At 48.5% G+C, this 60,277-nt stretch overlaps 1 protein-coding gene across 4 annotated transcripts; it reads right to left on the reverse strand.

Annotated features, from left to right (window-relative positions):
- Nucleotides 1-17,835: 17,835 nt before the first annotated feature.
- LOC121858527 lies at nt 17,836-38,464 on the reverse strand. Of its 4 annotated transcripts, none has more exons than XM_042355002.1 (3): nt 38,347-38,464; nt 37,550-37,651; nt 17,836-18,616 (listed from the first exon to the last, which is right to left on the reverse strand). In XM_042355002.1, exons 1-3 carry the CDS (start codon nt 38,423-38,425, stop codon nt 18,546-18,548), a joined length of 252 nt encoding a protein of 83 aa, XP_042210936.1. In that variant the 5' UTR covers nt 38,426-38,464; the 3' UTR covers nt 17,836-18,545. The 4 variants fall into 4 exon arrangements, with proteins under 4 accessions (XP_042210936.1, XP_042210935.1, XP_042210934.1 ...); XM_042355001.1 differs by lacking the exon at nt 17,836-18,616 and adding an exon at nt 34,296-36,596 and having other exon boundaries at nt 38,347-38,452; XM_042355000.1 differs by lacking the exon at nt 17,836-18,616 and adding an exon at nt 34,296-36,602 and having other exon boundaries at nt 38,347-38,452.
- Nucleotides 38,465-60,277: the final 21,813 nt, after the last annotated feature.

Here is a 60,277-nt window from a genome sequence, read left to right on the forward strand (position 1 = left end):
TATGTATATATATATGTATGTATATATATATATATATATATATATATATATATATATATATATATATATATATATATATATATATATATATATATATATATATATATATATATATATGTATATATGTATATATATATATGTATATATATATATATGTATATATATATGTATATGTAATATTCAGAAATTTCAGAGTAATTTCAAATGCCCCGCCATTAGCGATACTGAGCGTTCAAGGTCGTCTGAGGGAAGAGAGCGCTCCCTGCACATAGCGAGAGTTTGTGGAACTAGGCCTATATGATATTAAATGTAATTTGCCGAATTAATAATGATGCGATTCATGAAGTTAAGGGACTATTATTGAATTTGAAATTATTATAGATCGTTTATCAGTCTGAATAATGTTATGGGTGTCCCAAGGAGTTATTAGTTAGGCGGAAAATATGTCACGTAGGCCTAAGCTAACGCCTTGAGAGGACACGAGGCGGGCTCTCTCTCTCAGTCACGGGGAGCATTCAGACAAACAAGACGTCCCTGCGCGTCCGTCACAGAAATAGTCACGTGGCCTAGTCACCTGTGTTGCACTATTGCAGTATAACAAGGTTTCCGCCAGAACCCACTGACCGGAGTTGACCGGAGTCTGACTGCGAGAGATTGACTGCCGTTTGAGACTGCCGTTGATGATTGAGGGTGGCGATTGTCGCCATTGGACCGATCAGTGTAGGCCTGTCACTGTTTAGCGGGGTATCAAAGGATCTCTTGAGGGAATCTAGCCGTCTGGGTGCGCAGCTGACGACGGGACGATCGTTGGGTCAGCAGCCCTCCTCTCCCTCGGCTCACAACACCACATGTCTCGAGCAGCTTAGTGAAACCCTCTTGCTAACGGGAAGCTAAAGCTTCTCTCAACTGTACAAGGTCTGATTGGCTCACTCCCTTCCACTTTATGGACGCACTGGGAGTACACTGAGGCTATCTGAGTAAATTAATGGTCACACACTGAGACCGTGAGTCTAGGACTCTAGGGGATACCTAGAGGAACATTTTATCTCCCTTATTACGGGTCTAGTTAATACCATTTCTCAGACTGATATTATCTTGACGTGTGTAGTTTAATAGTTCCTAAATAATTTTGATAGTATTGTTTTTGAATGTTTGTGTCATTAAGTGGAACCAGAGTGATACTGTGATTTGATTCTTTTAATGCATCTAATTTTTCTTTATAATTCCGATCTCAGGTATAACCTTTGTTCCCCAGAGTAGTGGTTAAGTTAGGTTAGGAAGAGTGCATCTGTTGGGGTGATATAATTTTGTTGAGTGCCCTTAAGGCCTATTCATTGTAGAGTATTTAATTTCTTATTTTTTAATTCCATTTCCTAAGTGACTGATATTATGTTGTTGAAAGCCCTTAAGGCCTATTCATTGTAGAGTATTTAATTTCTTATTTTTTATTACCATTTCCTCAGGGACTGATATTATTTTGTTGAGAGCCTTAAGGCCTATTCATTGTAGAGTATTTAATTTCTTATCTTTTAATTCCATTCCTAAGTGACTGATATTATGTTGTTGAAAGCCCTTAAGGCCTATTCATTGTAGAGTATTTAATTTCTTATTTTTTATTACCATTTCCTCAGTGACTGATATTATTTTGTTGAGTGCCCTTTAGGCCTATTCATGGTGGAATTAATAAATTCTTATTTTTATACCACCTCCGCAGTGGGGGATATTATTCTGTGAAAGCCCTTAAGGCCTGTTTCATGTGTGCAAGCAACATTTCTTAATAATTCAAATTTATTGTTGCCTGAGTTTCTAATAATTTCTATATCATGTATAACTTTTATTCCCCAGAGTAGTGTTTTAAGTTCAAGTTAAGAGGTGCACATATTGGTGTACCATTATTTGATTGTGTTTGTAGTGTTGGAGGGAATATAAGTGTCTAAATTTTACAGTGTGTCTCATTCATCCCAGTCACAGACGCTATCCTTCCACGGGTCACGGACAATTCATTTTGTTTAGTAGATTTAAGTGTTCTTGTGCTGGTTCGGGATTTTTCTCAAAGGGGCTCTTCCACTGCCATTACCATCTATTAATCTTTAATAAACCCCAAGTCTAAGTGAGAAAATAAAGTCCAGTAAATTCCGACCGGTTATATATATATATATATATATATATATATATATATATATATATATATATATATATATATATATATATATATATATATATATATATATATTAGGGTGGTTAAAGAGTTGGCTGTAAGGGCGGAAACGATCTTCCTGCTCGTTACCGCTGCTTACTCACTTGTTTGCTGGTGCGACCAACAATTGGGGAAGGGGGGTGGACAGAGGTGAGAACGGCAGCTGCTACCTGTGTCGCGGGTAGATTCACCCCAGACGTCATACAGTCACTATCTATCTACCCGGCTGTTCATCAAATTCTGGCTGTGATCTCATCATAGGTCCTGGACTCGTGGGCTGTGTTCCCAGACCTTCACAATTCGTCTGTTAATCTCTGGGCACCTACCCTAAACCACTACCGCTGCCGCCACGAAAACCAACTCCTCTCCACCGTCTGTGCCCCGGTGTTTCATCTGCTGCATCAAGAAATCAGCCGCTGTCGCTGGAGTAAGGAGTTGAACGGACGCCTCCCCCTGAGAGTAGATCACTGTGTTCTGGAACCTTCCCCAGGGCCACTGTCTTAGGAAATATCTGTTTATTGTTTGATTCCTTTAATTACTGACTCCCTTTTATTGTTTGATTCTATCAGTTGTTGACTCCCATTAATTGTTTGATTCCATTAATTGTTTGATTCTATTAATTGCTGACTCCCATTAATTGTTTGCTTCCCTTTAATTGTTTGCTTCCTTTAATTGTTTGCTTCACTTAATTGCTTGACTCCATTAACTGTTTACTACATTAATTGTTTGACTCCTATAATTGTTACTTGATATTTGTTGAGTGGTGTCAGAGTTTAGTGTTATATTTTTCATAGTAAAGAAATGTCAATCTCAAACGGTTGTTTGTTATTCCTCAGAAAACCATGGTCCTTGACTTTCCTTTATTAAGATCCTGATTAGTCTGGTAAGGGATTTCTATCCCCAAGTCCCAGGCCTTTACAAGTGGTGACCTTGCCAGGATTGTCTCTGACCTTTGGTTTCTTTGGGCAAACATTCGTTCCGGTGTTGTAAGTCGCCGTGTGCGAGCCGCTTGCTGTCTGTGGCCCGAAAGTAAGTGTTGTTCAGTGATTATCCCTTCCTTCTCTGTGCTAATTTTGTTGCTCTCCCTTGTACTTGGGGAAGTTAATTAGTGTTGGTTGGGGTGAACTGTGGATGCTGTCATAGCATTTTTGTTGTTGTTTCACCTGGTGCGGTTTTTTTCCCTGAAGTGATTCAGCTGGACTGGGTGCGGAACAAGGTTCCCTCCAGTCGGATCAAATCATTTATTGGTTTGATTAAGCCACTTGCTAAGTTACCTTTGGTTATTTGCGGGGTAAGTTGTGTATTTTTCTTTTTGCTTTTGGCCTTTCGGATCATTATGTATAAATTTGAGGAGTTGAAAGGTCAAGCGGTGGCCCTGGGTCTGACAGGTACTGAGGTTGGTCAGTATGTGGTCAACAAACAGAATGCCGAGAGAGAAGAACGTCAGAAAGCGAGAGAGGAACTTCAGAAAAGGGGAGAGTTGGAGGATCGTCAGAGAGAAAAAGAGTTGGAGGAACTTCAGAAATAAAGAGAGTTGGAGGAACGTTAGAGAGAAAGAGTTGGAGGAACGTCAGAGAGAAAGAGAGTTGGAGGAACGTCAGAGAGAAAGAGAGTTGGAGGAACGTCAGAGAGATAGAGAAAGAGAGTTCGAATTAGCTAAGTTGCAGGAAGAAAAGGACCTAGAACTAGCTAGGATTAATGCTTCAAGTAGACCAGAATCCTCTGGCCATATACCCAGCTTGCCTGTGTACCGTGAAGGAGAAGACATCGCCTCCTACCTTGTTAGGTTTGAACGGGTAGCTGAGTTGTTTGTTGTGGACCCAGATAGCTATGCTGTAAGGTTGGGTAGCCTACTGAGTGGCAAGCCGGTAGAAATTTACACGTCCCTGTCTGCCGACATCATCAGAGATTACTTCTTGTTGACAAGACTTCTGACGGTTATCGTGTTGATTTCCGCAGAACGAAGATTAGAGCAAGAGAAATGTACCAGCAGTTTTCGATTCATTTGGGTCGTTTGTTTCAACAATGGCTGGAGACATCAGGGGTTGAAGAAACCTTTGAGTCTCTCTCTAACTTCATGGTTATTAGATCAGTTTTTGTCTATCTACCTCCAGACTTGAGAATTTTCATCAAAGAACACCGGCCAGCGACAGTTGGAGAAGCGGTACATCATGCTGACAACTGGGAGTCCGCTCGCAACGCCTACCCTAAGTCTTCCCCTCCTGTAGTGAAGATTGCAAAGCCTCCGTCCTCCGAGGAACCACCCCCAGAAGTACTCAGGAGTAGCTCACCAGCCGTGCTGTGTCACAGCTGTGGAGAGGAAGGGCACATTCGTTCTTGCTGTTCCAGGAATCCCCTCGCCTTCAAGTCTGCTGACACTCATCAGCCCAGCCACAAGGTCGGATTCTGTTTGGAAGACAGGAGCTGTCCCCGTTATTGTGTCAGTGGAACAGTAAATGGGTCTAGGGTATCTACTTTCATCAGGGACACTGGTTGCTCTTGCATTATTGTTTCTGAGGAAGCCCTGCCTGACGCTGACATCTCCAGCTGCCCGAAGGTTAGTGTCGCCGATTGTTTAGGTCGTGTTGACCAGTTCCCTGCTGTTAGGTGCTACCTGCGTTGCCCCTATTTCACTGGTTGGTCTAATGTGGTAAGAGCTCCCATTAAATTTGCCAGTGTCCTCATTGGTAATGCTCCCGGTGTTCGTGACCCTAACGACCCGGAACCTTAAAAACTCTCCTCGCCACCAGCACCAGTCTCCTCGCCACCAGCACCGGTCCCCACGCCACCTGACGACGACTCGCCACCTGCCGACGTCTCCTCGCTACCCTCACACGTCACCACACCTCCAGCAAGGGTCCAAGCTGTGGAGAAAAGGTCCGCGAAGGTGAAACGACCGCATCCCCTGATTCTTCCGAATTTGTTGCCACTCACTGTTACTCCCGGGGATTTCGCCAAGCTTCAAGATTCGTGTGCCACTCTGAAGCGGGTAAAGGAGAAGGTGAATTCCACGGAGGAGGAGGATTAGGTGAGAGATGGGTCGGTTTTCAAGTTTGTTTCTATTAATGGGGTGTTACACAGGGTTTGGGTGTCATTCAAGTGACCAGCCAAAGTAGGTCGGTTTTTACTTGTTGTCCCTGCTGTTTGTCGTAGTAACATTCTCTCTGCAGCTCACAAGAGCCTTCTAGCAAGTCACTGTTCTCGTAGGAAAGCTTATAGGAAGGTTGCTGATCAGTTTTACTGGCCAGGTATGGGAGCAGATGTTAGCGCTTTTTGTAGGAGTTGTGATCAGTATGTCCGCCAAGGGTAAAGTCCGTCCTGTTCCAGTCGAACCCTTACCTGTCATTTCAGAACCATCTTCTCGGGTACATAAGAGCATAAGAAAATAAGGAGTCTGCAATAGGCCGGTTGGCCTGTGCATGGCAGCTCCTGTTGAGAGTTACTACCACTCTCTATCATCCATGAAGCTATACAGCCTCCTTTTGAAACTTTCCAGCGTTCCAGCACTTACTACAAAGTTGTTAAGCCTGTTCCACTCGTCCACCACCCTATTTGTGAACCAGTTCCTTCCTATCTCCCTCCTAAACCTAAACTTATCCAACTTAAATCCGTTGCTCCGAGTCCTATCCTGCTCGGATATTATAAGAACTTTATCTATATCCCCTTTATTGATTCCTTTCACCCACTTAAATACCATGGTAGAAGCTGGGATAAATGCACTCACACCGCCCTGTATAACCCCAGCAATGCTGTCAGCACATACCTAGGCATCCCGAGTGGAAAAAAAAACATTCATCCCAAGGAAAGTCGGTGAAAAATTCTCGCAAGGATTGCCAGCTTGCCCTCCGATAGTACCATAGTTGACGTTTAGAGGGGGGTGGGGGAGGTGGTCGTGCCCAGTTTGATTTAATAGAAATAAGGTTGTGATCAGAAGACCCTAAGGGGGCAAAAATTGAGTATGAATAGTGTGAGGGGTTAGAGGTAAAACAAAGATCAAGAATGTTAGCAAGTTGATCGTGTCGATCAGGAACGCGTGTAGGGTGTTTGATTATTTGTTCCCAATCATTAAGTAAGGAAAAAGAGAGTGCCTTGCAGATCCATGCCACTCTCTGTGATGTACATTGAAATCCCCTAGGTAGTGGATCTCGGTGTTGGGGTGTGTGGATAGCAACGACTCATGGCAAGAGGTGAGATAGTCAAAGAGTTCGAAATAGTTGGGAGTTGGGAGAACAGTATAGGAAACAAAGAAAAATAGTCACAGTAGGTAGAGATATTTTGAGCCAGATGACAGATGAGTCGGGCTATAGGTGAACGTGTGTTGCAGTAGGCGCATACACCTCCCTTAGAACGGAAGTAGGTATAAAGGTTGTAGTTAGAGACTTGAAAAGGTTTGGGTGAAGCTGCTTTGGTCAGTTGAAGTTCGGAGAGTAGTAAGAGATCGAGGGAAGAGGTTAATAGATGGTGCTCCACAGAAGAAAAATTGGATCTCAGTCCGCGAATGTTGGAAAAATGAAGTGTGAAAAAAGCTGATCCTCCAGCAACCGCGGTGGCGTCAGTTGAGGCCCCAGTAGCTTGATGATGATCAGGTCGGCCCTGGGGCTCACAACCTTCTCGACCAGTGGGACCCATCGGAAGAAGGCCCCGCTTCAGTATTAATATCAACTGACATAGGAGAATAAAATAGAATGAATAAAACAGATCAAGAATGAGTACGGTTTTATTTGTGGTGTTGTCAATAGTAAGAGAGACAGTTGAGACCCTGCAATTGTGTGTAAATGAGGCAGAAAGATAGATCAGCAACCTGGGACTTGGTCACAATTTTCGTGATGCCATAGAGCAGCAGGGTCTACCGTTCAATGACTCCCTGAAATTGTGTGTGAATCACAGGGAGTCATTGAACGGTTCCATCAGACATTCAAATCCACGTTAAAGAAATACTGTAGGGAGAATGAGAAGGAGTGGGATGAAGGAGTCCTGCACTCATGTTATTCGCCATTAGGAATAGTTGTCAGGATTCTCTTAGTTTTAGTCCTTTTTTAGTTTGTTTTCGGACATGGTGTAAGGGGTCCGTTGACAAATTCAAGGCTACACTGAAAAGAGTTGGGGAGATTTCCAGAGATAACTTGTCCCAGGCTCAGTTGAAAATGAAGGGTCAGTATGACCAGAAGTGCAAATGTGTAAGGTTTAGCCCTGGTGACCAAGTATTAGCATTAATACCAACCCACAGAAATCCCTTGCAAGCAAAGTTTGTAGGCCCATATACAATAGTTACAAAACAAAGCCCTCTCAACTATGTCATAGCAACCCCAGGAAATCGGAAGTCAAGGGCATAACTTCGTATTGCCACAGCCTCTCCGCAGTGATAAAAGCTGAAATCTGCTTTTCTTCTTCAGAGAGTTTGATTTGGTAGTAGCCTTTGAGAAGATCCAGCTTGGTGACAAATGATGCTTGACCCACACTATTGATGATGTCGTCGATGCGCGGCAATGGATATGCATCAGCATGTGTCACCAGGTTGACCTTCCTGTAGTCAGTACACATGCGGACACTTCCGTTGGGTTTAGGCACAAGCACACAGGGTGACGCCCTTGCACAACTGCTCCCCTCCACTAGGTCATGTTCCAGCAGATACTCCACCTCCTGCTTCAGCTTCACCCTCTTATCAGAGCTCATTCGGTAGGGTGCTTGCTTGATGGGAGATGTGCCAGGCAGCAGCACCAGGTCGTGCTCCAGCAGAGAACACTGGCGTGGCACATCGTCGAAGAGTGGCTTGAACTCCTGCAGCAGTTGCACTACATCCTGAGACTGCTGTTGTGAAAGACGGAATACTTTAGAGGTAGGGTCACACAATATACTGGAATTACAGATTTTTGTGGGGTCATCCACTTGGAAATCAGTGTCTGGGATCACCTCCTCTCCTGTTCCCGAACAAACCACTTCACTCCTACCAAAATACGGTTTCAACCTGTTGATATGAATCAAACTCTCCAATTTTCTCTTGCCTGGAGTCACTATGACATAGTTGAGGTCATTTAATTTCTTAACTATGTAGGTTATGTATATAAGCTACTGTGCCAAGTAGCAACCCTGTACATAAGCTACTGTGCCGAGTAGCATTTATATATATTATCACGTGGCAACACTGCACGTGTTATGTGGCAACATTGCCCCGAGGCTGCCATATGGCAAGGCAGCCCCAGTCTGACTGTGTGAGCCGTGCATGGCACTCGCTGGTCACCACTTGTATTTCTCTCATCCACAATAAACGGACTCAGTGTTACTCAGTGTTTCCCTAGCCATCACTGCATTCTCCAGGGCACACTAGTAACCTTCATGGCGCAGTGTCTAGGATATGTTGACTTACAATGTGTGTGAACAAAGCCGACAGTTACGTCTGCCGGTGATGCGCGTCGACTCAGTGTGTTGTGTTGTGTTGCGCTGTGTTTCGCCGCGATGTGCAGTGTTGCTCCGTCACAGTGCGTTTTAGTGACGGTGGCAGTGTTAGTGTCAGTGTATTAGTGTGTGTCTAGAGCTGAGTTGTGCATTGGCCTGTCTTTTTTTGTGGTACCCACGGAGCACGCAGGTGTACACCCTTCTCGTGCGACATCCGGGGGACACTGATGGTCTTGCCGGACCACGCAGCTGTCCACGCTCCCTCCGCTCTCTCAGACACACACACGCACGCATGCACTCACTCACGGACAGAACAGTGGACTATATGTGTTATTCTCGCGCTGTTTATGTCATATATATGTGGTTCGAGCTGTTGAGGCGCCACTTTATATATTAAACAGTGCAGTCCACGCACACACAAAGATGGGAGGTAAGAAGGGACGTCAAGATGGGAGACACGACTCCCCACCACCTTCCCCTCCACCGGGCGCAGACTCTCATCCTCCACCTCCAGTGACGGACATCGCCACAATTCTGAAGTGGATGGACGACCGGGACGAGAGACGTAGAGAAATGGATTTTCAGAGGGAGGAGACACGAAGAGAGGAGGAAAAGTTGCGTTTTGAGGCACTATTGGCGACCCTGGCGCTAACCCACCCTCCCTCACTCGCAGGTAGCGCGCTTCAAGGCACCAGTACACTCCCTCCTCCACCACACCAGCGTCCTCCAGCTCCCAAGGCATCTGTTCAACCCCCACCCGCCCTCTCACCAGACGTCACGTTTCAGCTTTTTCGTGAGTGGAGGCGGCGTTGGACAGATTACTCCACGATGGTGGACCTTGACAGCATGCCTCCAAACAAACAGCTCATCCAACTGCGGATGTGTTTGTCGCTGGAGACCCAGAGAGTTTTGGAGCACACGTTGCACGTGCCTCCCGACTCTACCTCTTCAGTGACGGATGTGCTCGACCTTTTACAGGAGCATGTTAAGGGTCGGAACAACGAGGCTTTGCGTCGCCGTGACTTTACCAGCTGCAAGCAGGCGGAGAACGAATCCTTTGACGACTTTTTTGTACGCTTGAAGAGTTTGTCGGAGGAGATCGACGTCTGCAAGGTGCACAGCCGGGAATGTGAGGAAGCCTGGATCAAGCACGGGATCTTGACAGGTGTCAGGTACGAAGAGTTGATGCAGCGACTCATCCCCCTGGACGCTTCCTCCACGCTCCAGGTGGTAGTGACTGAATGTCGGTCATACGAGGCCACCAAGTCCGCCACCTCTGCCTTCCGGGCCCCTCCTGCTGTGAGAGCTATCTCACAATACAAGAACGATAAGAAGGCGGCCAACAACGCGAAGGTTGCCACACGTTCTTCCACGCCTCCGCCTAGTGCTTCCTGTGGCAGCTGTGGAAAGCAGCACAGCCCCAAGACTTGCCCGGCCGCCGACGCACTGTGTCGTGGATGTGACCGTAAGGGCCACTGGTCTAACACAGACAGGTGCCCTGCACGAGGCCACAAGTGTCAGGCCTGCGGTCGCTATGGACACTAGGACAAGTGCTGCCGCCAACCCAAGCCCAAAAGCCCGAGACGAGGAGGACAGCAGCGCACTTCCCTCGGGGTGGTTCGCACACAGCCCCCTCCAGATGGCCCACGCAGCCCCAAGCAGCAGCGGAGTCACATCAGGAGGGTGGAATCGACCACACGCCCCAGGGCTACCCCTTCCCCTACTATCCGCGTCGCCGTCACACACGGTGATGTGTCGGGTCACATCGAGGTGATACCGGACACCGGCGCTGATACTACGGTGATTGGGTTGAAGCACCTCCAGAAACTGGGCCTCACCAAACGTGACCTGGGACCACCGCCGCAGCTGCTGCACTACAATGCGGACGGTTCCCAGATGCCGGACGCTGTGGGCTCCTTTGAAGCGAAGATCACTTACGGCGATAGGTCGTGTCACGGGTGGATCGCGACACCCTTGTTGTCGTGGGAGCACCTCAAGGAGTTATGCGTGGTGCCCAGAGACTTTCCCGAGCAGATCCCAGCTGCTCGTTACACCGCCAGCAGGGTGCGTGAGTCGACGAGCGACGCGCCTGGCGCTGCCACACGGAGCTGCCCAGAACCCGCGTCCACTCCCACCCACACAGGACGCTCCCCTGCCCAGATCCTGTATGGTCACCCTCTCCGCTCTTGCGTTCCTACACACGGCAAGGCCTTTGCGAAGGACTGGCACACCAAAGCCGAGAGCTGTGACCGCCGCGCCGCTTCACGTGCCCAGGACGCCAAGGCTCGGTATGACGACCGTGCCCGCCCTCTTCAGCCAGTGGAGATTGGTGCCCTTGTCCGCGTCCAGGACCCGACGACGACACGTTGGGACAAGGTGGGCATAGTGATGGGCGTCGGCCGGTCGCGGGACTACAAGGTCAGGATGCCGAGCGGCCGTGTCTGGTGGAGGAACCGCCGCTTCCTCCGGCCAGTCCCACCCCCTGCTGCTGGCCCCCTGACCGAGGACGAGTCCCCTACACCTCACGAGGATCCGCCCCACAGTGCACCTCGACGCTCGGAGCGACTTAGGACTAAGAAGTCTGCTCAAGACAAAGACTATGAGCGTGAGGGGGGAGGGAGATGTAGGTTATGTATATAAGCTACTGTGCCAAGTAGCAACCCTGTACATAAGCTACTGTGCCGAGTAGCATTTATATATATTATCACGTGGCAACACTGCACGTGTTATGTGGCAACATTGCCCCGAGGCTGCCATATGGCAAGGCAGCCCCAGTCTGACTGTGTGAGCCGTGCATGGCACTCGCTGGTCACCACTTGTATTTCTCTCATCCACAATAAACGGACTCAGTGTTACTCAGTGTTTCCCTCGCCATCACTGCATTCTTCAGGGCACACTAGTAACCTTCAAACTATAGTGAATGGACCCTCATATTTAGCTTGAAGGGGATTTCCATACAGGGGTATGAGTGCTAAAACCCTATCTCCAGGCTTAAATTCTTTAGCTTAACAATGCTCATCATATCGTTTTTCATTTTCTCCTGTACTTCTGACAGATTTTTACGAGCAATCTCACCTACTCTCTTCAGTTTCTCTTTAAACTTCTCTACATACATGACAAAGGGGCTTTTATCTGATTATTTATCCAACTTTCCTTCAACACAGTCATAGGACCTCTTACAGCATGACCAAAAATCATTTCAATGGGACCGAATCCTAGGGAATCTTGGGGGATCTCTCTTATGGCAAACAACATAAGTGGTACTCCTTCATCCCAATTCTTATCAGACTCCATACAGTATTTCATAAGCATAGATCTAAAAGTCTGGTGGAACCTCTCTAGGGCACCTTGGGTTAGAGGGTGGTACGCGGAAGCTAAGTATTGCTTAATACCTAATTCATTCATCACCTGCTGGAAAAGGAAAGAAGTGAAATTAGTACCTTGACCCGAATGTACAATTCTAGGAATGCCATAATGAATAAAGAAGTTAGTCAGAGCCTTTACCACACTCTTTGGTTTGATGTTTCGCAATGGAATAGCCTCTGGGTACCTGGTGGTAGTATACATGATTGTTATCAAATATTGGTGGCCACATGGACTTTTTGGAAGAGGACCTACACAATCAATTATAACCCTGCTGAATGGCTGGAATGGGTTTTAGGGGAGCAGGTTTTATGACCTGATTCGGTTTACCAGCCATCTGACATTCATGGCAAGTTCTACAGTATCTGGCAACATCATCTTTCATTCTAGGCCAGTAAAAATTCGACAAAATCTTTTTGTATTGTCACGTGCCTGAGCGCTCGGGAACTTGCATAGCGTGAGGCATATGTTCACCCCTACATTTCACACAAGCTATTAACTTGTTAATTGTACTTATTATATTATTATTGTTCTTAGTTACTTAGGTTAATTGTATATTTATGTATGTTATTAATATGCATCATTGTCTTACTCTGTTAAGTCAAGTCAAGAGTAGTATTAATTAATTATATAAACTATCCAGCAATTGTCCTGGATCAAGTAATATGAGAGGCTCTCCTCCACGGCGTGCCCCACGCTTCCGCAGTAGCGAAAAACCGTGGCATATGGTAGACGTGTCCATTCGTTTTCTAGCCTTGACCCTTGTCTAGTGCCTTGTCCAGTCTTCTGCAATGCCCTAGGGGTATCAGGTATTAGTGACACGTTTAGTTAGGCCTAGAACATAAGAACATAAGAACATAAGAATGGAGGAAACTGCAGCGGGCCGATTGGCCCATACTGGGCAGTCCCGTTTACACCCAACCCCTATTGCTCATATAAGCATCCAACCTATGTTTCCAAACCAGTGTTTACCTATTTCCCGCCTAAATCTAAATTTGTCTAATTTAAAACCATTGTTACGAGTTCGCTCCTGGTTGGATAGTTTGAGTACCTTTGTAATGTCCCCTTTGTTTAGCCCTCTATCAGGTCGCCCCTCGCTCTACGTCTCTCGAGGGAGTGCCAATTAAGATGCTTTAACCTGTCTCTATACTCAAGGTTCCTAATGCCCGGGATTAGTCTTGTCATTCTCCTCTGAATTCTTTCCAAGGATTCTATATCCATTCTGTAATACGGTGACCAGAACTGAACTGCGTAATCCAGGTGTGGTCTCACTAGAGCAAGATACAGTTTTAGGATGACCTCGCTAGTCTTGTAACTAACACTCCTTTGTATGAACCCAAGTACTTTATTAGCCTTGTTACGAGCAAAAACACATTGTTTACTTGGCTTAAGGTTCCTACTTATCATTACTCCTAAATCTCTCTTCCAGTCGGATTTCTCTATGGCATCGTTGTTCATCTGGTATCTGGTTTCCCTGTTTCCGTCTCCTATACTGAGTACTTTACATTTGTCCACGTTGAATTTCATCTGCCATTTTTCAGACCATTCGAAAAATTTGTTTAGATCTTCCTGTAGTTTTGCTGAGTCCTCGTCAGATTTAATAGCACGTCCTATTTTAGTGTCATTAGCAAATTTACTTATGTTGCTGTTTATGCCGATATCTATGTCGTTTATGTATATAATAAATAATAATGGTCCAAGTACTGAGCCTTGGGGAAGTCCACTTGTGACGTTGCTCCAATGGGACTTAACGCCGTTAATGCTCACTCGCTGTTTCCTGTCCTGTAACCACGCCCTATTCCATTTAAGGATGTTACCTTTGATGCCATGAGCTTCTACCTTTCTAATTAGTCTTTCGTGGGGGACTCTGTCGAAGGCTTTGCTAAAGTCGAGATATACCACATCATAATTGTGCCCCTCGTCCACCGATTCGAAAACTGATGAAAAGAATGTTAAAAGATTAGTTAGACAAGAACGTCCGCTTGTGAAGCCATGCTGGGAATCATTGATCAATCGGTGCTTCTCCAGGTGATTTCGAATAGAGTTTGAAATGATTGCTTCCAGTAATTTGCATACTATTGATGTTAGACTGATTGGGCTGTAGTTAGTGGATAGTGATCTAGGAAGGGATCCTGGTGGTAAGGAATCTCCTGTTTGGTAGGAAATAACTATTTTGTAGCGATTGTTGTATATATATATATTTTGTATGTCTATGTAATTTAGTTATGTTAAGTAATATTCGTTTGGTCTAACTCCTTACGGTATCTCTTCACGCTTCCGGCATCACTCTTATTTTATTATACAATTACTTATTCCCTTAAATTCTTGTTTGCTATAGTCAGTACTCCCTTTAGAACATAAATTGAATTAATTAATTGTCTTCCCTTTTGTGACTTACTTATTTCAACTTGTTCATACTTATTCAAGTACATTTAGTTGAGTAGGTTTTTATGTGGATAATTATTGCCGTGTTCCCTATTTGTTCCTTTATTTGTTAATAACTTGGGGTAGGTTTCACTCCCCAGGTATAAAGGGTAGTGGGATCGCGACAGTATGTTTTCCTAACTCCTAAATGTCCACTCAAAAGGTCGTGTGCTAACTTCAAGATTTCTCCCATATGACATCTGGGAATCACAACCTGATGCACAACATTCCACTCATCAGCAGGATCAGATACAGACCTGAACTTCTTCATTAGTAACCCTGAATCCATGTAGTAACAAACAAGCAAGCGAGCCGCTTCTTCCATATCCACAGCCTTCCCACATAGTTTAGCTAATTCGGAGTCACTCTGCTGATCATCTATCAGTTTTTCCCTAGTGACAGGTACTTTCTGAATGGTAATGTCACCAGAAGAGAGATCAGCTTCACTTTTGGGGAATGAATGTTAACTGAATCTTTATCTTCACTCACATCACACACCAATGTCACTATCAAATGAATCATCCTGACTGCCAAACAGATTTTCAATAACTAAATCATTTACATCATTGCCAAGTGCACTACTATCAACAATACAAAGCTCAGGGTCAACTGAAGGAGCGGTCTGTACCTTATTTCGTTGAGTCTGGCTTCTTGTAATTGCACATAAAGGGTCTGGCACCACGCTGGCTCCTGCAATATCATTACCCTGTTACAGGAAGAGAATCTTGAACACCAATAGTCACCCAACCAGACACAAGTTGAGTTCTCAAATACACCCTACATAAAGTAACAGTGATCACCCCACCGACACCGTTAAGCACCAAATGCCCTCCAGTATTGGAATCTTCCACGCAGGGAACAGATCCTTTCAACAGAACGCTGTGAGAAGCACCTGTGTCACGCAAAATCGTCGCAGGGTACTGATCACCTGATTCTTCAACTGCAACTGAACCATCAAACATGAAAGGTTCAAAAGAATCCTCTTTTGGGCGATTACTAACTAAAGTTTTGTGAAACTTCTCCAGACGTCCGAATGAGAGCACTGGCTCTTCCTTTTTTGCTTTCAATTTAGGGCAATTCGTAATCACATGACCTGATTTCTTACAGTAAAAACAGACAAATGCCTTACTCTTGGCATATGTCTTGGAAAGCTCATCTGAGTTTCCACGAAAATTCACTCTACTAGAAGCAGCAGCACTACTATCCTGCCTACCACCCTTTTCCTTGGTTACGAAACCCTTTCCACATGAATGATTTAAAGATTTAACAGGATACATTTTGTGAGTAAGGGCATAGCTATCAGCTAATGCAGCAGCTTTATGAACATTACTAATATCTCTACCTCTCTCCTAAGTACAATTGTACATCTCTTGGAGTGGCTCTTTTGAACTGTTCTAGAATTACCAACTGAACAAGTTCCTCAAAAGCTTCTACCTTGCTAGACTTTATCCACCTACTACACATTTTACTCATTGAATAAACAAATTCTATATACGACTGTGCATCAGTCTTTCTCATAGTCCTAAATTTCACTCTGTATGTTTCAGGAATGAGTTCAAACTCCTTCAGACTTTCTTCTTTCACTAACTCATAACTAAGACAAACTTCACTTGACAAAAACAGAAATGCTGAACGAGCTGATCCAGTGAGCACACTTTGAATCATAACAATCCACGACTCTTCAGGCCACTGAGAAGACATTGCAATTTTCTGAAACTGCATGAAAAACTCTTCGGGATCCTTCTCGTCAAAGGCAGGCATAAGTCTCAAATGTTTTGTCACATCAAACAATTTTGTCTCAGATTCTAAAGACAATGCCCGTAAGTCTCGTTTTCTACTGCCAACCTGTGCTAATGCTAATTCATGCTGCCTTTCACGCTCTCTTTCCCTTTCTTCACTTTCCTTCAAAGCCAACTCGTGCAACTTATCCTTTTCTCGTTCTAGCCATTCATTCTCCAATTCTAGCCTTCTTAACTCTACAGCGTTCCTGGGATCAAATGCACGCAAAGTCAGTGCCCCCCTCGGTAGCACCCTTTCATTCACAAGTTCAATTAGGACTGCATTTTGAATCACAGACTTTCTTTGACTATGTTGATACTCAATTTCATATATATCAGCAAGTCTCATCCAATCATCCTTTCGTAGTGCACAGTCTTTCAACATTTTCACTGATGGGGTATATTGGAAATCATGAAGGACATTTAATTACAGAATATATTAAAAAACAAACAATATATATATTAGTTATGCACAAAAATAAACAAATACAAACTAAACCTGATCAAACATATAAATCATTATATAATACTTGGTGTTCTTGAAAGTCGAGCAAGGTTTACACGTTATACCACTAGAAATATACAAGAGGAGAGGCGATACTATCTTATGACTGCCAGGAGTCCAATCCTAAAAACCACCCGGCTTTGAGAGGCAAAGCAGGTGAGCAGAGGCGGGCGGAAATTACGTCACAAACAAAAGACGTTCACGTTGCGAGTCCGCAAACAACCATTGAACGCTCACTCGTTCATTAGTATTCGGGATAATATAATAAACATTACTTTGTTTTACCTAACACGTCGAAACCAATGTTACATTTCAAGTATAACATATAATATCTACATTTTTAACTGCTTCGGTGTCTACTGTACACAACGAATCATTCGAAGTTCACATGGATTCTCATTTCCGACACTCGTAACAGTCCATGTGAATAGGCTTAAGCTCTACTACTCCAGGGAAGTGATTGTGTGTATTATGGAGACCCAAGAGCCACAGGAACAAGAGCAAGATTTCCTGGTGGAGGTTCCAGTTAAGCTATGCAATTCACAGATCCCTGTGATCCCTCTTCAAATGTTTTTACATCTTTCACAGCTACAGGTAGAAGATGTCACAAGGATGTTACAAGCACCTGTTTGTGAACGTGCCGAGGGCCTGTAACCTCTATTACGAACCACGCCATCTATTGTGTCATGATCTAACTACCCAGCACTACCGAGCAACGCCATCTAGGGACGCGACCCGAGTATGACTAGTCTTAGTCACCACTCCGGGTTTCCTTTCTCCATATCCTGGTTGTTGCGTCACCTCCTCCAACTCTTCCTCATCAGCTCCGGATCGAGGAGAGTGCAGTTCACTCTGGGAAGTGACCACACTTGGATTACCTATCCTGGAAACCTACGGCACAGTGACTACCTACCATCTTCTTCAATACTCAGCTCTACTCGTCAGACACTTCAGCACCACACTTGAGTATTGTAACCCTATATTGCCTCCCACCTCCACTTGCTTCAGATTGTTGTATGTTGTATAAATATGTATATACTGTTAAGCCAATGTTGCGTATGTTTAAGTTAAGTATGGTTAAGGGTAAATTACAGAAAACTGGATATTTTGTTAAGGAATTTATTGTACTTTATTATACACAACAAAACCCTTTTATAGTCCGATTCTCTTTGTTTGTTTAGTTTTTTTATTGTTGTTGCCTGTTGGGATCTGGGTAGACTTTTAACTATATTCTAAACCAGTTTCTAAATCCCCAACTCGTAACACCTCATAGAACACCAGGTGACCCTTCTACCAAGCAAGCACCCTTTAGGACCAACCCTGGCAAGAGGAAGATTATGAGGGAGGAAGTGGACTATTTGCTTCGACACGAACTAATCGAACCAAGCGACAGTGACTGGGCATCACCGTGCGTGCTGGTGTCAAAATTCGAAGGCTCCTTCCGTAGGTTTACAGACTACAGACGGGTAATTGATGTGACCAGGGCTGACTCCTATCCTCTCCCTCGTATAGACGACATTCTTGACAACCTCGGGCAGGAAAAGTTCATCATGAAGCTCGACCTGATGAAGGGGTACTATCAAGTGATTCTGACGGTGGAATCTAAGAGAATTACTGCCTTCGTCATTCCTGATGGGCTTTGGCAGTACAAAGTCCTCCCCTTTGGGCTTCGCAGTGCCCCTGGGACATTCCCGAGGGCTATGAATGTGGTGAAGTCTGGATTTCCTGGTGTCTGTGCCTACTTGGATGACCTGCTAGTGACAGGAGTTACCTGGGAGGAACACACTGAGCGACTTAGTGCCCTTTTCACCCGCCTTTCGGAGTACAACTTCACTGTCAACTTGGCTAAAAGTGAGTTTGGCCATGCAACCCTCACCTACCTTGGTCATATGGTGGGCCAAGGGAGGGTGGCTCCAGTCAATGCAATGATAGCGGCTCTACAGCGACTCCCGCCTCCTGCAAATTGAAAAGCCCTGTGTAGGTTCCAAAATGAAGGTATTTGTGGACAAAAGCATGTCAGGCTGCATTTGAAACCCTTAAACATCTGTTAACCTCAATTCCTGTGTTAAATATGCCAGATTTTGACAAGCCTTTTGTGATTCAGGTTGATGCCTGTGATGTGGGTATGGGTGCTGTGTTACTACAGTTTGAAAAGGGTATACTACACCCAGTTTGTTTCAACAGTGTGAAATTAAAACCACTTCAGCGTGGTTATACCACGATAGAAAATGAGTCTTTGGGGGCTTTTGTTACCTTTAGAAAAGTTTGCAGTGTATGTTGAGGGTTCACCATATTCAGTAGAGGTGTACGCAGATCATTATCCCTTACAATTTGTACAGAGGTTGAGAAATATAAATCCAAGATTACTTAGGTGGGCTTTAGCATTGTAGCCCTTCAATATAGAAGCGAAACAAATTAAAGGGAAAGACAATTTTTTGGCATACACCTTGTCCTGTGATGTATAAAAGTTTTCGCCTTTTATTCATAAACTTTTTAGATAAGGAGGGGGATGTTACGAGCAGTTTCGCCCATTACTTGTCCACACTGAATGAGTCCTCATTTAAGTATTAAATGTGTTTATTACATTGCATTGTTAATAAGGTAATTTAGATAAAGCTTACGTTTCAGCCAATCAGGATATAAAACGTCAGAATTTGGTGGTAGAGAGGTGACGTCGGTGACCGGCTGGTACATGGTAATCAGTCTAGGCACAACTATCTTAAGTAAAGTAGTATACCTCTCTCTGGTGTTTTGGTAGTTGGCACTTGACTTTTGAGATTTCTTATTGCTTGATATTAATTTTATTGGAACTTCAGTCCTTACTCAGCCACTTCCAAACATCTTATCAATTCAATTTCAATTTCAATTGTTTATTCCTTGATAGAGGAAGCGGGATCCTAGTGCTGTCACTAGGTACCCCTGTACAATGACACCATAATCATCTGGCAAGTGTGAAAAGTATATACAGTATAAATATTATAAAGGGGCTTACTAAAGCCTAAGGAAGGAAGGATGTTCCTTTAACACATAATTAATATTATTTACAAAATATCTGGCCAGTATTGGGAGGATCATCGTGTCTCCGTCAGGGGATGTGGGGATACCAATCTCCCAAGCAAAGTCATACCCAATGATGATACGGGCAGCAATCACGTCCCCCTTCCGCGACCCTTTCCCGTAGACGTACGAGAAGTCAGGAAGTTTACGGAGGACATCGTACCATGTGGGCGGGGAGTCCAGGGGGATGGCTGCTTCCCGAGCTTCTCTCTGTTTGCGGCGGATTTGGGTCCTAATCTGTAAGAGTGTTCGAGGAACAACGTAGTCAGGTGTGGCCTTGTTGCAGCCAGTCTTGGCAAGGTCATCTGCTGCCTCATTCCCCAAGATACCGACATGACTAGGTATCCATAGGAATGTCACAGGACGGCCTTCATCCTGAAGTGTGGATGTTAACCCTCGTATTCGGAGGATGAGGTCCTTATTTTCCCCAGATCCAAATGCGATCCCGTCGAGAGCAGACCTGGAATCGCAGCAGACAAGCAAGGGGCAGAAACCATCTGCTTCTTCCTCAGTGAGAAGGGCAGCAAGGAGGGCTATTAGTTCAGCCTGAGTGGAGGATGCCCCGTCAGAAACTCTGAGAGACAGTTTGATAGGCTCAGGGGCATGAGGACGGGAGATGTAGACACCAGCCCCGGCCCTACCTGTAGCGGGGTCAACAGAACCATCAGTGTAGAGGACGACCCTACCTGGGGACCAGTGAGCGATCCTGGAGAGGTGGTATTTGCAGAGAATAACAGGGTTCACCTGGGATTTCGGGAGCGGTCCACCGAGGGCAATCACTTCAGGTTGAAAATCCAGCCAGGGAGAAGGAGACAAACCAACAGCAGGGGTGACAACAATATCAGGCAGGAGGTCGTGTTCCTGAAGGGCTCGGATGAGTGACCCTCGCCACTGTCTTCTAGATGGAGGTCGGTCTCGAACAGCAGTAGTCAAGTTGGTTTGGACATAGTTGCCCCTAGGATCCCGTAGAATGGAAACGGCAGTTTTTAGGTAAAACTCCTGGACACGATCCTGTAAGGGGGAAAGACCAAGTTCGTTATATAGAGAAGTAGAGCGTGTCCACTGAGGAGCCCCAAGGATGATACGAGCAGCTTTCCTCTGGATAACTTCGAGACGGTTGACAGCAGTCCGACTAATGTTGACGAGGGCAGGGGCGGCGTAGTCGACACAGGAACGAACAAAAGACTTGTACATGGTGAGAAGTACAGGGATGCTGGCACCAAGGGAACCCCTGCACATGGTAGAGAGGGGAGCGAGACGCCGAAAACATATGTCTCGAAGATAGCGGACTTCAGGGATCTGACAACGTGTGCGAGTTACATACACACCCAGGTATTTTGTCTCATTAACCCAGTCCAAGGGCGTTCCTGATAAGAAAAGGGGTGGAGGTACAACACGACCGTGCCACATGGCTTTTGTTTTCGCAGTTGAAAGAAGGAAACCAAGTGAATCACACTCTCTGGAGACCAGATCAAGGGCTTCCTGCATGCTGAGGTAGTCAGGGGCTTGGAGGAGGACATCGTCGGCATATCCTGAGTGGACAACTTCTGTCGGCCACGGGAGTGATGCAATGGAGTGCATGAGAGTGTTAAACAAGGTGGGACTCAGGACTCCACCTTGAGGGGTGCCGAGGTTCATTTCTTGAACAGGAGACATAGAGCCTTCAACGCGAACCCGGGCCTGACGTCCAGTGAGGTAAGAGGCGATCCATTGTAGAAGTCTCCCTTTAACCCCTAACCGTGCAAGTTCAGCTAAAATGAGGGCAGGCTGAGCCGTATCAAAGGCTCCCTTGATATCAAGGAAGACGGAGACGCGGGCAGTCTGATTGCAATAAAAGGAAGCAATGGAGTGTGCTGTGCTGCGATGTTGAATGAAACCATTGAGGGAGTTGTGGAAGCCGCCTATGGTGTGAAGAAGGCGACGATGGAGTACCCTCTCCATCATCTTGCAAACACAGGAGGTAAGACTAATGGGTCGATATTTCCCAGGATCTCCCGGCTTAGGGATGGGGATAATAGTGGCATTTTTCCAGTTGGACGGGAGAACCCCATGTTCATAAGACATATTGTAGAGAGCAAGCAAGGGGCCGTTAGGAATATTAGTACAGGCGTTGAGGACGGAGTAGGTTATCTGATCATCCCCAGGAGAGGTGTCTTTTCTAGAGCGACGAGCACTGTCAAGCTCGAACTGTGTGATGGGATGATCAGTGGGGGCAGGGGAGGTAAGAGCAGCACGAACAACAGGCTCAGACGCATCGATGCGGGCCTGCACTGCCTCCTGCATTGGATCTGGAAGTGCCTCAGGGGAGGAAGCTCGTGCCCAGTCCTCCATTAAAGAGCAGGCAAGGGAGGCGGGGTCAGGGTGGGGAGGAGGCCTCCGTCGAGTACCCCGTATAGCATTAATCCGATTCCATACATAAGAGGGTGACGACTGGAACGATAGAGACCCCGTGAAGGATAGCCAGTCCGCCTCACGTATCCGACGGCGCTCCTGAGTTGCAAAGGAGCACCAATTTTTGAAGTCTTCCCAGTCCTCTGGAGACCGAGACCTCCGTATGGCAGAGTGGAGATCACGGGTTACCTGCCGGAGATGTCTCATGGCAGGGATACGATACCAGTAGTTGGTGGCACTTCTGGGGTGACGGGGAGGGCGTGGAGGGGTAGCGCGATTGACAGAGTCATACACGGCATCAACAAAATCAGCGCTGTAAGAGTCAAGGGACTGAGGGACAACATAGGAATCCGCCCAGGTAGAAAGGTATTGGGTAAAGGGAGGAACAGCATCTTGTGTGAGACGAAGGCGAGGGGATCGATAAGGAGTTGATGTCGGGGCAGAGAAGGAGAGCCTGAGATGGGTAGTAACGGCAAGATGGTCACTATACAGAGCAGGCTCGGTGCAGACGGTAGGATGAAAGGAAGTATGACCGTTCAATAGTAAGCCAACATCAAGGAAACTATGGGGGAGGCGAGTAGGATCGTCAGGACAAAGAAAGCGAACATCATCATCCCCATTAAGAAACTGTGAGAGATGTGATCCATTAAGGGTACATGGAGTGGGATGATCCGGAGTAAGAGTGGGATGGCGGGCATTAAAGTCGCCAAGAACAATAGTGGGAACCCCATCATGGAGGTCGTGAAGAACCTGGGGGTCCAGAGAATCACTCTTGAAATGAACATTGACTACACGAAGGGTCCGGTCACCAAGAGTAAGGGAGACAGAAAGTAATTCAGACGGGGGTCCATGTGAGTCAGGTGAAGGGAGACGAACAGATGGAATGGTGTTACGCACAAGGGTGAGGAGGCCACGAGCCTGCCCACGGTACCGAGGCAGGGTGTAAACAGAATAGCCAGAGAGGCGGAGTGGAGTAACATCGTCTGTGATGGTTTCCTGAAGTAGAGCAACATCTACTTGATGGGAGAGCACAAACTGGGCGAGGTCTGTCCGGCGAGGTCTAAGTCCCTGGATGTTCCATTGTAAGAAGAGGAGGGAACGGCCTCCGGTGTGAGATGAGTCGGAGGGGCTAGACAGGGCTCCAGAGGAGGTACCAAATTCTGTTGAGAGAAATGGAGAGGGAGGAGTGGGAGAGCGAGGGATGGATCCTCCATCTCGGGAGATGGAAGGAGGCGGGTCATCAGGGCTTGCAAAATGCGCCCCTGTTGGGTCAGGGTGTCCAGAATGAGTTGTTGTTGCTTCTGCAATGTCGCAATTGTTTTCACAAACAAGTCGAGTTGGGCTGAGAGAAGGTTGATTTGCTTGGAGTGGCTATCCAGACGGAGAGTGATTGTTTCCATAGAACCAACTTGGTGTACCTGTGCACGAGCTGGAGGTGGCGGCGAGGATTGCCGAGGGCCCGACTGGGCATGTGGTGGTGGTAGCGACGGAGAGGGACGGTGAGGGTTCAGTTGAGTAAGAGGTGGTGGTGCTGGTGAGAGACAGCGGGGGTCCGGGTGGGCAGGAGATGGTGGTGACTGTGTGGCAGGGCCGGCAACGACCTTGTTCCAAGAACGGTAGGGAGAGGGAGGGAGGGGAGAAAGGATGGGTGGTAGGGGTGATGGAGGGGGTGGTAGAGGAGAGGAGATCAATGGGAAATCCTTGGTGGATGGAAGAGGCGGTGGTGGATAGGATTGAGGTTTGGTTGACAGGGGCTTCGTCAGAGACGAGGGCGGTGGTACAAGGTAAGTTTTCCCCGGGCGAGTGCCAGGACGCTGTGGGCAATTGGCATTCCAGGCGTGGTGACTGCCATGGCAATTGACGCACCGTGGAATAACTGGGATTTTGTTCTGAATTTTCGATTTGCATTCCACTGTGTCGTGAGGACCTGCACAGAAACCGCAGGCGACCATCCTCGTGCACTCCCAGGTGCGGTGTTTCCACGATTGGCAACGACCACAGATTTTCGGGGTTCCGATAAATCGGTCGAGAGGACAGTTGTGAATTGGTCCTACATTCACCTTCGGGGGGAGGGGGCCCACCCACCAGCCGATGAGTTCGTTGGATGGACGTTTGGAGACCGGGTTGATGCGGCGTTCCATGTCCAGTAGTTGTGGGAGAAGAGGGCGAAGATCGTCGATAGGGATCTCCCAGGGTACGTGGCGAACCATTACCTTGGTACGACGAGTTTCTGGGGTGATGATGGTGAACTTCAGCATCACCTCCCCCTGGGGAGCAGGAAAGCCCACCTGAGTGAGCAGGCGTACCGTCTCGTCCATTTGTGTGGTGACTATCACGGCTGTGGGACCTCGGCGGAGGCGAAGTGTTGAGTCCTGAAGTGGAGAGCAGTGACGGAAGAACCAGGTCGTCCGTGTGCTCAGAGGCAAGTCCCGAGGGAAGGCGAGACGACGAAGGCGCGACGGGGCAGGGAGACAAAGGGAATCCCCTATGTCCATCGTCGGCGGAGGGTCGGTCATTGAGCCACATGTAGGCTCACTTGGGGACCCCGATGACAGGAGTCCACCCTCTACAGCCCCAGAAGGGGTGCAAGGGGGAGCCGTGGCCCCTGCTGGAGACCCTGACTTCTGAGGTTTCTGCTTCTTCTTTGACGTGTCTTCAAGAAGAAAGTCGTCAGCATCACTGTCACCTACTGCCGCCGTTTCCAACGAACGGGAGCGTTTAACGGCGGGCATAGGGCACGTTGGCAACACTGCAGTCAGGTGGAGTGGTAATGACGTCACACTATCACACTGCGCATGAGCAAACTTGAAAAACTTTGCTCAGAGGGATCGGGTGGTAGGACCAGATGTTTTATCCCCAAAAAATGACAAAGTCCAAAAGTAACAAAAAAATATATGCCACTGTGCTGATATCTGGGTCTTACTATAGTTGTCTGCACAGGCTGGGATTGGTAGACGCTCTGAATTCGTCAGAAATACGAATTTTAAGGAGCAGTCTCTTACAGCCTTTGTTGACACTACGCACGCATGCGCGTTCCTTCCAACATCTTATCTTATTATTATTGTTATTTATTTTATTTTGTGTACATAAGTTAATAAATGTTTATATTTTTAGTTACCTGTTTAGGTTTTGACCTGTTAACTTGACCTTTGTTGTGAGAACTTGGGATTAATAATGTAATCATAAATACTGATATATTTGAAAGACTTAAGTGATTTGTGTTTATGTAACGATCTACGCTAAGGTCGTAATAATGAGTGACACATCCTAAGGCACTGAGTAGGTCTCTTGTGACACACATGCAAGCAATATGTATCTCTTGAAAGAAGCTCACACACACACACACACACACACACACACAAATCACTTGACCACCGACGGGTCAAGACGGGTCAGACGCACCTGGCGCTGCTCAGCAGCAGCCACTTCAACTGTTATGTTGGCCCATACCAACTACCTCCCCTGAACCCTCTTCCCCACTGGAATATCAACAAGTTCTCGCCAGTTGTTACTATTTCATTTGGGAAAGGAATGGAACCAGTGTTGAATAGTGGTGAACAGTGCTTAAGTCAGTGAAAAACAACTCGGCAGTTGAGTCTTACCCAAGCTAACCTTCACACAGTGAGGTCCCAGGTACCCAGTGATAATTCCCCTGAGACTCCACGATAGAGAAGCCTGGGACCACACCTCACCCACTTGAGTGAGTGAAGTCCTGTGACAACTGACCACGTGGTGTCCCCATGATGCTACGACACCACGTAGTGAATGAGTTGCTACAGCATCATGTAAAGTTCCTCATAACACCATCTGTGAGGGAATTACTACACCACGTGATGCCCCTCATAACACCATCTGTGAGGGAAGTACTACGCCATGTGATGCCCCTCATAACACCATCTGTGAGGGAAGTACTACGCCATGTGATGCCCCTCATAACACCATCTGTGAGTGAATTACTACACCACATCAGGCCCCTCATACACCATCTGTGAGGGAATTACTACACCACGTCAAGCCACTCATAACACCACCTGTGAGGGAACTAGTACTCCACGTGATGCCCCTCTTAACGCCATCTGTGAGGGAGTTACTACACTACGTGTGTAAACATTAATCTGCATGTTCACTGTATGTTCCTTCACCTTTCTCTAATGAAGGCTTTTGTTAAACCACCAGAGTATGTAATAAGTCATTTATGTCCAATGTATATTTTCAGCCTTCGGGCTGCAAACTTTTTCAATAAACCGTTTATTATTATTATTATTATTATTATTATTATTATTATTATTATTATTATTATTATTATTATTATTATTATTATTATTATTATTATTATTATTATTATTATTATTATTATTATTATCATTATTATTACACACACACACACACCACCTAACCGACTGGCACCAGCATTTAACATCAGACACGTATGGAGTGAAACAGCCACAACTGGAAGCTGCCACATCTTCCACTGAATACACAAACTATGTAAAACAGCTCAAAGATCAACCGTCGGCACAAAAGGGAAGCGATAATCAACATATGCATTGCAACAAAGAAGTGAATATCATGATTTTCAGCAATGTAATGGAAATAATTACCCTAAAAAGACAGTGTCAGATGTGGTTCCTCAGGCTTCAACTGGAACCCGTACCAAAGCAGAGGAACACGGTGATACTTGGATGAGCTTTAATGAGGCTCCTGTGGATATAGACTGTGAAGATGAACCAACAGTATCCTTGGTTTTAATTTTACTCCTGATATGTTTTAAAAAATGATGTTTTATTATATTGGCCCAAATTCATCACAAAGTGACGCTTACGTGATTTAATATTCTGATTCGACACATTTAAGGCTTTTTATATAATATATAGTCGGCATGATGTCCCGTTGAATGAGTTGAAGGCAGAAGCAAAAGGGGAGGAATGGTCACGTGCCCTGGTGGTGAAGAAGTACACCAATGATACGACAACAACGACAACAACAGCTAAGTGTACCAACTCGTTCAGTCCCTTGATAGACGAATTGGACGTTAGTACAGTCAGGGACAGGGATGACAAGGAAGGTATAAAAACTTTAATTGTTGGTGACTCACAGGTAAGGTACATGGACAGGGCCTTTTGTGGTAAAAACAAAAATAGGATGAGAGTGTGTTTGCCAGGAGCTGGGGTGGGGGATATAATTGACAGGATGGACAATATCTTGTCTGGTAATGGGAACAAACCCATTATCTGCCTCAGTGCAGGAGGCAATGATATTGGCCGGTGTAGGAGAGAGGAGCTTCTTGATAAGTTCAAGGCAGCTATAGATCGTATTAGGTCTAAGGGAGGGATCCCTATCATATGCCGTGTCCTGCCGAGAAGGAGAGTTGGCAGTGAGTGATTGTCAAGGGCGGTTGGTGTCAACGACCGTCTTAACAGAAATTGCAAGTCAATATCGGTCCCATTCATTGACAACTGGGACAACTTCTACGGCAGAAGGGACCTTTATGCTAGGGATGGGGTGGCAACCCTGGCTGGGTCTCTAGAGGGGGCAGTTCAAAGGATATCGGTCTTTCAACTGCTAGGGGAACATATGGGCACGGGGGTGGGGGAAACTGCAATGGGAGCGGGTAAATAAAGTAAAAGATTACAGGGAAATAGTGTTAGGAATGATGACAAAACTAAATTAAACAGGGAGTTTAAAACAAAACGCCATAAAGGTAGGACTTAGAACACGACAAACTTAAATGTCTACTACGCGAACAGTATAAGTATGAGAAACAAAATGGATGATATTAGGGCCTTGGTATACCGAAAAAATCGATATAATAGCATTCACTGAAACATGGATCAACCCAGACTCACGTGAGTTGCCGGTCGAATACCAAATTGCGGGTTACAAATTGTTCCATACCGATAGGCAAACCAGGAAAGGAGGCGGAGTAGCAATCTATATTAGGGATAATCTGAAGTGTGAAATAAATAAGGAAATAAAAACTGAGCGGAATACAGAAGCAATTTGGATAGAAATAAGCGACAGTAGGGAAAAATTAATCACAGGAATAATATATAGACCTCCCAATCTTGATAGAGTCAATGAGCGATTTATCTGGGATGAAATGCGCAGGGCTTCCATACACAACAAAGTCTGTATTGTAGGCGACTTTAACCTTGGCCAAATAGATTGGACTGACCTTACGGGTAACTCAGAATCAGAGGATTTTCTCGAGACGATCCAGGATTGTTTCCTAAGTCAACATATAACTGAACCCACACGGGGTAATAATATACTCGATTTAGTTCTGTCGAACAGAGAAAACCTCATTAGCAGTGTCGAGGTAGGGAACGAACTTGCAAACAGCGATCACAAAGAAATTCGATTCCAGTTAGATTTTCAGGGCAGACGTAAGGAAAATTCCACTAAAGTACCAGATTTCAGAAGGGCAAACTTTGACAGTTTAAAGAGGCAGCTGAGAGAGGGGGTGTCACGCTTGGCCGTGAACCTGACAGATGACTCCTACCTGATAACGACATCTGAGACTGCCGAGTTCCACGAAAATTTAAATAATGAGCTACTTAATGCACAAAGGCAGAACATACTATACAAAAAACTCAGATCAGATAACTATGACCCTAAATGGATAAATAATTATTTAAAGAACATCATTGGCCAAAGGAAGGCGTGGTGAGTAGGGTTAAAACCGAGATCAGGAAAGCCAAGAGGAATAATGAGGTGAGGATAGCAAGGGAGGCGAAGACAAACCCCAAGGGATTCTACCAAATGTATCAAACTAAAACACGAGAAAAGATTGGACCAATACGGTCAGATACCGGCGAGCTCACTGATAACGACGGAGAAATGAGCAATAATTTGAATAAATATTTTTCAACAGTTTTCACCACCGAAAATTTAAACATGATACCCGAGGCACCGACTCTATTCAGAGATAGTGAAGAAAACAAATTAAGCGAGATAGTAGTAACTAGTAATGATGTTAGTAAGCAAATAGACAAACTAAAGCCTAATAAGTCACCTGGTCCCGATGAGATATTTGCCAGAGTATTAAAGGAATGTAAGGAAGAGCTTAGTATGCCCTTAGCAAAGTTGTTTAACATGTCCTTAAAAACAGGTGTAGTACCAGAATCCTGGAGGATAGCGAATGTAATACCGATTTTCAAGAAGGGGGATAGATCACTATCCTCTAACTACCGCCCAATCAGTCTAACATCAATTAGGGCATGGTTACGGGACAGGAAACAGCGAGTGAGCATTAACGGCACTAAGTTCCATTGGAGCAACGTCACAAGTGGAGTTCGCCAAGGCTTAGTACTTGGACCATTATTATTTATTATATACATAAACGACATAGATATCGGCATAGACAGCAACATAAGTAAATTTGCTGATGACACTAAAATAGGACGTGTTATTAAATCTGATGAGGACTCAGCAAAACTACAGGAAGACCTAAACAAATTTTTCGAATGGTCTGAAAAATGGCAGATGAAATTCAACTTGGACAAATGTAAAGTACTCAGTATAGGAGATGTAAACAGGGAAACCAGATACCAGATGAACAACGATGCCATAGAGAAATCCGACTGCGAGAGAGATTTAGGAGTAATGATAAGTAGGAACCTTAAGCCAAGTAAACAATGTGTTTTTGCTCGTAACAAGGCTAATAAAGTACTTGGAATCATACAAAGGAGTGTTAGTTACAAGACTAGCGAGGTCATCCTAAATCTGTATCCTGCTCTTGTGAGACCACACCTGGATTACACAGTTCAGTTCTGGACACCGTATTACAGAATGGATATAGAATCATTGGAAAGAATTCAGAGAAGAATGACAAGACTAATCCCGGGTATTAGGAACCTTGAGTATAGAGACAGGTTAAAGCATCTTAATTTGCACTCCCTCGAGAGACGTAGAGCGAGGGGCGTCTTGATAGACGTGTATAAGTGGAAGTCAGGGCTAAACAAAGGGGACATTACAAAGGTACTCAAACTATCCAACCAGGAGCGAACTCGTAACAATGGTTTTAAATTAGACAAATTTAGATTTAGGCGTGAAATAGGTAAACACTGGTTTGGAAACAGAGTAGTGGATGAATGGAACAAGTTACCAAATATCATCATTAACTCGAATACTCTGAATAGCAATAGGGGTTGGGTGTAAACGGGACTGCCGAGTATGGGCCAATAGGCCCGCTGCAGTTTCCTCCATTCTTATGTTCTTATGTTCTTATACGCCGCTGCTCTAGCTCATAAACAGAGTTAATAAAGTGGCTATCAGACCAGCAACACATACCTGGGCTACATGTAGTACGGTTTTCGGGGAATAAACTAAGGGGGTAGTTATGGGAATGGGTGGGTGGGGTTCAACTCGAGTATTTTGGCCGTAGAAATGCGAGTAATTCGGACCAACTATGGGACCATCCCTGGACTAACTAGGAAAAACGTCTCGAAGGCAGATATTTAGGGGTTTTTTTTTTGGGGGGGGGGGTCATTATGTGTGAATGAATAAACTAAATGCAAAAATAATTGCATTTTCATTTTTTTATTGTCCAAGAACATGTCATAACGTCCTTCGATATTCCAACGTATTGTGCTTAAATGAGTCAGCAAAATTAATTCATTTTCTTCCATTTTTTCAAGAATTTGAGTTATAACATGACAATGATATCACTCGCTCATTATCACGTATGTATCTGTCTTCCTTACATGCAAAACTTAATAATGGAGTTACGTTAATGATCTTTGGTAACTTGTTTTATCGTATTCGCCTTCAACTTTATTTCCTAACTAATATCTATTTTCTTCTTAAACATAAATTTATCTCATGTAAATCTATTGCTACTAGTTCTGCCGTGTTTCGATGGTTTATGTGTCTTATACATCATATCTTACCTTTGCATAAACTTAGCTGACGTGAGGTCCGTGGGCCATCAAGCAATTTCGATGCAAGTTATACGATTGGATGATATCCCAAACGCAGACTTATGTTTACAGAGTGGGAACTGGGACTGAATGTATATGTTAGATTTCCAAGCGCCCTTTTAACTGGCAAGGCAGGGTCGCTTTTCCCTGAGGTAATAAAAAATTACTCTCCCCACTGAAAAAAAAGCAAGCTATTGATTTAATAAATAAGTTTATCTTTACATCAAATTGTTGACTTGTTGTACACCGCCAGATTACTGTGGAATTCAATCTGGTTTCAAGGGAAGAAATCCTCTAGCACCCATTCCCTGCTAACCCTTCGGCCTATGTCTCTCAGAACCATCTAAGCTAAAGAAGTATATTTATTTGCGATTCATATTATACGTCATATTCTCAGCACAAAGCCTCATCAAGTGGAGGTGGAGGAGTTTATGGAACCCATCCATCCATCCATCCATCCATCCATCCATCCATCTCTCCTTCAGTTTGTCCCTATTCTTATAACAACTCATGTTAGACAGATACGCGCATTTAGTCATTATCTTCATATTAGTTTCCTTTTTATCTTCTATGAACATAAAACAGGATATATACAGTAAATATAGTCGATTAATTCCCTCGCTGGCCACTCCTTTTCTTCTTCCTCCAGATACACTTTCAACTCCGTCTACAATATACTGGTTGTTATTTTACCGCCTCAAATTTATACTTGTCAAACATAAGGTAAACTTCGCCACTGCTCACGGTGTCGTCCAGACGTCAAGACGACCAGAAGTAACAAAACTTTCTTTGTGTTCATCATTAACTGTAAATAACTTGTGCTGTGACTCTACCTACTGACCAGATCTTAAATTTTTCCACCTAGCATATTTGTTGCGTTGATTTTACAGAATAAAGACGTGAGATTTCTAAATTTTGTCCTAGTTGAGGGTAGAGCAGAGCAAGGATCATACTGTTTACAGTCCTTGGAACAAAGGGAGGTGCTGAGGTCCGACTGTCTACTAGGACAAACTTCCTCTCAAAACCATAAATTAGTTATTAATTTTTATTGCACGTACATAGAACTTCTATATAGTCTGATCTTTCTTTCGGTTTTAGTTAGTAACTTTTTATTTCTTGAAAAACACGTTTTTTCTCTTTTGGAAAAACAGACAAAATGGACAATTGGTAAATAACTTATTCAATAACGACGTATTATGAAACTGTTGTATACCTGGTGAATTATGATTTATTATTTTATAAGCGGAGTAATGTTGTGTTACATGATGGTAACACTCGACCATCACTAACACATTATCCTCATGTGCCTGTGTTCATCACTACCGCACTCACGTTAACTTGTTATTGTTTAACTCTTGGCAAGTTAGAAACTGTATTCTTTCTGTTGTATTATAAAAAAGTAATAAATTTTACAGTTTATTCCTGAAAAAAAATCTGTGGAAGACCTGAAGCGACGAAAAAATAAACTAAGTTTATCTAGCCCGAATTTGTTTAAAAAAAATTATCATCTTAATTATATTACAAACTAAGGAATAGCTGTATTAATATTCTTTCTTTATCTAGCCCTGTACTTTTATTACAATTGAAAAGTTATGATTATTATAACGCGTATGTTGCAACATCAATCAGCTTGTCGTGGTTAATATATTATGTGTTGTTATGAATGCACAGACAATAAATATTAGGGACGATTCATTAATAATTATACCAGGTCAAGTATTTATAACGTTCGCATAAGCATTTTTTGGGAGGGTTGGAGGAGCCAGGCCCACAGTGATGGCTGGTGACCCACTGAGTCACCTTCACCAGGGGTTCCTGTCTCGAGTCTGTGTTGTCCAATTTCATCTGCTTTGTTAGTTTAGCATTCGGAAAAATCGCATTTTTCGTGTATAGTTTTACTCTTGTTTATACGGTATTGTTTAAATTAATAGAAGTAAACAACATAAACATTCTACACATTGAAGTACACTCTTCAAGTATTGGAGACACTATAGCTGGGAACACTGACAAGTACAGCGGTGTGTGTGTGTGTGTGTTTGTGTGTGCGTGTGTGAAGGAAAACTTCATACTATATGAGTGTTACCCCTAATACATCTATTGTTACACGGGACTAAGCTACGTCAGGAGAATAAATATAAATGGTGCTCCGTGAGGATGATCAGTGATAGTTGAGGTGTTACTTAATAGAAGACGACAACCTATGGGAGCTTTGAGTCATATGAGTGCCGGGAGGTGGTGGTGTGTCGTCAGGAGGTTATGGTGCTCGTGTGTCGTCAGGAGGTTGAGGTGCTGGTGTGTCGTCAGGAGGTTGAGGTGCTGGTGTGTCGTCAGGAGGTTGAGGTGCTGGTGTGTCGTCAGGAGGTTGAGGTGCTGGTGTGTCATCAGGAGGTTGAGGTGCTGGTGTGTCGTCAGGAGGTTGAGGTGCTGGTGTGTCGTCAGGAGGTTGAGGTGCTCGTGTGTCGTCAGGAGGTTGAGGTGCTGGTGTATCGTCAAGAGATTGAGGTGCTGGTGTGTCGTCAGGAGGTTGAGGTGCTGGTGTATCGTCAGGAGGTTGAGGTGCTGGTGTGTCATCAGGAGGTTATGGTGCTGTCGTCAGGAGGTTGAGGTGCTGGTGTGTCGTCAGGAGGTTGAGGTGCTCGTGTGTCATCAGGAGGTTGAGGTGCTGTGTGTCGTCAGGAGGTTGAGTGTCTCGTGTGTCGTCAGGAGGTTGAGGTGCTGGTGTGTCGTCAGGAGGTTGAGGTGCTCGTGTGTCGTCAGGAGGTTGAGGTGCTGGTGTGTCGTCAGGAGGTTGAGGTGCTGGTGTGTCGTCAGGAGGTTGAGGTGCTGGTGTGTCGTCAGGAGGTCAGTAAAGAAGGTGTCTGAACACTAAGAGAAAACAACACAACACGAATGACCGCGAGTAAACTGGACAATTTGAAGAGAAAGTGAAAATGGAGACCAACTGACAGGAGGGACACTGGCAGGTCCCTCACTCAACACTGTCACGCCTCCACCTCACACAGTTCTTCTTATACATAATACACTATACACTCTACACATTATATTAGCTTACAATAAGCAAACACAGTGATACGGTAGTCATTATTGCGTCTTGCCCCTATGAGTAAACTCGAATGTGTTACAACTCAGCTGTAGTCATTATTGGGAAGTAAAACCTCACATATAGTACAGTATAGTAGGTGTTACCACCATCCTCATATGGTTTATACGGCACCCTGGTCTTCATGGCCTAAGTTAAGTGAAAAACTGGAAAAATAAAGTCGGTGTAGAAATAATGTACCAATTTATTGGCCGGGGAAGTTTGAGCTTACTGGCCAGTGTATCAACAGAGGGTGTTCAGCTGTCCCCTGGCCACACAGCCTTACAGAAGGGCACACAAATGCACTTCAGGTTTCACAGAGTAAAAATAAAATATTTCTATTCAGTCGCCCAACTTTCTGTGTTCATTATAGTTGTAAACACACCAGCTGGAGTGTACACAATACTGTCATGGTACAAAAAGTTTATGGCTGGCGTGAGCTCTCTCCTACAGTGATCACATGTCACAGGTGCCGGGAGTTTGATCTTCACATGGATTATAAAATAAATTAATGAGATTATCTAGACTGAATATGAAGAAACAGAGTTGTATTAGTGATGGTCCTCTCCTGAGGAAACACACCCACCCGCCGTCACAAACTTCACAACGGTTCATGCAGTTTTTCCACGGTGATTATTTGTCCTCTCTAATAACCTGAGCCACAGTATTATGTATTAAACTGTTAGGTAGCTGAGCTCTGCAACAGAAACTATTTCAAATATAATAAAGACTTCATGAAAGCATCAATAACTAATATGTGTCATCCTGGGGGATTTAAATTTACAGTGTAGAGTCGTGTATACAAAAGCTACAGTAATCATCTCTATATAGCAAACAACTAAAATGACACCGATGTATCAAGACCAGGAAGGCACCTTAACTTACTGAGAATAATGACGTCTTACATCTCGTTGTGACGTAATATACCAGTTGTGACGTCAACAGCACCTACCTTAGCTGTATATACTGTATACAGTATATGAATGAATAAAGAACTGACTCAAAAACCGGAGTTAATTTTCAATATATTGATGAACCGTGGCGAGGGTTGGGTGACTGTCAGGCGTGAACCTAGAGTAAACACAATTACACTTTTACATATTTGCCTTATTTCTTCATCTTCAGTCAAGGTGTTAAAAGACGTATTGCGATAAAACTTCCCAGCACATTGACAGCTTGATCATTAAGTAACTACATTTAATCATATTTGGTGGAAGATTAGTTGCACTTTTGATTGTTTGTGATACAGCAACACATGTGAACGTAACACAGCTGTCACCATCTACCAGTTCTTCCACGGTAAGAAACGTCCTCACACCAGCCGCACAAACAAACTCCTCCGCACGAAACTTGATTCTGGACAAGTAATTATCTGATTGATCTGCCTACTTATGGCTAGCATTCTTTAACTAGAAGAAGGTTGCTGTGCGGATGTGAGTATATATCAAGGTAAGTAAGTCTGTCAGTAGCGTCTGCCTTCATATAAGAAATGTATTACAAAATCTCTGTAGTTATCATCTAGTTTTAAATTAGATCCTAAAATTAAAAATCTCCAATAAGAATGAGGTCATTGTCCTGGTAAATAGCTTAAAGTTAACTGGCGAAGATTTAACTTAGACCATTGTTTGGATGATGAGCTAGTTGGTTTTCCTTAGCTGGCCTTCCCTAATTGGCCTTTTCTAGTTGGCCTTCCCTAGCTGGCCTTCCCTAGCTGGTCTACTCCAGCTGGCCTTCCCCAACTCGTGGTCTAAGTCATTTGTAGTAGGAACTGTTGAGTCAAATACTGAGTGATCGACTTCATGTCATTATAACAACACCAGACATTATCGTCGTAAAAGCCGATACTTTTCCCGGTAAACACAGTCACTCACAAAGCCTTAATGGATCTTGTACTGTAATATATTATGAAGAAAGTGACAGAGATAAGCTTCCCCTGTGTCGGTTAAAACTTGGACATAGGAAAACTCAGTGTTGACTGATTTCATCCTTAAAATATCTTTGATGATGTCAGAAAAGCCTACTGGCTATGACACAACCGCCAGAGGAGACACTAACTTGTGCCTCGTATGAGAGTGGTAGACTTGTGATTAATGGCGGGGCAATAGCAAGGTAAATTGTGTGTGTGTGTGTGTGTGTGTGTGCGAGCGCTTTACCAACACTATCAACAGGAACCAAAAGCACCCATTGGGAAAAGACAATAAATTGGTTAGATAGAATCGTTGTATACAGACACAGGTATAAGTCCAACATAAGCCACGTGTACAGTTTCCACATAAACCCTAAAAGAGATATAAATATAAAATTAAGGGAGTGATTTTGTAGATGTAGCGTCGACTGAGAAAAGAATGAGGGGGAGGAGTTGTTCAGTCATCCGGATTCTCAGTCCAACGTCTATGCACGGCAGCGTATAGGACAACGAAGGCATAGAGCGTCACCCCAGCAATCACTACCAAGATGCATGCGAACACCACGCTCAGGAAGCCTTCATCTATACCTGGAAAACAGGCCAATGAGGTGGATTCCTTTAACACGTAAATTAAATAGTTTCTTTACAACACACCAATCCAAGTACAGTGCTATTCTCAGCTCACGTACCCCTAATCTACGTACTCCTCATTTTCATACCCCAATTCACGCACAGCAAGTACACATACCTCCAATTCACGTGCTCCTAGTTTAAGTACCAAAGATCACGTACTCTTAGCACCCGTACCCACAGATCACATACTCTTAGCACCCGTACCCCCAGATCACATACTCCTAGCACCCGTACCCCCAGATCACTTACTCACCCGTACCCCCAGACTCCTAGCATCGCAGATTTACTCTAGCACCTGTACCCCCAGATCACATACTCTGCTTGCTCTTACCACCCGTACCCCAGATCCCACATACTCCCTAGCACCCTTGCCCCCAGATTACATACTCTTAGCACCTGTGCCCCCAGATCACTCCTTACTTTTGGCACCCCCAGATCACATACTCCTAGCACCCCATGCCCCCAGATCACGCTGCTCATAGCACCTGTGCCCCCAAGATCTCTCTTTCCTTTTCCCATGCCCCCAGATCCCTCACGCCTCTTACTTCCCGTACCCCAGATCACATGCTCTAACAGCCGTGCCCCAGATTATACTCTTAGCACCTGTCCCTGAATCTGTCTCTTAGCACCGTACCCCAGATCACATGCTCCTAGCATATTGCCCCAGGTCATACTCTTAGCACCGTACCCCCAGATCACATCTCCCCTGCTTTTTACACCCTAGATTACATACTCTCAGCACCCGTCCCCCTCAGATCACATACTCCTACCACCTGTACCCCCAGATTACATACTCCTAGCACCCGTACCCCCAGATCAGACACTCTTAGCACCCGTTTCCCCAGATCAGATACTCTTAGCACCAGATCACGTACTCCTAGCGCACGTACCACGACACGTACCGGATTTCTTGGTAGCGGCACGTTCGTTGACCATCGCCTTCATTTGTCTCAGTCTCTCTCTCAGCTCCTCCACGTTCTCCTCGCCATCCTCGTCGCCCAAACCTGCAACACACCTAAGCATTAGTTATTTCTACACCTGCAACACACCTGAACAGTCGTCCGTACACCTGTAACACACCTGGGCATTAGTTATTTTTACACCTGCAACACACCTGAGTGCTCGTTACTTCTATATCTGCAACACACCTGAGTGCTAGTTACTTCTGCACCTGCAACACACCTGAGCACTAGTTATTTCTACACCTGAACAGTCATCCGTACACCTATAACACACCTGGGCATTAGTTAATTCTACACCTGCAACACACCTGAACAGTCATCCCTACACCTGCAAAACACCTGACCAAAATTATATCTAGACCTGAACAGCATACCTATCAGATACATACTGAATATCAATCCCTAACATCTAAAAATCTGTAAACTAATTGTAAACTAGATTCTTGATGCAAACTCCAACTCTGGCTGTAAATTTCAATGTAGAGTTTAACATAAGGAATAAATTTCTACCTGTAAACTACTCGGCTTAAGATAATACTTTAGATGTAAACTATTAGACAAGATAAAGGTTTACTTGTATGCAATTGCGGATAAGTTTTCGGCTACTGTTAAGTATTAAAATTAAAGGGAACACCTATAACCCCACATGTGAGACATAGGTGGGAGTAAACTGTATACAGATGGTGAAAACTGTTTACAGGTGGGTTTAAACTGTATACAGCTGGGAGCAAACTGACCTGTGTAAATGGAGTGGGCGGCTGGTCGACTCCGAACTCCATCTGGAGCCTCCATGATGTCCTGAGGAGATGAGAGCATCGTTATTTATCGTTACTCCTCGTTAATCATCGTCAATTGTAATGAGACAAAACTCACAAGAAGAGAATTACATATATAGGTAGGAAGTATAGAGAGTAGGAATGTAAAGATAGGAAACTTGGTAGCGTGGCCTGGATGTTATTTGCACAGCGTCACTACGCTTATCTTATCTCGTATGTCAATACACGTATATTACTTCTTAAAGGGACAACTTGTTAAACACCTCTTCGATACAACTATTTATTAATTCACTCAATGACATGGACACATTAATATCACTATTATATCGGGGTACTAACACATTATGTTTTACGTTACTTGACACTGACTCTCGGACACACCTGAATGAATACACTTCCCACAGTAGGTAACTCACCCTAGGACGTTCTGACAAGACTCACGTGTACCCTGACGTAGGCCCAGTGAGTGCTGGCTGGGCTGCCTCCTATGGGAGAGTCTGCTTAGCTGGCGATGCCGTGGTCTGGTCGGGAGGTCTCCCTCCCGACCTGGGGAGGGGACGTGCGTGACTCTGCTTAGTGAACCGAGTGACGACCCGAACGGGAGAGAGATGACAGCAACCAGAATGAGAATCAGTATGACCAGGATCAGAATGATAATCGTAATGGAATGCCCGTGGACGGGACTGTAGGGCCTTTATATGGGGTCGGCCCAGCCGGCTTCTGACCTCTAACAATTAACACTAAACTGGTTTGATCTGAATAGTTGTGTGCAGGTGTGGTCCTGGCCAGGTGTCTTGGCTAGGTGCGGTTGTAGGTCACCGGCTCACGTCATTAGCGGGCGAGGTCAAGTCCCTTGGGTCGACCTGAGGTGTGTCAACCCGGAATGTGGTGGTACCACGAGGTCTGTGGTGTACTTGCTGTTATATGTGACATAATTCTGGGCTGAAAGCTTTGGTCTGACAATCAATCATTACACAATCATCGTGAAACATCGTTATTCTTTGTTAAACATCGTTATTCTTTGTTAAACATCGTTATTTATCGTTTTACGTTGTTATTCGTCGTTAAGCATTGCCCTGTGTCGTTACCTATCGATATTCTTTGTTAAACATCGTTACTCATCGTCAATCATCGCCATTCATCGTTAAACATCGTTATTCATTATTAAATATAATTATTCGCCAATGTGGGGTATATCCTACCCCAGTCAGCTGGATGGATCTGAAGTTCTCGCGGTTCCTTCATGACTCCGAGCTTGGGTCCCCCTTGTATCCTCAGGCCTCAGTGCTTGCCGAGACCTCACAGAGTAAGGGTGCGTCGCGTTGATATCTAATCCCGCCTTTGTGTGTTAGAGAGGTGCTGTGAAGTTGCGTGACACTTTTGAAATACGGTTTTTATCACTTGTGTTATCTTTTTCTTTCAGAAAAACAAACTAAAATATATCCAAAATGTCTAAAAAAAATTATGTCTCAGGAGGAAATTGACAAGATAATGAACAAAAGCAGCAGTGACGATGATTACAGTGAGAGTGTTGAAGCAGAGGAAATGTTTGATAGTGAGAACAATGAAGACTATTTCCCAAACCCATATGAGAGTGATTCCAGTGTTTATTTATATGGGGACTCCTACAGTGTAAATGTAAATTGACAATTTTTGACCTCTAAATTTATGCTGTATTTGTCATTCTGTCCTACAAATCATGGTGATGCAAGCAAGTTACATGTCTGGGGAATGTGTACCAGCAGTGTTAAGCTCCTAGCCACATAGTAGAGCGGATAATGGAAAAATCGTGCAAATGGTGATACAAGCATGAAATTTGGCATGATCATACCCTCGGGGCTACTTGTCAAATCTGCCTGATTGGCTATTTGGAAATCCAAGATGGCGGCCATTTTTCAAGATGGCTGCCAAATTGACCTTCGAAAGATGATTTTTTTTTAGAAATTGATGTAGTTGGTCAATCTAAATGATATTAGTGTCGATATGTATGTTTTCAAGCATGCTCAGATGATTTTTTTCTATTTCTGATACTCTCAGATGTATATTTGTCTTATTTATGACTGGTTTTATGTATTAGTTTTATGTTTTTCCAACTAGGTGAGGGTAGCAAGCAGAGGTCTCTGCACACTGGTGACATCACTGCTGTGCAACCCAGCATGGGGTTCAGTGTCAGCTAAGAAAAAGCATGTCATACTGCTCCAGCTTAGTGTCCCAAATGCTGTTTAACTAACCCCAAATCAGTTAAGCAGCCGCACCTGAATTGAGAGGATGTGCCAGCGGGAAGCCGAGCCAAGGATAATGGGGTTTTATTTATATGGATGGTGTACAGATCGCACGGGACTAATGACACTGGATGAACGATCAGACTAGATGTAGGGCAAAAGGCATGAACCTTGTTGTATCCCAAACAAGAAAGTGCTCATCAGGGCGGTAAAAGGATAAACCCTCGGCCCTGAAGATAAAAAATAGTTATGGACACAAAATCTACCAACAAATCATTCTTCACTGACTGGGCAAAGTGTTGTCTTTGTCAACAGGATAAGAAGGAAGATCTTAAGTCTCCACATGCAAATCCTGCCAAGAAAGGAGATGACGGTTACAAGAGCTTGGCAAGGAATATTCCTCTATTTCATTCAATCAATGCACTGCCAATCAAGCTTCACCCCGCAAGATTTGTTGAAGAATATGGGATAGAGGAGACCTTGAGGAGAAACAAGGCACAGTATCATGAGAATTATTCTTAGAGGGACTAAAGAGTGAAGGTAAATGTCTGTTCTACCATCCAATCAAGAAAAACAGATCCTCCTTCTTCAAACATGACCACGTTGTTAGCAGTTCCAAAGAGAAGGATGACTGTCAGCTGTTCTCGCGAATCCAGGCAAAAAAGTCACGGGAAAAAAGTCGATGAAAAAGTCACAGAAAAAACGTCACAGAAAAAACGTCACAGGAAAAATCTCGCCCCACACCTATGGAATGTGCAACAACAATGCTCATACCAACAACATTTGTGAAGGGTGGAATAATAAGTTCTTCAACCTCGTCGGTCACTACCATCCCTCAATCTGGCGTCATTGAATGGTTTCAGCTTGAAGAAGCGACAGTGAACAGCATTATCACAGAATGCTGTTGGCAATCCACCTCAAAGAAGAGTTCGTCAACGCTATGTGCAGCTACAAGAACGCCTTCACAGCTTATGTGTTGCTCGACTGGAGGATCACAAGACTGTAACAGATTTTCTTCGTGGCGTCAGAAGGAATATTCGTCTTAATCATCAACACTAAATATACATGTAATGCCATGCTGTTGTGTAAGTTGTTTTCAACATGTACATGTGATGTCAGTACTTCAATAAATGACTATTTTAAAGGTTTTTAATAAACTCTGATTTTTTCGAGTATTTATAATGCTATGACATTATGTATGTTGTTTTCAATGTATACATGTTATATATTGCCAATAAACGACTGGCATAAATGTTTTTGTTTCATTGCCTTGTAGTGTCAGTTAATAAGCGACTTAAAATACTATTTGTTTAATTACTTTAATTAGTATCTATGGTGTTTAATGGAAATGTGACTTTTTTTCCTGTGACTTTTTTCCTGTGACTTTATTACCGGTCACCGTTCTCGCAACTCTTCATCTCCAGTCAGAACAGACAGTATGACTTGTAAGAATTCTTCAAGCATGAGAACCAGTCAGCTCCTGCCTCCCTCAGTGACAATGGCAAGCTTCATGCTTGTCAGAAGTCACAGCTGGCTGAAATTCTTCAAGCACAAGTGAATGCTACAGAGAACCACATGGAGATGCTATCATCATAGATGGCTCAGCACTGATCAATGCCCTGCCTCCACGCACCTCAAAGACTTTTGATGCCTATGCCAAAGAAGACATCCTGCCCAAAGTGGAATTCTATGGTGCCAAATACAATAGGGTGGATGTAGTGTTTGATGTACAAAAAGTCAAGTCTGAAGTCTGAAGCCAGGTCGAAACGAGGACAGGGATCAGGAGAAGAGGCTGGGAACCAGTAAGACCCAAAAACTGTAGAAGCTTTCTGCGAGATGACAAAACAAGACAGAACTATTCCATTTTCTCGAGGAGAAAATGTGTGAAGCACAAACGACAAGCACGGTGGTTGTGACAAAGGGAGGAGATGCCATTAGCAACACAGAGAAGGCCCTAGAAGCTGTGGCTCCATGCTGTCATGAGGAAGCAGACACACGAATATTTGTGCATGCTAGGGATGCAGCAATGGAAGGTAGCAAGTCCCTCATCATATCAGTATCTGTACTGCCATCACTACAGGAACTTGGTCTTAATAACATGTGGATTGCGATAGGGCCTAAGAAAGCTAGTGGGATCCTATACTTTCATGCTTTCACTGGCTGTGACGTTGTGTCTGGCTTCCGTGGGAAAGGAAAGAAATCTGCATGGCAGACATGTACGACAGATCTAGTGCAGCCACTGGTGTAGAGGAGACAAGTGTTACGAGTGAGCGTTTTATCGTTGGTTGTGGATTCGCAACGTGAACGTCTTTTGTCTGTGACGTCATTTCAGCCCACCTCTGCTCGCTCTGTTTAACTCCCAAGCCGGGTGACGCCAGTATTGGGCTGGCAGTCATAAGTTAAGTATCTCCTCTCCTATTGTACAGTATATTTCTAGTGGTATAACTTGTAAACCTTGCTCGACTCTTAGAACACCAAGTAATACTTGTGAAAGATTATGGTTAATCATATTTTTAGAGTTCCACGGAAAACATCTTGCTTATTTATGAGGTTTCATGTGGTAGATAGACCACGTTGTTCATGGTAGTTTCTAGACTAAATAGGTCTTTACTTTTATGTTCATTATTTTGTCACTCGGTTGAGTCACTTATTTGATCAGATTTAGTTTGTATTTGCTTACTTTTGTACATACTGATATATTTGTTTTATTGTTTGTTTGTTTGTTAATATATTCTGTAATTAAATTTGCTCTGTGTATTTCAATATACCCCATAGTAATGAGGTGATGATTTTGGTGGGATCTATTCCTTGGACCTATAATACATAGAGAAGTTGAATTTGTAATTTTGTTACACCTTATGAGGCCAAGGGTCGTAACACAAGACTGAATCTCTTTTTCCACAAGCAGAGACCATATGACTCCATTCCACCAACCCAGGCAGCCCTCAAGGAACATGCAAAGTGGGTTGCCTACCAGGCTGGTATCATCTGGGGCAAGGCAACAATCTCCAATCTAGAAACAAGCTGTCCTGTCAACTGGGGATGGACATGGCAGATACGTTGGATGATTCTTCCCCAGATTGCGACATGCTGCCAGGAGCTGACCAAATGTTCCTGTAAGAAAGACTGCAACCAGAGATGCAAATGCTTTCGCTGTGGACTTTCCTGCACAGCACTTTGCAGCTACATATGTGAACAGCAGTAAATGCACAAAGATTTACTATTAGCAGAAGTCACAGGAACCAGTGCTAATAGTGACTACTTTTTTTTTAGTATGTTCTTTTTTGTTATATTTCTTACTAAAAGTGTTATTTTATGTGGATAAAAATGTTACAATGGACTTAAAACTATAAAAAATCATCTGAGCATGCTTGAAAACATACATATCGACACCAACGTCACTCAGATTGAACAACTACATCAATTTCTATAAGAAAAATCAAACTTTTGAAGGTCAAAATGGCCGCCATCTTGGATTTTCAAATGGCCAATCAGGCAGAACTTCAATAGTAACCATTAGAATTGCCATGCCACATTTGGTGCTTGTATCACCATTTGCAGGATTCTCTTCAAAAATTGCATTTAGCTGCCCCACTAACAGTAGCCTTTGCGGCAGGAATATTTAACTAAAAAAAAATTCGGTAACTGTTTTCAAGTGTTTTTTTTTAGCCACGTCTTTATTCATCATTAAATATAAACTAACACCGCTACAGTCGTTATCCACCAGCGTTAAAAACCGTTAAACATCACTACTCGTCGTTACATTTAGGTGAGGTAGTGATGAGGGAGGGATGAGGTAAGTTGAGTGTGAGTGGTGAGGTAGGATAGAGATGAGGTATTGAGATAGTGTGGTGAGGTAATGGGGTAGTGGTGAGGTAGGAGTGAGGTAAGTGTGGTGATTAGGAGTGGAGGAAGATGGTGTGAGTGGGGTAGTGGGTAGGGTGTGGGTGGTGGTGGGGTGGGTGGGGTGGTGGTGAGGTGAGGTGTGAGGTGGCGGTGGGGTGAGGTGGGGTGAGGTGGTGGTGAGGTGGGGTGGGGAGTGGGGTGTGGGGTGGGGAGTTGGGGGTGGGGTGTGGGGTGGGGAGTAAGTGGGGTGGAGTGGGGAGTGGGGGTGGGGAGGGTGAGGGTGGGGAGGGTGGGGAATGGGTGGTGGTGGGGGAGGGGTGGTGGTTGGTGGGGAATGGAGTGGTGAGATGAGGTGGTGGGAGTGGAGTGGTGATGGGGAGGAGTGAAGGGTAGGGGGTGAGGTGGGGTGAGGTGGGGAATGAGTGGTGATGGGGAGGATGAGGTGGGGTGAGGTGGGGATGGGGTGATGGGGAGGGTGGAAGTAGGGTGGGTGAGATTGAGGTGGTGGTGGGGGTGAAGTGAGATGAGGTGGTGGGGAGTGGGGTTGGGGTGGGGTAGAGTGGGGAGGTGGGATGGGAGTGAGGTGGTGTGAGGTGGGGTGAGGATGGGAGTGGGGTAAGGTGGGAGTGGGGATGGGGTGTGGGGTGGGTGGGTGATGGGGGGTGGGGGTAGGTGGATGAAAGATGGGGGTGGGGTAGAGTTGGGATGGGGTGGGGTGGGGTGGGGTGGGGTGGGGTGTGGTGATGGGGAGGGTGGGGGTGGTGGTGGGGGAGGTGAGGTAGGGGAGTGGTGGTGGGAGTGGGGTGGTGGGGTGGGGTGTGGGTGGGGAGTAGGATTGGTGAGGTGAGGTGGAGTGAGGTAGGGTGGTGGGGTGGGGTGCGGTGGTGGTGGGGTGGTGGTGAGGTGGGGTGGTGGTGGGGGAGGTGGGTAGAGGTGAGTGGTGGTGATGAGGGGAGGGTAGAGGGGTGGTGGGGTGAGGTGGTGGTGGGGTGGGTGGGGGTGAGTGATGGGGAGGAAGGTGGTGGTGGGGTGGTGGTGAGGGTGGGGTGGGGAGAGAATGGGGAGGGGGAGGGGGAGGTCAGGTGTGGTGGTGTGGTGGGGTGAGGGTGGTGGTGGGGGAGGGTGGGGTGGTGGTGAGGTGGTGGTGGGGTAGGATGAGGTGGTGGTGAGGGGTGGTGAGGAGGAGTGAGGGGAGGGTGAGGTGGGAGTGAGGAGTGAGGTAGTGGTGGGGAGGTGAGGTAGTGAGGGACGGTGATTTAGTGTGGTTGGAGTGGTGGTTGAGGGAGGTGGAGGTGGTGGTGAGGGAGGGTGAGGTGAGTGGTGAGGGAGGGGTAGGGGTGGGGGTGGTGGTGGGAGGAGGAGCGAGGTGGTGGTGAGGGAGGAGTGGGGTGATGTGTGGGGTGGGGTGGTGTGGTGGGGTAGGGTGAGGGAGGAGTGGGGTGGTGGGTGGGAAGAGGGTGGTGGTGGTGGGGGGAGTGAGGTGGTGGTGAGGGAGGGGGTGAGGTGGGACTGAGGGTGGGGAGGGGGGGGGAGGTGGTGTGGGAGGTTGGAGGTAGTGGTGGGGTAGGGTGGGGGTAGTGGTGAGGAGGTGAGGTGGTGGGTGAGGGAGGTGAGAGGTGGTGAGGAGGTGAGGGAGGGTGAGGTGTGGTGAGGAGGTGAGGGAGGTGGTGGGGAGGTGAGGTGAGTGAGGGAGGTGAGGTGGTGTGAGGAGTGGGGTGGTGGTGAGGTGGGGTGTGAGTGGGGAGGGTGTGGTGGTGGTTGGGTGGGGTGGGTGGTGTGGTGGTGGTGGGGATGTGGGGAGAGAGGTGGGGGTGTGTGGGGGATGGTGTGGTGTTGGTGGTGAGGGTTGGGGTGGTGGGTGGGGAGGGTGTGGTGGGGAGAGGGGTGGTGGGTGGGGGAGGAGGTGGGAGTGAGTGGTGAGTGAGGTGGTGGTGGAGTGAGGTGGTGGTGAGTGAGGTGAGTGGTGAGGGAGGTGGAGTGGTGAGGAGGTGGTTAGGTAGTGGTGAGGGAGGAGTGTGGTAGTGGTGGGGAGGTGTGTGGTCGTTGAGGAGTGTGGTGAAGTGGTGAAGGAGGAATGTAGAGTGGTGAGGGAGGAGTGTGGTGGTGGTGAGGGAGGTGTGGTAGTGGTGAGGGAGGTGGTGAGTGGTGAGGAGGTGAGGAGTGGTGGTGAGGTGGTGGTGAGGTGAGGGTGGTGTGGGGAGGTAGGTGGTGAGGAGGTGGTGAAGGAGGGTGGTGGGAGGGGAGGTGTGAGTAGTGGTGAGGAGGAGTGTGGTAGTGGTGAGGGAGGAGGGTGTGGTGGGAGGGGAGTGTGTGAGGGGAGGGTGTGGTAGTGGTGGGAGGGGAGGAGTGTAGTGGTGAGGGGAGGAGTGGGTAGTGGTGAGGGAGGAGTGTGGTGGTGGAGGGAGGAGGAGGTAGGGTGAGGGAGGAGGAGGTGTGTGGTGAGGGAGGAGGGAGGTAGTGGGTGAGGGAGGATGAGGTGGGGTGAGGGGAGGAGAGTGGTGGGAGGGGAGGAGGTGGGTGAGGGAGGAGAGGTAGTGTGGGAGGGAGGAGGAGGTGGTGGTGGGAGAGAGGAGGAGGTAGTGGTCAGGAGGTGGGTGAGGAGGTAGTGGTGGAGGGAGGTAGTGGTGAGGGAGGTAGTGGAGGAGGGAGGAGGTAGTGGTGAGGAGGAGGTGGTAGTGGTGAGGAGGAGGAGGTGGGGGTGAGGGAGGAGTGATGTGATGGTGAGGAGGATTGTGTGGAGAGGTAGGGGAGGAGTGGTAGTGTGGTGAGGAGGAGTGGGGGTAGTGGTGGGAGGGGAGTGTGTAGGGGTGAGGGGAGGATGTAGTGGTGAGGGGAGGAGGTGTAGTGGTGGGAGGATGAGGTGGTAGAGGAGTGAGGTAGTGGTGAGGAGGAGTGGGGTGGTGAGGGAGGAGGTGGGCAGTGGTGAGGGAGGAGGGTGGTGGGATGGGAGGAGTGGTAGTGGGAGGTGTGGTGGGAGGAGGAGGTGGTGAGGGAGGAGGTGGAGTGGTGAGGAGTGGAGTGTGGCAGGAGGAGGAGGTGAGGAGGAGGTAGTGTGGAGGAGGGCAGTGGTGAGGGAGGAGGGAGTGGTGAGGAGGAGTGAAGTAGTGGTGAGGAGGAGGTGGTAGGTGGGTGAGGCGGAGGTGTAGAAAGAGGAGGAGTGTGGTGAGGAGGAGGCTGGGTGAGGGAGAGGATGTAGTGGGTGAGGGAGGAGGAGGTAGCGGGAGAGGGGAGGGGGTGGGAGGAGTGTGAGGGATTGGTGAGGAGTGGTGAGGGGAGGAGTGGAAGGGAGGAGGAGGTAGTGGGAGGGGAGGTGAGGGGAGGAGTGAGGTAGTGGGTGGGGAGGGGAGGAGTGATGGTAAGGGATGAGTGGTAGTGGTGAGGAGGAGTGTGGAATGGTGAGGGAGGAGGGAGGAGGAGTGTGGTAGTGGTGAGGAGGAGGCTGTGTGAGGGGAGGGAGGAGGTAGTGGTGAGGGAGGAGTGAGGTAGTGGTGAGGCAGGAGTGTGGTAGTGGTGAGGGATGAGTGAGGGAGGAGAGATGTAGGTGTGAGGGAGAAGTGTGGTAGTGGTGTGAGGAGGAGTGTGGATAGTGGTGAGGAGGAGTGGTAGTGGTGAGGAGGAGTGAGGTACTGGTGAGGGAGGAGTGAGACAGGTGAGGGAGGAGGAGGGAGGAGTGAAAGTGGTCAGGAGGAGGGTGAGGGGAGAGTAGTGAGGGAGGAGGGCAGGGGTGGGAGGAGTGGTGAGGGAGGAGTGGTAAAGGGGAAGAGGGGTGGGTGTGGTGAGGGAGGAGGTGTGGTGAGGGGAGGAGGAGGTGAGGGAGGAAGGAGAGGGAGGTGAGGTAGTGGTGGGAGGGGATTGGGAGGGATGAGGTGGTGGGAGGGAGGAGGAGGTAGTGGTGAGGGGAGGGGTGGGAGGGAGGGTGAGGATGTGAAGGAGAGAGGAGGAGTGGTAGTGGTGGAGGGAGAAGGGATGGTGGGTGAGGGAGGAGTGGAGGCAGTGGTGGAGGAGGAGGAGGCAGGGAGGAGGAGGCAGTGGTGAGGAGGAGGATGCAGTGGTGAGGGGAGGAGTGGAGGCAGGGAGGAGGAGGCAGTGGTGAGGAGGAGTGAGGCAGTGGTGAGGGGAGGAGGATGCAGGGATGAGGGAGGAGGAGGCAGTGGGGGAGGGAGGAGGAGGTGAGGGGAGGAGGATGTAGGGGGTGAGGGAGGAGGGAGGGGGGAGGGGAGGATTGAGGTGAGGGGAGGATGAGGAGTGGTGAGGGAGGAGGAGGTAGGGGAGGGAGGAGGAGGTAGTGGTGAGGGAGGAGGAGGTAGTGTGGTGGGGAAAGGTGAGGTGGTGAGGAATGAGGAGGGTGAGGTAGTGGTGGAGGAGGGTGGAGGTAGGAGGAGCAGGAGGTGGTGGAGGGGAGGAGTGAGGAAGGAGGGAGGGGTGAGGCAGTGGTGGAGGAGGAGGGAGGAGGTGGGAGGAGGGAGAAGGAGGGAGGAGGAGGAGGGGAGGAGGAGGGAGGAGTGAGGTGAGGAGGAGGAGGTAGTGGTGGGAGGGAGGAGGGAGGTAGGTGAGGGAGGAGGAGGTAGTAGGAGGTAGAGGAGGAGGAGGTAGGAGGAGGAGGTAGAGGTGAGGAGGTAGTGGGTGAGGAGGTAGTGGTGAGGGGAGGTGGTGAGGAGGAGGTGAGGAGTGGTAGGGGGGAGGAAGAAAGTGGTGAGGAGGAGAGTAGGAGGAGAGTGTAGAGAGAGAGGAGGTAGTGGTGTGAGGAGGTAGGAGGAGGTAGTGGTGAGGAGGTGAGGAGTGTGTGATAGTGGGAGGAGGTGGTGTGGGAGGGAGGTAGTGTGGGTGGGAGGTGTGGTAAGGGGAGGGGGTGAGGAGGAGGAGGTAGTGTGAGGAGGAGGTGGGAGGAGGAGGTAGTGGTGAGGAGGAGGAGGTAGTGTGAGGGTGGGAGGAGTAGTGGTGAGGGAGGGAGGAGGTAGTGGTGAGGGAGGAGTGAGGTAGTGGTGGAGGGAGGAGGTAGGGTGAGGGAGGAGGGAGGTGTAGTGGTGGGAGGAGGAATGAGGTAGGCAGGAGGAGTGAGGTAGTGGTGAGGGGTGGAGGTAGTGGGTGAGGAGTGAGTGAGGAGTAGTGGAGGAGGAGGAGAGTGAGAAAGGAAGATGGAGAAGAGGAGGGGTGAGGAGTGGGTGAGGATGTGAAGGAGTGGTGAGGATGAGCAGGGTGAGGGGAGGAGGAGGAGGTAGTGGGAGGAGGGGAGGAGGTAGTGGGTGGGAGGAGGAGTGATGAGGGGAGGAGGAAAGGAGGCAGTGGTGAGGGAGGAGGATGTGGGGATGAGGAGGAGGTAGTGGGGTGGAGGAGGAGGGAGGAAGTGGGAGAGGAGTGGAGGTAGTGGGAGGAGGTAGTGGGAGGTAGTGGGAGGTGGGAGTGGTGAGGGAGGTAGGGGTAGTGGTGAGGGAGGAGTGTGGTGGGGGAGGGGGAGGTGAGGGAGGAGAGGTAGTGGTGAGAGAGGAGGAGGTGGGAGTGGTGGAGGAGGAGGCAGTGGTGAGGGTGGAGGAGTAGTGGTGAGGAGGAGGAGGTGAGGGGTGAGAGAGGAGGTAGTGGTGAGGGAGGTAGGGTGAGGGGAGGAGGTGGTAGGGGAGGGGAGGAGTGGTAGTGGTGGGAGGAGGAGGTAGTGGGTGGGAGGGATGAGTGTAGTGGTGGGAGGGGAGGAGGAGGTAGTGAGGGAGGAGGAGGTAGTGGGAGGAGGGGTGAGGGGAGGAGGAGGGGGTGGGAGGGGAGGAGTGAGGTAGGGTGGGGGAGGAGTGAGGGAGAGGTAGTGGGAGGAGTGAGGTAGTGGTGAGGGAGGAGGATGTAGTGGTGAGGGGAGGTAGGAGAAGTAGGAGGGAGGAGGTGAGGGAGGAGGGTAGTGGGGGGAGGGAGGAGGTGGTAATGGTGAGGGGAGGATTGTGGGTAGTGGTGGGAGGAGGAGGTGGTAGTGGTGAGGGAGGAGTGGTAGTGGTGAGGGAGGAGTGGAATGGTGAGGAGGAGGGTAGTGGTGGGAGGAGGAGTGTGGTAGTGGTGAGGAGGAGTGAGGTAGTGGGTAAGAGGGAGGACTGAGGTAGTGGTGAGGAGGAGGTGGTAGTGGGTGAGGAGGAGTGTGGCAGTGGTGAGGGAGGAGGTGGGTAGTGGTGAGGAGGAGTGTGGTAGGGGTGGGAGGGAGGAGGTGGTGTGGGTGAGGAGGAAGTGTGGGTGGGGGAGGGAGACAGTGGGGAGGAGGGGGAGGGGAGGAGGAGGTGGGTGAGGGAGGAGTGGTAGTGGTGAGGGGGAGGAGGTAGTGGTGAGGAGGAGTGGGTGGGAGGAGGAGTGTGGGAGGAGGAAGTGGAGGGGAGGAGGAGTGGTGAGGGGTGGGAGGTAGTGGTGAGGGGAGGGAGGTGGTGGGAGGGAGGAGGAGGGATGAGGTGGGAGGAGTGAGGTAGTCGAGAGGGAGGGGTGAGGAGTGGTGAGGGATTGGTGAAGGAGTGGTGAGGGAGGAGTGGAAGGGCGGAGGAGGAGGGAGGCAGGGGAGGAGGATGTGAGGTGGTGAGGGAGGAGGTGGGTAGTGGGAGGGAGGAGTGGTTGTGGTGAGGAGGAGTGAGGTAGTGGTGAGGTAGGTGGTGAGGGATGAGGAGGAGGAGATGGGTGAGGGAGGAGTGTGGTAGTGGTGAGGGAGGAGGATGGGAGGGAAGAGGAGGTAGTGTGAGGGGAGGAGGCGGTGGGAGGAGGAGGTGGTAAAGGGGTGAGGGGAGGAGGGTAGTGGGGAGGGGAGGAGGTGGTGAGGAGGGGAGAGGAGGTAGTGTGAGGGGAGGAGTGGTGAGGAGGAGGTATGTGAGGAGGAGTGTGGTATGTGAGGGAGGAGGTGGTAGGTGAAGGAGGAGGTGGCAGTGGTGAGGAGGAGTGTGGCAGGGTGGAGGGAGGAGTGGCAGTGGTGAGGGAGGAGGTGGCAGTGGTGAGGGGAGGAGGTGGGCAGTGGTGAGGGAGGAGGGAGGCAGGAGGGATGGAAGGGAGGCAGGGTGAGGGAGGAGGAGGCAGGGTGGGTGGAGGGAGGGAGGTAGTGGGTGAGGGGAGAGGAGGCAGAGGGAGGAGGGGGAGGGAGGAGGAGGAAAGGAGGTGGGGAGAGGGAGGCAGGGGGAGGGAGGAGGAGGCAGTGGTGAGGAGGAGGTGAGGGGAGGAGGAGGTGGGAGGGGAGGAGGAGGTAGGGGAGGAGGAGGTAGGAGGGAGGAGGAGGCAGGGTGAGGGAGGAGGAGGCAGTGGGAGGAGGAGGCAGTGGTGAGGAGGAGGAGGCAGTGGTAAGGGAGGAGGAGGCAGTGGTGAGGAGGAGGAGGCAGTGGTGAGGAAGATGAGTGCAGGGTGATGATGATGATGATGAGGGAGGTGAGGAGGAGGCAGGTGAGGATGAGGAGGAAGGAGGGAATGAGGTGGGAGGAGGTAGCAAGGAGGGAGGGTTTGAGGAGGAGGAAGAAGAGTGTGGTGGAGGAATGAGGTAGGAGGAGGTAAAGAGGATGGAGGAGGAGGAGGAAGGAGGAGGTAGAAATGAGGTGGGAAGGAGTGAGGTTGAGGAGGAGAGGAAGGTGGGAAATGTAGGAGAGGTGAGGAAGGAGTGAGGCCTGAGGAGGAGGAGGAGGAGGTAGTGGGTGAGGGAGGATGAAAGGAGGAAGGGTGGGAGGAGGAGGAGGCAGAGGAGGAGGAGGCAGGTGAGGAGAAGGAGGGCAGTGGTGAGGAGGAGGGAGGGGCAGGGTTGAGGATGATGATAAATGATGCAGTGGGTGTGAGGAGGAGGAAGGAAATGAGGTAGGAGGAGGTGAGGTAGGGGAGGAGGGAGGAGGAAATGAGTGTGAGGAGGAGGAGGAGGCAGAGGAGGAGGAGGAGAAGAGGAGGAGGCAGGTGGAGGAGGAGGAGGTGGGTGAGAGGAGGAGGAGGAGGAGGAGGAGGCAGAGGAGGAGGAGGCAGGGGAGGAGGAGGAGGTGAGTGGTGAGGAGGAGGAGGCAGGTGAGGGGAGGAGGAGGTAGTGGTGAGGAGGAGGAGGAAAGGGATGATGAGCAAGAAAGTGGATGGAGGAAATGAGAAATGAGGCAGTGTGAAATGAGGTAAAGGAGGGGGTGGAGGAGGGAGGGAGGTAGAATGAGTAGTGGTGAGGAAGAGGAGGTTGAGGGAGGAGGAGGAAGGGGTGTGGTAGGAATGAGGAGGGGTGTGGTAGGAGGGAGGAGGAGGTAGTGGGAAGGAGGAGGAGGTAGTGAGGAGGAGTGAATGGTGAGGAGGAGGAGGCAGTGGTGAGGAGGAGTGGAGGCAGTGGTGAGGAGAAGGGAGGCGGTGAGGAGAGTGGAGGCAGTGGTGGAGGAGGAGGCAGAGGAGGAGGAGGCAATATGAGGAGGCAGTGGGTGAGGATGAGGAGAAGTGAGGATGATGGGGAGGAGGCAGTGATGGGAGGTGAGGGATGGAGATGATGAGGTGTGTGAGTGCAGTGTGAGGAGGCAGTGAGGAGGAGGAGGGAGGAAGGGGTAGGAGGAGGAGGCAGTGGTGAGGAGGAGGTGGTGAGGAGGAGGAGGTGGGAGGAGGCAGTGGGAGGAGGCAGGTGAGGAGGAGGAGGCAGGGTGAGGAGGAGAAGTGGGTGAGGAGGAGGAGGTAGTGTGAGGGAAGAGGAGGTAGTAGGAGAAGAGGAGTAGTGAAGAGTGGTGAGGTAGAGAGGAGGAGTGGAGGAAGTGGTGGGAGGTAGAGGAGGGGGAGGGGATGAGGTAGTGGTGAGGAGGAGGAGGCAGGAGGGAGGAGGAGTTAGTGGTGAGGTAAGAGGAGGAGGAGGAATGGTGAGGCAGGATGATGCAGGATGAGGTGTGATGAGGAAGAAGTGGTGAGATGAGATGAGGTAGAGGAGGAGGTAGTGTGAGGTAGGAGGAGGTAGTGGTGGAGGAGGAGTGGCAGTGGTGAGGAGGAGTGTAGTGGTGAGGAGGAGGAAGCAGGTGAGGAGGAGTGTAGTGGTGAGGGTGGGAGTGAGGTAGTGGTGAGTGGTGATGTGGGATGAGAAATGAGAGTGGTGAAGGAGAGGGAGGTAGTGGGAGGAGTGGGAGGAGGAGGAGGTAGTGGGTGAGGCAGAGTGTGGGATGAGTGAGGAGGAGGTAGTGGGTGAGGAGGAGGTGGGAAGGAGGTAGTGGGTGAGGAGGAGGTAGTGGTGAGGAGGAGGTGGTAGCGGTGGAGGAGGAGTGTGGAAGGGTGGGAGGAGGAGTGGTGAAGCGGTGAGGGAGGAGTGTGAAGTGGTGAGGGAGGAGGTAGAAGTGGTGAGGAGGAGGTGGTAGGGTGAGGGGAGGAGTGTGGCATGGTGAGGAGGAGGTAATGGGAGGAGGAGGAGGAGGCAGGAGGAGGAGGCAGTGGGAGGAGGGGAGGAGGAGGCAGGAGGAGGAGGAGGAGGAGGAGGAGGAGGAGGAGGCAGTGGGAGGAGGAGGAGGAGGAGGCAGTGAGGAGGAGGAGGTGGTGAGGAGGAGGAGGCAGTGGTGAGGAGGAGGAGGTGGTGAGGGGAGGAGGAGGCAGAGGAGGATGGAGCAGTGGTGAGGATGACAGTGGAATGATGATGGACAATGTGATGATGAGGAGGTGTGAGATGGGAGGAGGAGGAGGTAGAGAGTGAGGTGGGAGGAGGGGAGGGAGGGAGGTAGGTGAGGAGTGTAGAGGAGGAGGTAGTGGGAGGAGTGTGGTGAGAGGTAGTGGGAGGAGGTAGTGGTGAGGAGGAGTGGTGGGAGGAGGAGGTAGTGGAGATGAGGAGGAGTGGTGAGGAGGAGTGAGGCAGAGATGAGTGAGGCAGTGGTGAGGGAGGAGGGAGGAGGAGGAGGGCAGTGGTGAGGAGGAGGATGCAGGATGAGGATGATGATGGAGGATGAGGCAGTGGTGAGTGGGAGGTAAGGAGGCAGTGGGAGGAAGGAGGTGAGGAGGAGGTAGTGGTGAAGGAGTAAGGAGTGGTGAGGTAGGAGGAGGTAGAGGAGGAAGGAGGAGGAAGGAAAGAGGTAGTGAGGTAGGAGGAGGAGGAGACAGGAGGAAGGGGTGAGGGGAGGGAGGTAGTGGTGAGGTAGGAGGAGGTAGTGGTGAGGAAGAGTGAGGTAGGAGTGGTAGTGGTGAGTGAGGGGAGGATGAGGTGAAAGAGGGAAGAGGGAGGTAAGGTTGAGGAGGAGGAGGAAGGAGGAGGCAGTGGTGAGGGAAGAGTTGGCAGGCGGTGAGGAGGAGGAGGTGAAAAGAGGAATGAGTGAGGCAGGGTGATGGAGATGAGGCAGAGCAATATGAGGTAGGCATGGGATGAGTGATGGAGTGAAATGGAGAGTGGTGAGGAAAGGAGGAAGGAGGTAAAGGAGGAGGAAGAGGAGGTAAGGTGAGGAGGAGGAAGGAGGAGGTAGAGGAGGTAGAGGAGGTAGTGGAAGAGGAGGTAGGTTTGAGGAGGAGGAGGTAGAGGAAGAGGAGGCAGGGTTGAGGAGGAGGAGGAAGGAGGAGGTAGGAGGAGGTAGGAGAGGTAGTGGGTGAGGGGAAGAGGGAGGTAGGGTTGGAGGGTGAGTGAGGAAGGAGGAGGTGGGAGAATGAGGCAATGAAGCAGTGGAATGAGGCAGGGTGGAGTGATGATGATGATGAGGAGGGCAGGGTGATAAGATGAGTGATGAGTGGTAGGAGGAGTGAGAGAGTGAGGTAAATGGGAGGAGGAGTGAGTGAGGTTGAGAGGAGGAGAAGGAGTGTGGGAAATGAGGTAGAGGAGGTGAGGCAGGTTAAGGAGGAGGAGGTAGTGGGAGGAGGTGGGTGAGGAGGAGGAAGGAGGGAGGTAGGAGATGAGGAGGAGGTAGTGGGTGAGGAGGAGGTTGAGGAGGAGGAGGTAGAGGAGGTAGTGGTGAGGAGGAGTGATGGTGGATGAGGGAGGAGATGAGGATGAGGAGGAGGAGGCAGTGGTGAGAGGAGTGACAGTGGATGAGGATGAGTGATGGTGGTGATGATGATGTGAGGCGGAGGATGATGATGCGGTGAGGATGAGGATAGGTAGGATGAGTGGTGAGGAGGGAACAGAGGAGGAGGAGGAGGAGTGTAGGGAAATGAGTAGGAGGAGGTAAGAGGGAGGTAAGGAGGAGGAGGAGGAAGGAGGAGGTGAAGGTGAGAAGAGGAAGGTTTGAGGAGGAGGAAGGGGTGGAGAGGAGGTAGTAGAGAGGTAGGGTTGGAGGGAGGAGGAGGAGGAGGTGGGAGGGAGGAGGAATGAGGAGAAGGAGGAGGCAGTGGTGAGGAGGAGGAGGCAGGGATGAGGAGGAAAGGAGGCAGTGGTGAGGAGAAGTGAGGCAGTGGTGAGGGAGGAGGAGGCAGTGGTGAGATGATGATGCTGTATGAGGATGATGGGCAGAGGAGGAGATGAGAGGAGGCAGTGGTGAGATGATGAGGTAGTGGGAGGAGGAGGTAGTGGGAGGTGAGGAGGAGGAGGTAGGAGGAGTGAGGTAGTGGTGAGGAGGAGTGGTGAGGAGGAGTGTAGTGGGAGGAGGTGAGGGAGGAGGTAGTGGTGGGAGGAGTGAGTGGAGTGAGAGGTAGTGGGTGAGGAGGAGTGGTGAGAGGAGTGTGGTGAGTGGTGGGAGGGAGGAGTGTAGTGGAGGTAGTGGTGAGGGGAGGAGTGCAGTGGTGAGGAGGAGTTGCAGTGGTGGAGGATGAGGCATATGGGAATGAGGAGGGATGGAGGCAGTGGAGGAGGAGTGAGGCAGTGAGGGAGGAGGAGGAGGGAGGAGTGGGAGAGTGAGGCAGTGGTGAGGAGGAGAGGCAGAGGATGCAGTGGAGAGGAGGAGGAGGCAGTGGTGAGGGAGGAGGAGGCAGTGGTGAGGAAGAGGAGGTAGGTTTGAGGAGGAGGAGGAAGGAAATGAGGTAGAGGAGGTAGTGGGAGAAGAGGAGGTAGGTTTGAGGAGGAGGAGGTAGAGGAGGTAGTAAGAAGATGTAGGGGTTGAGGAGGAGTGAGGAAGGAGTGAGTGTGAAATGAGGTGAGGAGGAGGTGAGGAGGGGAAGAGTGAGGTAGGTGAGGAGGAGTGAAGGAGTGAGGAATGAGGCAGGAGGAGGTGAGTGGTGAGGGGAAGATGGATAGAGGTCTGAGGATGATGATATGAGAATGAGTGGAGAGGATGGGGAGTGGTGAGGAGAGGAGGAGTGAATGGTGAGGAGGAGGAGGTGAGGAGGAGGAGGAGGCAGTGGTGAGGGGAGAAGTGAGAGGAGGAGGAGGTAGGGTTTGAGGAGTGAGTGAAGAAGGAGGTAGGGAATGAGGTAGTAGAGTGAGGTTTGAGGGAGGAGGAGGAAGGTGGTGGAGTGTGGAAAGAGGTAGGAGTGAGGAGGAGGAATATGGAGGGTAGGGCGTGGAGGATGATGGAGAGGAGGAGGCAGAGGAGGATGATGAAGCAGTGATGATGTGATGATGAGGAGGAGGAAGGAGGAGGAGGCAGTGAGGAGGAGGAGGAGAGGTGAGGAGGAGGTGGAGGGGAGGAGGAGGTGGTGAGGAGAGGAGGTAGTGAGGGAAGAGGAGGTAGGGTTTGAGGAGGAGGAGGAGGAAATGGAGGCAGGAGGAGGTAGTGTGAGGAAATGAGGCAGGGTTGAGGATGATAAGAATGAGGCAGGAATGAGGAGGAGGAGGAGGAGGTGAGGAGGAGGAGGTGAGGAGGAGGTGAGGAGGAGGAGGAGGAGGCGGGTGAGGAGGAGGAGGTGAGGAGGAGGAGGTGGTGAGGAGGAGGAGGCAGTGTAAGAGGAGGAGAGGTGAAAGTGGTGAGGGATGACTGAGTGAGGAAGGTAATGGGTGAGGATGGGATGATGTGAGGGGAGGTAGTGGGTGAGGAGGAGTGTGGGAGGAGGTAGTGGGAGGTAGTGGTGAGGAGGAGTGTGGTGAGGAGGAGTGGTAGGAGAGGGAGGAGTAGTGGGAAGGAGGTGAGGAGGAGTGTAGGGATAGGAGGAGGAGGAAAGTAAGGAGGTAGGAGGAGGTAGTGGTGGAGGAGGAGGAGAGGAGAGGGAGGCAAGGGTGAGGAGGAGGAGGCAGTGGTGAGGAGGAGGAGGCAGGGTGAGGATGAGTGAGGCGAGAGATGATGTGAAGGAAATGAGGTACATGAGGTAGGATGAGGAAGGAGAGAGGGAGGTGAGAAGAGGAGGTGGGTGATGAGGAAGGAGGAGGTAGGGAAATGAGGAGGAGGAGGTAATGGGAGGGTTGAGTGATGAGGAGGTAGAAGGAGGTAGAGGAGGTAGTGTGAGAGGTGAGGAGGAGGAGGAGGCAGGAATGAGGTAGAAGAGGAGGTTGGGTTTGAGGGAGGAGGGAGGAAGGGTGGTGAAATGAGGTAGAGAGGAGGAAGGAGTGAGTAGGTTTGAGGAGGAGTGAGGTAGGAGGAGGAGTGGTGAGGGAGGAGTGAAATGAAGGTGATGATGATGATGATGACAAGGTATGCTGGGGATGAGGAGGTAGGGTAGGAAATGAGGTGGAAGAGGAGGTTGGGGAGGAGTGATGAAGGTGAAAGAGGAGGAGGTAGAAGAGGAGGTGAGGAGGAGGAGGAGGAGGAGGAAATGGTGGTGAGGAGGAGGAGGCAGAGGAGGAGGCAGAGGAGGAGGCAGTGGTGAGGAGAAGGAGGTGAGGAGGAGGAGGTAGTGGTGAGGAGGAGGAATGTGGAGGAGGAGGGAGGGGGTGAGGAAGGAAGGGCAGCAGTGGATGAGTGATGCTGGTGTGGAGGAGGAGTTGATGCAGAGGATGAGTGACAGGGGTGACGGATGATGGCGCAGGGGGGATGATATTTTGATGAGGGACGGTTGGTTGACATGGGTGGCGTGATGATGAACGGGCGAGGAGAGTATAAGGGTGAGGATGAGCAGGTGGTGATGAATGGGGCAGCGGGATGAGTGATGATGGTGAGGAGGAGGCAGGTAGTGTGAGGAGAGTGGAGGTAGTGGTGAGGGGCGAGGAGGCAGGAGTATGAGATGAGGTAGTGAGGTAGGGTTGAGGGAGGCACAAGGAGTGAGTGAGGTAGGAGGAGGTAGTGGTGAAGAGTGAGGTAGGGTTGAGGGAGGAGGAGGTAGGAGAGGGGAGTATGAGGTAGGGGAGGAAATATGAGGTTAGGTTTGAGGAGGAGTGAGTGAAGGAAAAGGTGTGAGGCAGATGGAGGCAGTGAGGAAGATGAGGTAGGGGAGGATGATGATGCAATGATAGAGGATGAGGAGGAGGAGGAGGTAGTGGTGAGGAGGAGGAGGTGAGGAGGAGGAGGCAGTGGTGAGGAGGCTGAGGTAGTGGTGAGGAGGAGGAGGAAGGAGTGATGGTGTGAGGAGGAGGAGTGGCAGTGGTAGAGGGATGAGTGGGCAGTGGTGAGGATGAGTGAGAGAGGAGTGGTGAGATGTGTGGTGATGGCAGTGGAGTGAGGAGAGTGTGTGAGGAGTGGTAGTGGGAGGTGAGGAGTGGAGGAGGAGGTGTGAGGCAGTGTGAGGAGGAGTGAGGGAGGAGGAGGCAGTGAGGAGGAGGAGGCAGTGGTGAGGAGGAGGAGGCAGAGGGGAGGAGGATGAGGAGGAGGAGGCAGTGAGGAGGAGGAGGAGTGGTGAGGGAAGGAGGAGGTAGGGCTTGAGGAGGAGGAGGAATGAGATGGCAGGAGGAGGCAGTGGTGAGGGAGTGAGGCGAGGGTTTGATGGATGATGAGGAAGGGGGAGGAAAGTGGTGAGGTAAATATGAGGCAGGGCTTGGAGGAAGGATATGAGTGAGTGTAGAACGAGAGGTAGTGGTGAGGAAATATGAGGAGGGTTTGGAGTGGTGAGTGAGGAAGGGAGTGTGGTGGAGGCAGGAGTGAGGTAGTGGTGAGGGGTGAGGTAGGTTTGAGGGGTGAGGAAGGAGAGGTAGAATGAGGTGAGGGGAAGAGTGAGGTTGGAGGAGGAGGTAAAGGGTGTAGAGGAATGAGGTAGGAGTGAGGTAGTGGTGAGGGAAGAGGAGGCAGGGTTGAGTGTGAGTGAGGAGGCAGGAGGAGGCAGTGAGGAGTGGAGTGAGTGAATGCAGGAGGAAGAGGGATGAGTGATGCTGTGGTGAGGATGATGAGTGCGGTGGTGAGGATGATGATGGTAGTGGTGAGGTGAGGAGAGGCGTGGTGATGGTGGAGGAGTGAGTGGCGGAGGTGATGGATGATGGTAGTGGTGTGGGAGGAGTGAGGTAGAGGTGAGGGAGAGGAGGTTGTTTGAGGGAGTGAGTGAGGAAGGTGGGTGGGGTAGGAGGAGGTAGTGGTGAGGGGAGGAGGAGGTAGTGGTTTGGAGGAGGAGGAGGTAGGAGTGAGGTAGTGGTGAGGAGGAGTGCAGTGGTGAGGAGGAGGAGGTGGTGAGGGGAGGGCAGAGGAGGTGAGTGGTGGAGGAGGAGTTTATGCGGTGGAGAGGATGAGTGAGGTAGTGGTGATAAGTGGAGTGAGGTGGTGAGGATGATGAGGGTGGAGATGATGATGGCGGTAAGAGGATGATGTTATGGTGATGATGATGAGTGTTGGGGTGAGTGGTGATGTTGAGTGGTGAGGATGATGATGTGGTGGTGAGGAGTGAGGATGGGCAGTGGGGAGGTAGGAGGTAGGTGAGATGAGGAGAGTAGTGAGTTAGTTTTGAGGAGGAGTGAGGTGGTGGTGAGGTAGGGGTGAGGGGTGGTGGTGGCGGGAAGATAGGGGTTGAGGTAGTGGTGAGCAGAGTGTGGCAGGAATGAGTGAGGGAGTGGGAGGTAGTGGTGAGGAAGATAGGAGTGATGATGGAGGAGTGAGGTGTGGGGGTGAGTGAGGAGTGATGTTGGCGTGAGGGTGATGATGATGTAGCAGGAGGGATGATGTGAAGGGAGGAGGATGAGGTGATGATGAAATGTGTGATGAGAGGGA

This window comes from Homarus americanus, unplaced genomic scaffold (genome assembly GCF_018991925.1).
Source record: "Homarus americanus isolate GMGI-L3 unplaced genomic scaffold, GMGI_Hamer_2.0 scaffold46813, whole genome shotgun sequence".
Taxonomy (NCBI): Eukaryota; Metazoa; Arthropoda; class Malacostraca; order Decapoda; family Nephropidae; genus Homarus; species Homarus americanus.

What these genes read in the sequence shown, in the direction of transcription:
- LOC121858527 (XM_042354999.1), bottom strand. Translation starts at nt 38,425, where the DNA reads ATGCTCTCATCTCCTCAGGACATCATGGAGGCTCCAGATGGAGTTCGG. An exon ending in CGCCCACTCCATTTACACAG is followed by an intron (nt 37,652 to 38,346) that starts GTCAGTTTGCTC and finishes GGTGTGTTGCAG; the next exon opens with GTTTGGGCGACGAGGATGGC. An exon ending in GAAATCCGGTACGTGTCGTG is followed by an intron (nt 36,603 to 37,537) that starts GTACGTGCGCTA and finishes CCTGTTTTCCAG; the next exon opens with GTATAGATGAAGGCTTCCTG.